Source organism: Anoplophora glabripennis, unplaced genomic scaffold (assembly GCF_000390285.2).
Source record: "Anoplophora glabripennis isolate ALB-LARVAE unplaced genomic scaffold, Agla_2.0 scaffold861, whole genome shotgun sequence".
Taxonomy (NCBI): domain Eukaryota; kingdom Metazoa; phylum Arthropoda; class Insecta; order Coleoptera; family Cerambycidae; genus Anoplophora; species Anoplophora glabripennis.
Window position 1 is genome coordinate 52,719 of NW_019416947.1, and position 72,089 is coordinate 124,807.

The 72,089-nt window shown below is 36.0% G+C and overlaps 1 protein-coding gene across 2 annotated transcripts; it reads left to right on the top strand.

The window, feature by feature from the left end:
- The first annotated feature begins 4,150 nt into the window (after positions 1 to 4,150).
- LOC108913045 (WD repeat-containing protein 18) lies at positions 4,151 to 48,005 on the top strand. 2 transcript variants are annotated; one of them, XM_018718507.1, is made up of 5 exons: positions 4,151 to 4,550; positions 4,878 to 5,212; positions 18,907 to 19,175; positions 47,774 to 47,863; positions 47,923 to 48,005. In XM_018718507.1, the coding sequence occupies exons 1-4, from the start codon at positions 4,324 to 4,326 to the stop codon at positions 47,795 to 47,797; spliced, it is 855 nt and encodes a 284-aa protein (XP_018574023.1). In that variant the 5' UTR covers positions 4,151 to 4,323; the 3' UTR covers positions 47,798 to 47,863; positions 47,923 to 48,005. The 2 variants fall into 2 exon arrangements, with proteins under 2 accessions (XP_018574023.1, XP_018574022.1); XM_018718506.1 differs by lacking the exons at positions 47,774 to 47,863; positions 47,923 to 48,005 and having other exon boundaries at positions 18,907 to 20,203.
- The last annotated feature ends 24,084 nt before the right edge of the window (positions 48,006 to 72,089 follow it).

Below are 72,089 nucleotides of genomic sequence, written 5' to 3' on the forward strand. Positions count from 1 at the left end.
GTTAGCCGGTTGTTATCCGGTTGTTATCCGATTGGTAGCCGGTTGTTAGCCGTTGGTAGCCAGTTGATAGCCGGTTGTTAGCCGGTTGTTAGCTGTTTGTTTTATGTCAGGTTCAACTGAATATATATAGCATACCTTATAGGTATAGCTCATTTGATGTTTAGCATCCGACATGTTTAAATGTAAAATCTGTAGTGCTGCGTTTACCTGTCGCAGCAGCTTAAGTCGTCATACGAATAGACATAGATAAAAAATTTGAGTGTAATTTATGCAACGACCGTTTTACAAGGAAAGATAGCTTGAACACTCACATAACGACCGTTCATAAAGATAAACACTTGACATCATCATATGGAGAAAGCAGCGAAACAATTGCGAAAGATGAGAACAATACCTGCAATAGAAAATATATATACAGACCTCTCGACTGCAATGACGAGATAAACTGAGGTCGATGACCTTGACATTACCTTGTCCCCAGATGGCCAGAGGTCATGACTTTGACACGACATTGGCGTGACCTTGACTCCAGACGACTAACGGTCGATGACCTTGACGTGACCTTGTCCCCAGACGACCAGCGGTCATGACCTTGACATAACCCTGGCGTGGCCTTGACCCCAGACGACCAGAGATCGATGACCTTGACGTGACCTTGTCCCCAGACGGCCAGAGGTCATGACCTTGGCCCCAGACGACAAGAGGTAGATGACCTTGACGTGACCTTGTCCCCAGACGACCAGAGGTCATGACCTTGACATTACCTTGGAGCGACCCTTGCCCCGGACGACCAGAGGTCGATGACCTTGACCCCAGAGGACCAGTTGTCGATGACCTTGACTTGGCCTTGTCCCCAGACGACCAGAGGTCATGACCTTGCATGACCTTGGAGTGACCTTGGCCCCAGACGACCAGAGGCCGATGACCTTGACATGACCTTGACGTGGCCTTGTCCCCAGGCGACCAGAGGTCATGACCATGACTTGACCCCAAACGATCAGAGGTCGATGACCTTGACGTGATCTTGGTCTAGAATGATACAATACCTGATAAGAATGATGCAATGCTGTTTAGAGGTCATTGCCCTCGAATGATGCAATACCAGTTAAGAATGATGCAATGCTGTTAAAGGAAATAATATGTCAAGTTAAAGTTTATGCTAGCGTGGCAGTATTAAAGGAAATAATATATCAGGTTACAGTTTATGCTAAAAAAAACAGGTATGAACTTGTAGAAACTTGACCTCGAATGCTGCAATACCAGATAAGAATGACGCAATGCTGTTTGGAGGTCATTGACCTGCCCTTATTGTGATTGAATTTGAAATTTACCACCAACTGGCCATCTGACGTCACTTCCATGCCGCCATGATACTTCTTGTATGATGATACTTCCATGCCGCCATGATACTTTTTGTATGACGTCACTTCCATGCCGCCATGACACTTCTTGCATGCCAACACCCACGCATCTCTTGCACAACGACAATGCCTACAAGAAGCCGCTGAAGGAGCGATGGACACTGACCATGTGACTTTGACCCCATGTGACCTTGACCCCAGGTGACCTTGACCTAGGCGACCTTGACATCAGGTGACCCTGACCCTAGACGACCTTGACCTCAGGTGACCTTGACCTCCAGGCGACCTTGACATGACCTTGGGGTGACCTTGACCCCAGGTGACCTTGCCGCGTCACTTCCTGGTCCAGAACCGGCCTATTATATCTACTATCAGAGAAATCCATGCGATCCAAAGTCTTCCAATAAAGTATTTTTTGTGTTTAATTTTGGAGAAAATCATAAAGAACTAGACTTACAAACTAGACTTGTATCAAGGTTTGCTGCCAATTGATGGTAAAAAATTAAGCGGTGTTTTGGGTCTGTGTAAGGCTAATTTGATACCACCGATGTATCATGGATTTTACAACTTCCTTCGGCCTGCTAGTAAGACTGACCACCAGGAAGAAAGTAATATTGACCAAGATGACTCTGACTCTGAATCGTAATAAATTTTCCTTTTATGTCAATATTGATTATTAACAATTATTTTTTTATCTAAAAATAGAAATTCTTTAATTTTTCTGCACCTAATTAGTGTAGCAAGTTGTTTCTCAATAACAATTTTGTCGACGAAAACTGTAGTAACTCATTCAAAATCCATTTTTCTCTTACCCTAAACTATTTTATTTAGATCATCAATAATTAATTAAGACCTAAATAATAATTACTTTATTAAAGAAGAACGATTTAGCTCTTGTAATAAAAAAATAACGAACATTATTATTTTCTCAACTATTCAAATGCAATTATCTCAGTATAACCAAATTTGAGATACGACAGTTTTCCTTGGGAGAGTCGATATGATAACAGACAAAACCAAATAGGCCCCGATTTCGATTTTTCCCGACGGCCCCTGAAAGAGCCAGACCGGGCCTGACACTACCCGCCGATCGTCTTATTACCCATTTGCACACTGTTCTCACTTCAGCTGCCTATCTTCGACCAACTAGGCTTCCTTCCAGAATTCCGTACCTAGGCGTTTGTTTTTTGTGCTTCCTTCTACCAACCGTTAATATTACTTTTTCATTATTTTACAACACCCATGTAACAGGTGACGTCGAAGTTGATAAGATAAGTACGGTTTTGCACAAGTTGACACATATAAAGGTTCTAGTGCACATGTTTTTCTTGGTATACAAATACTTACCAAGTGCAGCAACTAATTTTTGAATGCCGATTTCTCTGTTAACGATAATTTCTGCAAGCAAGTTTGTTTTGTAATATGAAATCTTGTTCAAAAATTAAACTTGTCTATAGTATACAAATGGTCAGACCGTATGCAACGTAATCTAGGAAACCCATAACCTACAATTTCTGAAATATGTAGGTCATCGTCAAATATTTATTCGAATATCAATTTTTTATATTTTACTTTGAAATTAATAGTACAAGTCATAAGCACAGTAAGACTAGATCTACATGCATGCGTGATCACGGATTCATTGTAACCACGTGACCATCAACATCCAATTGTGCAACAGTAAAAGCGGTTTGACACTCCGTCCTGATCAAAACGGATTAGATGCTGATGGACACGTGGTTACAAAGGATCCGTAATCACACATGTGTGTGGATCCAGGCTAACACACACATATCTACTCCGTAGTTCTTAAATTAAAAAACATCTTATGTAACTGTTAAACGGAAGCTTAACTTTAAGTATCTGTTTTCATACCTTAGCGAACGGTGCAGCTAATCTTTGTTAAAGTAATGCAACTTTAGTACATACAAACATTAATGTTTATTGTTTAATAATCGATTTATAAATGCAAAATGTATACAATATAATTTGTAAGAAACCACAATAAAACTCGCTTATTTTCTTCTATTATTATCCTGCAGACTCAAACAAGAGTGAACAATTATAATGGGAATTGATAAGCCATGGAAAATATGTATGTAAGTAAGTATATGTAAAAAAATCGTTACCGCACTCAAAATGCAATTGCTGCATATGTTGATAAATTGTTTGTCATATTTATGTTTTGTTTTGGTTCGTCCTTTAACGAATTCTATAACAATCTACTCATGCGAGTTTTTAAATATCGCTCTGTTTGTTTCAGAACCAGTTCTTAATAAGATACATGTTTTTGTTTTATTCATAATCAATTTGTAGTGTGCAACAGTTTTTGAACTGTTCAAACGGTTCTTGCATAACAGCAGGTGCTAGTTAGTTCTGAGTTCGAAATTCTCAAATTTGCACATACACTTTTATGGTATATCCTAACAAAGGGAGCAGTTTTAAAATTATAGAATTATAATTTCATAATAATATCAATATATAAAAAATCAAAAAATTAATATATAATTTTACATATGCTCTAGGAAATATTATAAGAATTTAGGAACCTATGTCAAGCAGTATACTAGACGATGAAGAAGTCCTTACAATTCATTTTAACATTAGAAATATTACTGCATCATCATAAAAATGAAATACAGATACCTGTACCTGTCAATTCAGTGACTCACACATCCTGAATTTTACGGTGCCATCTAGTGGTCATAAATTTCACCAATTCTATTCTACCTATTCATTACGGTCGGTCGCCCAAAAATGTTTTGTTTTGTTGTTCTGTGGTCCTCATGTTCAAGCGCGGTTTTTATATGTGTTTTGTAGGTTAATAATTGCTTTTTTGGATTTAATTTAAAGATTGTTAATTTGTGATATGGTAAATAGTCTGAATACCAAGGTTATTTAATGTTTTACTTGAAAATAGTGTGGGGATGATGTATTATCTTTTATCAAATGGACAGACGACATGGATATAAATGAGCTGCTAATAACATCTTCGGTTTCATCCGAATCATCTGCTTGTTTATGGGATTACAATACATTGAATGTGCGTAAATTGTTCAAAAATGGGGGTGTGTTAACTTCAAAAGGTTTAGAAGTTGTTGGACAAGACTACATACTTGGTTCGGAGTTAGGAAAACCAATCTTACATGTTTGGCCATTGAACAGTCAAGAATGCTCCAAAAATACAAGGTATGAAATCTTGTATTTTACTATAACTAATATCTATATTTGGTAAACGTTTAGCATCTAAAGTAATGGAAATATTAACATTTTTGTGAAATAATTTATAAATATCTCGATTAACCAAATAATTTTAAAAAATTTGGTTCAAACAGTTATTGTCAGAACATATGTAGCTGCCAATGTAATAACTTTTTTATTTTTTTTTAATTTCTTGCTACCTACTGCATCAGATTTTTTTATTTTTAATAACCTATTGTAAATTGTTATTAAACATTTATCAACACTGTGTCATAGAAACCAAACAGTTTATATACAAAATATGTTATTTTTTAGGCTAATTTTGCCTGAAGTGGCCACATGCCTAGCTCTTTGTCCGAGAAATATATACTTCGCAGCAGGTATTAATTGCAAGGTATACGTTTGGCAGTTAACATCTGGAAAACTACTATCCGTTCATCAAAAAAACTACCAACCAGTAACCATCATAAAATTTTCGAGTGATGGTGATTACTTGCTAATAGCTGGCCAAGATGGAATGCTCGTAGTCTATAACTTTGCCGAATTGGTTAATTTATCAAATAGTTTTTTAACACAAACTGATATTGGACAAGTTGAACCAATTTACATAAAAAATGATCACTCAATGCCGATAACAGATCTTCATGTAGGTAAGTGCTAAAACAATATTTGCAATATTTTTAACAAATTTTTGTATTAAAATATCTTGGCATTATCTAGATAAAAATTAAATTTTCTGCTGAGTCCGAAAGTGATAAACGGAAAAGTTCCTGACCTATAGATTCCAAAAAGAAAAATTCCTGACATATGGATTCGCCCCACACCCCCAATTCCCCCCAAAAATTCAAAAAATCCAAACAGGCCATCCAACCTACTGATACTTAGTAAAATTTTCCGCTGAATCCGAAAATCATTAAAAAAAATTCTGATGTATGGTAGCATACGGAAGGTATTTTCTAAAATGATTTAGTATTTTAATTCCGCAATCAATCGAGATACGAGTTCAAAACCTGGGGCTACGTCAAGACATCTACCAATTCAGGGTAAATTCTAAACCTGGATATAGAAAATACCTACCTAGCTTAAAGTGCTTAAAGTTACTTAAGAACTTAAGACATTCTGGAAAACAGTAAGCTTTCACTGAAAAATTTCAGGATAATAACCATAATTTGTAAATCTATCTTTTTGAATTTTTGGGTGGAATTGAGGGTGTGTGGGGGAGAATCCGTATGTCAGAATTTTTTTTTATCATTTTCCGATTAATTACCTAATCCGTAATAAACACATTTTTATTTTGTGTAAGTATCAAAAGTGTTTCTAACAACACGTAAGTAATTCAAATTGTTTTCACTAGTGTAAATGTTACAGAGTGAAATAGTGACTACTGCTCGCATTTCGTGCATGACCGGCAGCACTAATTATAAGAAGGTGTATTAGGACTAGAAAATTAAAATTAAAACCCAGAATGGCACTCTGAAAAATGTCTGAGACAGCGCGAATATGCGAAGGGTGAGCCCTTGGAACCGGGATGATAGGAAAGTATTTAATCTAGATCTGGATGAGAGTTAATATTAATTAGCATACGGGGCCGCGTGTAATTCGGAAACACAGTCAGCACTCACTGTAAAACTCGAAAATTCGATTTTGACTAAGTGTTATCAGTCGGATGGTGACCCAAACGCCAACGTCATAAATAAGCGACTTGGAATTATTTAGAATCACCGCCGACTAATACATACTAGTAAATATAAAATTAACAAACTATTATTATATATACATTTTTTTTTTATTGCAGTTACATAACACATCAATAGATTATTTATTTTCGTTCGCCATTGTCAATGCGCGTGCGTTTCTGATAGATGTAAAATTTAAAAAAAATCCTGTTTNATATATACAGGGTGCTCCTTAAGTAATTGTACATAGAAGTATGATAGATTTGTGACTTTAAAATATTACGATTTGAGCCAACTTGCCTTAATAGAATATTGATAATAAGAAAGATTTTTGGACATTTATACAAAAAAAAATTATCTGGGGGTTTTTTCGTATGAGAAATCATGATTTGGTATCTAATTTAATGTATCTCTTAGAGGGCGCCACATAAGCCACATGTGTGGCATAAATGTACGCTAAACTTTTTTGCCCATCAAGGTAGCCCTCTTTTGGGAAAAAAATATTAAAGGCACGGCATTGTAAGAACAAAAATGTATACTTGTTAACAACCTTTAAACTTAACGGTTTTCGAGATAATCGAATTTTAAAAATTGGCTGCATAATTCTTTAATTCATTACGAGAAATAGTAACGTAGTAGACGGAAGTCACAAATGATTTTAACAGCTAAACATTTTTGTTTTCATAATCTATGACATTTGAAAAAGTTTTAATTGAATATTTCAGATAATTAGGGAATAGCAGAAAATGCCGAGACAATAATTTTTCTAATACAGAAATTAGATTTGAAAATCTATTTAGGAATTTAGGCGAAAGTTGTTCATTTCGTCCCAAACGTGATAATTTAGGCCGACCGAGAATCATTACGCCTGATCAAGAAGATGAAATTGGTTCATGTTGCAGATGATCTTAAAGTTAGTACAAGAAGGTTATCTTCAGCTTTAGGAACCAGTAAAACTTCAGTTTTAGAAAGACTAAACCTCGATAAATATCACCCCTACCATTTTACGCCTGTGCAAAATTTATTGCCAGCAGATCTACAATTAAGAACCAATTTGCAAGTGATATCCGAAATAGGCAAAATCTTGACCACACCTACCTTTACTAATAGAATATTACTTACGGACGAGGCAACATTTAGCCGCCGTAGTATTTTTAATTTGAGAAATAATCATATCTGGGAAATTGAAAATCCTCATTTTAAAAGAGAAAGACATTTTCAACACGAATTCAAAATAAATGTATGGTGTGGGATCATTGGCGACCATTTTTTAGTGCCATACGATTTCCCGCATACTTTGAATGGTGAGAACTACTTACATTTTTTACAAAATTACTTCATTGATCTTTTGGAAGAATTGCCACTAAATTTCAGGCAAAATATGTGGATTATACAAGATGGTGCACCTCCTCATTATATGAGAGAAGTCAGAACATATTTAAATACCAACTTTCCTGAACGCTGAATTGGTTGTGGTAGTCATTTCCCTTGGCCAGCACGTAGCCCAGACTTTAATCCTCTCGATTTTGGCGTATGGGGCGCAATTAAACAACTTGTTTATAAAAGTTCCATAAATACTCACAACCAACTTTTGGACCAATCATATTATTTAATAGGCCATCTTTTATGGAACGTATGGATAAATGCATCGAAGAGAATGGTGGACATATCGAACACTTACTTTGACATAATTAAACCTGTAATGTTAGTTAGCTTAGTTTTTTATTTTCTTAATATGTGTAAAATTCATTTCTAATTATGATTATTAAACTTATAATTTAACTGCTTTTATTTAATTTCTATTTTTTTTGTAATTTTTGATGTCAACTCCTAGGTTACATCAGTATTCATCCTGTTGATGTAAAAACATGATAAGCGTATACGACTTCTACGTTAATATCTCTCGTAATGAATTAAAGAAGAATTATGCAGCCGATTTTTAAAATTCGATTATCTCGAAAACTGTTAAGTTTAGAGGTTGTTAACAAGTATACATTTTTGTTCTTACAATGCCGTGCCTTTAGTATTTTTTTCCCAAAAGAGCGTTACCTTGATGGTCAAAAAAGTTTAGCATACATTTATTCCACACGTGGCTTATGTGGCGCCCTCTAAAATATACATTAAATTAGATACCAAATTATGATTTCTCATAGCAAAAAACCCCAGCTAAAATTTGTTTTGTATAAATGTCCAAAAACGTTCAAGTTATTGCGAAAAATAAATTTTGAAATTTCACTTTTAACACCCTGTATCTTTCTTATTATCAATATTTTTTTAAGGCAAGTTGGTTCATATCGTAATATTTTAAAGACACAAATCTACCATACTTCTATGTACAATTACTTAAGGACCACCCTGTATATATTTTTTAATCGCAGTTGCATAACCAGTGCCGTATTAACCGTGAGGCGCATGAGGCGCGCGTTTCAGGACCCGGTGGTCTCAAGGTCCCGCTCGCACCCGACCACCGCACCGTTCCGTCAGGAAATTTTATTCTTTTTAAGTAATATTTTAATAAGTTTTTTAGTATCCTATACAAAAAAAGTTGTTTGTACTTTTCATACGACATATGTTATCCCTAGTATTTTTGCATCCTGATGACGAATCCGGTGTCAGAATTGAGCTATCACATCACATGAATTTCCTAATCTCAAAAAACAGGTAAAAATATCAAAAATTCACGAAAAAGTGCTAGGAAAAATACATTTTTTTTTTCTATATTCAAATGTTCATTTATATGGTTAAAACCCCGCCGAACGTGAATCCGCGGTCAAAATTGATGGTTCTTTTTCTAACATCAAAAAAGCAGGTCAATTAAGGTCAGATATCATGAATTTTTAAAAAATAACAGATTCGCGCCAAATTTGGTATACGGGAGCTTTCGGAGTCGCTGATCACGGATCCGAGGTCAGAATTGCGAAATTCATTTTGTAATATTTTTGTTTACTTTATAACCTGAGTACCCAATCATATTTTAACCTTCTTAAAGTAGGTACATAAGTAATTGATTAAATTTTTAAAAACGAATTTTGTAAATCCGATCTCGGATTCGTGATCAGTGACCCCGAAAACCCCTGTATATCAAATTTGGAGCGTATCTGTTATTTTTTGAATATTTGGTCTTCCTTCTTGGCTCTGCCATCTTGAATTTTGCAAAATGACCTCGGATCTATGATCAGCGACCCCGAAAACCCCCCGTATACCAAATTTGGCGCGAATCTGTTATTTTTTGAAAATTTGTGATACCTTTTTCTTTGTGATTTTTTTTAGGTTGGAAAAAGAACCATCAATTCTGACCACGGATTTACGTTCGGCGGGGTCTTAACCATAAGAATGAACATTTGAATATAGAAAAAAATTTTTTTGTATTTTTCCTAGCACCTTTTCGTGAATTTTTGCTAGTTTTGACCTGTTTTTTGAGGTTAGGAAATTCCTGTGATGTGATAGCTCAATTCTGACACCAGATTCGTGATCAGGAGGCAAAAATACTACAGATAACATATGTCGCATGAAAAGTACAGACAACTTTTTTTTTTGTGTGGCGTGTTGTCAGAAGCTGTAAAAATACTTTTAAATCAGTAATTTTCCAAATATTTTCTGGGTGACGAACCCCGCCCTGCACCCCACTCTCGATTTCTATCCTATATAGGGGCCCCGCCAAACCCTTGCGCCTCAGGGCCTAAGACACTGTTAATCCGGCTCTGTGCATAACACTGCATCAATAGGTTATAAATTTTTCAAAAATGCAATTAACTGATTAAATTACGCCACTAAAAAAATAAACACTCGAATTAACAAAAAAAATATTGATTCATTTCTGAATTATTACCAAAAATATTTTTTTAACTTCGTAAGTAATTCAAATTGTTTTCACTAGCGTAAATGTTACAGAGGGAAATAGGCTATAAATTTTTCAAAAATGCATTTGGATGATTAAATTACGTCACTAAAAAAATAAACACTCGAATTAACAAAAAAATATTGATTCGTTTCTGAGTTATTATTAAAAATATTTTTTTTTAACTTCCAACACAACGTAAATTCTAAAGAGTTAATAATTTGTGATAGATTTATAAGTCAAATTTTCAACATTGTTGATGCCCTACCTCCTTTAAATTTAATTCCACTTGCAGGAACTATTTAAGTAATACGAGTTTAAAATTTACCAACATGTATGTAGAGAGAGCTCATACCATTGTACAGGGTGTCTCCCGGGCTGTTACTGGCTAATAAAAAACGTGAATAAAAATTTCGCTTGGAGGTTTCAAATAGGACTACTTAGGCTTGCCTTTGAGCCAAAAATATTATTTTTGGAACTTTTGGAAATACCTGTTATAATGTCATGAAGAATATTTTTCTGAGGCTAACTTGAAACTGAAAGTGTGATTATTAAAAATTGTATTTTTAATTAAAAACGCTTAATTTATTTAATATTTTGTAACTTTCCCGTATCTAAAGGAAAACAGTAATTTTTTTGACAAAATACCACACTGCATAGCTTAATAGGGCGATGCTATACAGGGTGATTCAGAACTTACCCAAAAAAAATTTTGGATGTACAGGGGACCCTTACAAATACAATTTTGTAAAGAAAAAATCAAAAAGGGCAGTTCGAAAATGATTTAAAAATACACTTCTGCACGGCACTGGAAACTGGTCCACTGTAAAACCTGACCTAGCACAATGCGACCGGCATGGTGGTGTGATAAAAACGGACAAAAACTTTCGCAAGGAAAGAAATATATAAATAGAATTTTATCGGACCTATTTTATATCGGCAATTTCAATTGCTTTTGCCTTTATTAATTAATAAAATTAATTTGTGTTTTTAAATAATAAAATCATTTGACATACCCGATGTGTAAACACATTTGGGTCCGTTGTACTCAGTTTCTATGAACTAACACAAATGTTGTCTTGTTTCACCATAACACAAATGCTTCACCATAAATTAAAACGATATCCATCAACTCCGAGTACACGCAAACCATTTTTGACACTAACTACTAAAAACATATTGTAAACACCACAGATAACACGTAAAATCGCAACGACGATTGCAAAATCCGAATTCAGTATTCGGAGTCGCTGAGCCACGTGGCGAATGACGCTAGAGACTACAGTTGTCCAGCTATGTAGTGGTTGAATGTATTATAACTTCTTTTTTTCTCGGAAACTATAAGGATTTTACAAAAAATTTGTTTACGATATTGATTACATTTCTCATGCTGCATCTATTCCCAAATTTTTCTGGATAAGTTGTGAATCACCCTGTATAATAATAAATACTCGATATTTTATAAATTGCCAAAAATATAGATATCATATATAATATACTTTGGAAAAGCTTTTTTGATGATTTTTTCAATGATCTAAAGATGTATAGTCTTTCCGAAGTCAGTTGAACATGTATAAAAACTCATAGCAATAAAATTTAATGAGTTTCATAGGCGACCCTTAAAAAGTTTTCTGCTAAAGATAAAAAATTGTAATAATTTGTATATAATATGTAGAAAATTTATATTATATATTCATTTGGTCAACAACATATTTTAATTATTTATGTCCTCAAACAATTTTATTATATTGATGGTAAATTTTGCTTTGTTCCATTTTAAAAGGTCTCCAAAGTGCCATGTTGTAATATTAGTAAACAAAATATCTCTCCTATTTCTCCCTGTCGCAATTGTAATATGAATGATTGATAGATGGTACCTATAATAAATTAAAATTACCTGAATCACCAAATTCCACATTGCTGCACTGCACTGCTGGGCAATTTGTCAATCACTTGTCAACAACTGAGATTTATTGCGCATTCGACCATTGCGTTTGTAGGCCGTTTGCCCGCGCCTGCATTTTTCAAGTAAGCGTATACATTTCTACCACCTCCACATTTAGTTCGACCAGTATATGGGTACGGCTAAATAAATATGGGAACAAGTTTTTCAAATATTTCAATTTAATTTCTTATAAAGATTTTTATGCAAAAAATCGCATTTTTTTAGTTTTTTGCTTATAAACCCTAAACTACCGATGCAATCTGAATGCTATAAAGAGGTAATTTGTAGAGAATCGAATTACGAATAAAACGAGGTCGATCGATCTGTTCGGATAGTTAGAAACGAAGAAAACCCGGAAAAATCGGAAAATTTAGCGTTTTTTTTTAATTCGTTACTTCCCCATTTTTTAAGTTGTAGAACTGACCCTCTGCACAAAAGTAGTGAATTATATTCACTTTAAGTGTGCACAAAGCAGGCGCTGTCGGACCATTAGTTTTGACAATTGCAATTTGAATTTTTTGGTGCACTATTTTGTAAAATTTCTGGATGCGTTAGAGGTGGTCCGATTTAAATTTTTCAGTCGGATGAATTGATGCGAAGTAGGTGAAAAATTCCGCCAAACAAGCTCAAAAACGTCCGAACGTTCGTACGCGATCGAGTTGTGGGGGAAGATGGGGAGATGAGGGGCAGTGGATATATAGGTATACAATTTTGAATATACGGTATACAAGGACACCTAAATAAACAGGGTGTCCCTGTACTTGATACAAAAATGTCGAGTACAGATAGATAAGGTCAAAATAATATCAGTTCTTCATATAAACTTTTTTCAAACGGGCCTTTGTTAGGGCTCTCAAAGGTGAAAATTAAATATATATTTTTATTTACAATCTCTAGACCAGGGGTCGGCAAGTAATTTTAGGTGGGGTCCGGATACTTTTGAAAATTTTTAAGGAGATCCAGTAAAAAAATTCATATTTCTTACTAATTTTTTATTTTAATTTGGACTCAAATTTAAGCTCTTACTAACCATTAAGAACTCAAATCAGTCACACAATTGTAAAGTATTAGAAAAAAATATTTTTTAAATGATCTATTTGTGTAATTTATACTTGAAAAAAATTTTGGCGGTCCAGTATTTTACCTTCCACGGTCCGGACCTGGACCGCGGTCCGCCAGTTGCCGACCTCTGCTCTAAACTATTGCATGCATGATGCAAATTTGGTGATTTGGTGAAATTTGGCGGATTTGGTGAATTTGGTGATTATGTGGGAATTTGATGAAATTTGGTGATGGTGACATACGTGTACAGCATGTCACCGTTGTAAGTGAAATTTTATTATGCCAGGGTCTGATTATGTTCAATTGTTAACAACCTAGGATTTTTGCATAGATGACGATCGCAATCTGTCTGTATCAAAAATAAGCCCCTTAACCTTCTTGGTTCAACTCGGTAGAATTAACAGTTTAAGAAATGTTTGTGATTTTATGTCACTGCACAACGAGCGGCGCCTCCACCATTTTTTGCATTTATTGACTACATATTTTTAAAATAAGAGCCTAGAAAATCTTAATGTCTGCTAATATAATTTTCACTAACAAAATCTTCCAAATACACTTTACACATAATACAAAATAGAAAAACAAAACAAGAATAAGTTAAAGTTAAAAGAATAACTTAAAAAAAAATAAAACTATGAAAATTCATTCTCAATATTGGCACCTTCCGCCTTCACACACTTCCTAAGACTACGAATGTTATTTGTTTGTACATGAAAGAGCAGTTCCTAACCTGTTAACGAAGGTCCGTATGAAAAAAAATTATATGAAGAACTGATATTATTTTGACCTCATCTATCTGTACTCGACATTTTTGTATCAAGTACTGGGACACCCTATATATTCTTTGGAAGAGAAAAGTACATTTTGTAAGAAAATTTTCAAATTAACGTTTGATGTCGATATTTGGCGTAAATCTCAAAAAAATGCAAGAGCAGAACAAGGAATGTCCACAAGTTTCACAATATTGTGATTCCGTGTATTCTTACCACTCTGTCACTGGGCATGCTTAAGTTCCTTGTAAAAAGTAGATGCTTCTGGTTGTTGACAATATGATAAATTGTATACCTATATATCCACTGCCCTTGTCACGGTCTTCACCTCGACGGCGTATGCGCGCTCGGCCGTTTTTGAGCATGTTTGGCGGAATTTTTCACTTATCATAATTTTATTGGAAAATTAGAATATACATTTTGTAAGTATTATACTCCTACTTTTAAAATCTGGCTGATAAATTAAAATCGGACCACCTACAACATCAGAAATTTTGCAAAATAGTCACCAAAAAATTTTGCCAAAACTAATGGCCCGACAGCGCTGGCTTTGTGCTCACTTAAAGTACATACAATTCACTAGATTTGTGCACATGGTCAACTCCACAACTTCAAAAAGGGCGGAGTAATGAATTAAAAAAAAAAAACGCTACATATTTCGATTTTTCCGGGTTTTCTTCGTTTCTAATTATCATCAGATCGATCGACCTCTAGTTTTATTCGTATTTCGATTCTTTACAAATTGTCTCTTTATAGCATTCAGATTTCTTCGTTAGTTTAGGGTTTATGAGCAAAAAACTAAAAAATACGTTGTTTGCATAAAATTGTTTACACAAAATTAATGTAAATTGGATTAAGAACACATAAGCATATATCTACATACTGTTTTTAATGGCACAGTCCGTTTGCTACTAGTATTTTTGTCACAAACAAAACTTTTATTGATTGGCCTATTTGTTAAACAGGACACTACTATCAAAAAAGGTCTTTCTCGGGTCACTTAGTATTTAAATTATGATATTTTCTTAGCAATGTGTTAACTACAAATAAATCCTGCTCAAGGAACTTTTTAAGAATTTTTATGTTTTAAGATTAAAATGTTTTAATTGTTGTAAACAAATCACAAAACTCAAATTTTACAATGCGATTTTATTTTATAATTAATTGAACACACCGCATATAAAAGGTAACGTTCCTTTACGAGTAAAACTACGAATGTATCATGAAATGAATAGCCTCACATACTGGTGCTCGAATTGAGTCAGTGGATTCCAACTTAACCCAAACAACGATAAACTGCGCCAAAGTTGTTCGCTGCTTAGAGTCGCAGGAATCCATAACTCACAGTTTAGAACATAAATTTTATGCAAAAAGATACAGCTTCATCTACCGACGAGTTTTACCATTTTCTTTCTATAAGAGGACAAAGAGTAATTAGTACATAGCATGTTAACATATTCACACATTAATGAATGTCTCCGAAGTATATTGTCCGCTTCCAAATCATAAATGTTTATATTGAAATAGCGCCTATTCATTGCTTATAACCCAAACAAAGTCGTCTAAGGCTGGTCGGCTGTGTTGAAATTCCAAACGCCAATCTTGTTCCGCTTACAGTCGGCCATCCTGATATTCCTGATTGTCCTCAATCAGGTTAAAACTGGATTCAGAATCCTAATGAACATTAATAAAAATTAGAAAATATGAAAAAGTTTCTGAGCATTTGCAACAGTAAGCATAAAGATACAGGAGTCAAGTACGAGAGTTTAGAAGAATAAAAAACTCAAAGCAATCATAACAAAAAGTGCCACATGTCTAGTAAAATACCCTCTATTCATGCAAAGTATGAACCAACACATGCAAATACGTACTCCCCATAGTGAAACAGGCATGAGACATTATGTGGCAAACATCCACATAGAATCACATCAATCATCTCTTTGGGGCATCTAATAGACGATCATCTATCAGGCATCATGTGTTAAACAATCACATGGAAACATACTAATCATAATCATAATCAAACCTTTATGGGGCATCTCATAGACGAACATCTCTGAAGCATCATGTGGGCAAACATCCACATAGAATCACACCAATCATCCCATAATCAAACCTCGATGGGGCATCTCATAGACGAACATCTATGAAGCATCACGTGGGAAGCACTTACCTGCGCTGCTGTGCTCTTAACAAGTTATCCATGGTTTTAATTTGTCTGTAGCTATAATTGTCGGACTGGTGTTAGCTCTACCACTTATAACCTTAGTAACAGCATGTCTGCATTGGGCAACGCTGCCGTTACCCTGAACGGACCTTTGCACTTTGGAAGTAACTTGCGGGTTTGGCCAGTGCTAGAAGCATCCGTCTTTTGGACCATCACAAGATCCTCAATACTGTACTTATGTACCTTTGTTCGCTTCCTGTCATATCTTTTTTTTAACCGCCTGATCTTGATCTATACGATCTTTAACTTGATTCCGAAAGGAAACTAGATCAGTACGACCCATTTGTTGTTGAATTTCCGACAACAGCATCCTATCAGTGATTCCTCTTGGTTTACTATCGAATAAAACCTCCCCGGGCGTAGTCCTTACGGTCTTGTGAACAATTTTAACTTGAGTGTTCCACATATCATCTGCAACATTTCCAGTAAGGGCTGCTAATGCATCTAACACGGTGCGAACTGTCGGAATTTATGCGACGTAGATGCGGTGCCTCTATCAGTAACTATACAAGTGGGAACACCTAAAACATCAATAATGACTTTCAGACATTTAACCACATGCTTGCTTTTGGTGTTTCGTACAGGCTCAAAAATTGTAAATTTAGTAAACCCGTCGACTATCACTAATAAATATGTATTTCGTTTTTTTTGATTTAATAAAAGACCTAAATGATCGATGTGCACCGTATGGTATGGAACCGTAATTTTTTTTATTGGGTTTAAGAGCCTTTTGCCCGTCTAAGCTTTAATAAAGGCAATTTAAACAAGCATTTACATACTCAGTTACAAACCGATGCAGTTTTTTATATAAAGTTTTTTCTAAACCGAAATGACCTTGGTCGTCATGACATAACCTGCAGATTTGCCATCTGTTTGATCTTGGTACTAACCATTTATTTGTGTTTCCAAGTTTTCGATAAACAACATCACCCTTCAATGTATAATTAGCATGAAAAATTTTATTACTTGGTTGTCGATCTTTAGACCGAAGAATATCTCGAATTCGACATATCTCATTGGCCTGTGATGGAGCCAATCAGTTTCTGTTATATTAATAACAAGGACTTGTTGGGGAATGCGACTTAAACAGTCAATGTGGGCCATTTTGGTCCCAGCTCTATATTCAATTTCAAAATCATAGCCTTAAAGATAAAGCCACTATCTTGCGACTCGAGGAATTATATCCTTTTTAGTAGCAGTACTGTGAATCGCAGTGCAATCAGTTACTAATTTAAACTTAATTCCTACTAAATAAACTCTGAAATGCTTGAAAGATTAGACAACCAGCGTCCAAGGACGTCGTTTGGCGACTAAAATTCGCATTATCATCACTTTGTAACAAGATTCCTGCAATTCCATCCTTGCAGGCATCTTTGTGCACTTCGGTACTCAATGATGGATCGAAAATTTTCAAAATTGTCCGAGTAGTCAAATATGTTTAATAGTTTGGATTGCATGTTCTTGTTCCTGAATCCATTCCTAATTTATATACTTTTTAAGTAACCTGGTAAGGGATTTCACCGTAATAGCAAAGCCCTGAATATATTTTCGGAATAAATTTGCAAGACCTAAAAATTAGCGAATTGCAAATTGCGGTTATTTTCTCTTCGTGAAATAATTGATCAAAATTTAACTTTCCGGCAAACGAAGTTTTTAATAAATGTTCCCACTGAACCCATGAATACTACGAACACATTCATTTACTTTATTTAACCAGTCAGTAACATTTTGGTTATCATCGCTTGGGTCAAAATCAGATAATAATCTGTCATCTTTATAAAGTGTCCAATTTGGTCTTTGTACGATTTTATCTGCAAAAATGAGCCTGCACTTACCCTCTCACGCAAATGGTCTATCTATTTTTGCATGTTTTCCACTGTCAATGTGGTGTGTGGGACCTTTGTAACAGCTCTACATCAGAGCTATGCACCATGGCTCTGAAGGTACTGGGTGTTGGGGTTGATAATGCTTCACCGTGTCCGTTCATGATTCACAACAAAACTAAGTCAGTGATATTCTCACTTATTTATTTGATATTTTTTATTTAATTTTTTGTATTTGTTCTTTATCCCACATCCGAGATGTAAGAAAATTAAATACTAACAATGAAACTAAAAAAACTGGTAATATATTAGACGAAGAGTAATTAGTACATAGCGTGTTAACATATTCATTATACAGGGTGTCCCGAAATTAATGGGACACAGAGCAAGAGTAGATTCCTTACATCAAAATAATGCGATTAAGCCAAACTTACCTTGGTCCATTTGTGACTAATAAAAAAGTTACAGGGCGTTAAAGTTGAAATTTTGAATTCGAAATTCTTAAAATTCTTAGAAAGTTTTCAAAGGATTCTTTTGAAATTTTGGATTAGGGGGTTTTCTGGGACGAGAAAAACGAATCCGTACTTAATTTTGCTGTAGACGCTAGAGGGCGCTACGAAATGTACTCTTGGTTGATAAAAACTGGTTATAAATTTTTTATTCGTGTGTGTACGAAAGTTTTAATAGAAAAATATTGTTCTCCTATCTATTTTTCACAAATAAGGGATACTTGTTTTATGTCGATCAATTTAACCTGTATATTAATGAATGTCTCCGGAGTATATCCGCTTCCAAATCACTAATGTTTATATTGAAATAGCACCTATTCATTGCTTATAACCCAAAGTCGCCTAAGGCTGGCCGGCTTGTTGAAATTCTAAAGGCCAATCTTGTACTTCTTACATTTCTATCTAAGCTTCGTTGTTTTGTTTTCTTATATTCAAATATTGAAGGCAAAGTAGCAGTTTTGCTTTGCGACTATTAACAAATAACATTGTTTTAGGCTCTTTTGGAAGAAAGTCCCAGTTTGCGACCGTATCCAGTGATCAGACATGTAGAATTTATAATTTAGCCGACGGTGAGGCACTTCTAACATTAATATTCAATGAAGTGTTGACTGCCACTGTTTTTGATGCACCTTGTTGGCAGTTATTTGTGGGTAATAATAATGGATCCATCCATCAGTTCAGTTTAAAAAATCCTCCAAGGAAACTTTACCATCACATTGAAGGAAAGAGCAGCTTAGTTTTTGGAGGCCCCAAAGGAAAAGTTGTATGTTTGGCAATAAATATTACCAATACTGTTTTAGCTTCCGGCAGTAACAATAATTTAGTGTGTATATGGGAGATAAAAAGTCGACAGATAATGAAACGAATTGAACACAAAGGTTCTATAACTAACATTAAGTTCGTATTAGGCTATCATAACTTTTTTTCAGAGAAATTGAAGCCTTGTGCGATTTTAAAGAGTTTAGAAAGGAGTATTAATTTGTCTGATACTAAGTTTACATTATCACAAATGCAAGTATGTGATTTAAATTTCGATGATGATGAAAAATCATTGGAAAGGGAACATTCTTATAAGAATTTATCAAAAGAGAATATGAAGTTGCGTTGTATAAATAGGCAGTTGTACAATGCAGCTTTAGAAATAAGCAAAAAATATAACTCGGTTTGAATAATTTTTAGGGTGAAATTTGTAAAATGGCTTATTTGTAATTATTTCTTAATTATCTTTGAAATTTGTTAAAGTTCAAAAAATACTTCCTTTAAAAACAGTTTTGTAAATATCTGTGGCATATGTAGTATGTAGTACAGTATTTTCCTAAGTTCTAGGTTTTCCTTTTTTTATGTAAAGATATTTTGTAAGTTTTGCATAAAATTTTTAAAATAATGAGTTTTATATCCAGAAGCAATTATCTTTAGTAGTAAAATGAAGTAAATGTTCAAAATCATTTTGTGGTAATGCATGTTTAAGATAAATTTCGTCTTATTTATGTAACAATATGAATACTTCTAATTGCAAGGATTACCTTGATTAGATTGGCCAATTGCCCCAATGAATGATGCCAACCTTCCTTCCGCTTTTTGATTTCTGCATCGATATTGTCCAGTTCAACGGATGTTGTGTTTTGCTTTGTTTAGAATTTAAACGACTGACTTTTTATAAGCTTTTATTGTTCGATGATTGCCTGGTGAAAAGCGAAGTACACTACGCTGTCTGCTTATATACTGACTCGACTGTCGCCGATCTAACGCTTGCCTTTTCCTCTCCTCTCTCCGGACAACCTTCGACTTCCTTAAATGCATATTTAACACAGTATGATAATATACGATATAAGTTTAGTGTACAATCAAATACAAGAAATAAATACAAAATACATTTTAATGAACAAAGTTAAAATAATTCTCTTCTTAACATGCCCCTCACCTTGGAAAATCTTAAGGGGCTTTAAAAAAACTTATGTCGTTCATCACAAGGACATTCGATGGTTCATCAATTGAAAGTGGGCATATTCGTGCAAAAGACCTCTTCACTTCGCCGTCTTGTGTTTGTAGTGTGGCAACTCGACTGATTCCATCGCGACCAGAATGTAGCTCTATGACTTTACCTAATTTACATTTTAAAGATGGACTTCCATCTTCTTTCATAACACACAGTATATCTTCTTTTAGTGTTGTCTGATTTTTTTCTCCACTTGTCTCGCTGTTGGAGCTCGGAAATGTATTCCTTCTGCCATCTGCTCCAGAAATGCTGCATACGTTGTTGGATCAGCTGCCATCTCGTTAGTCTGTTTACGGGAATTTTTTGGTAGTCGTGGTCAGGCAGACTGGTAATAGGTCGTTCAATTAAGAAGTGTCCCGGGGTCAAAGGCATTAAATCGGATGGTTCTGATGATAGAAGAAAAAGTGGACGGGAATTCAATTTCCCTTCGATTTGCACGAGCAGCGTATTGAATTCCTCGAAAGTGAGGTGGGCGTTCTCGAATACTCTTTTTAAATGCCTCTTACGGGACTTTACTCCGGCTTCCCACAAACCTCCGAAATGTGAGGAGTAGGGTGAAATAAATTTCTATTCAATATTATCTTTATCTAGTTCGGATTTTATTTTATTTTCACTTTTTACTAGACATTCACTTAACATTTTCATTTCTGACCAGCCCGATTTAAAATTACTCACTCCCGTTGTCGGACATTATTACAGCTGGGCGGCTGAGTCGCGATGGTAGTCTTCTCAGTGCCATTAAAAAACAGTATTTACTCAGGTATTAGCTCTAAATGGCAAGCCTTTGTCACCAAACATACAAAAAGTCCAATATAACATTTATATAGTTTGCCGCCTCGTCTGTTTTTATGTTTAATTAGAAAAGGCTGCTCTGGCTGGAGACGCAATGAAGGTAATTGACCCTACATTGGTTGAATAGTCGTCGGGTTTTGCCGAAAACATGGAATACATCGATGTACGATTTTCTTTGCAAGATTCCGTCCTAACACTGGCCAAAAGTTTTCGCATATTGATGCCAGCAATTGCTGCGGACCTGCGTGCAGTAATCTTTTATGTTCATTTTCGAATATAAGTTTGGTAAGATGATGCTTGGCGCATAGAATTATTGTTTTTCATCTATTGGAAACTTTGAGTTTTCCAATTGTCCTCCAACTCTTAAGATGTTGTCAGAATCCAAGTAAGGATTAAGATTTAGAATTCTGCTTTAACTATCTAACTCATTGTTTTTCGTTAGTTGGTGAATTTCTTGCGAAAATGATTCGTTTTGTGCGACTTTTATAAGAGCCTTGAATGCACATTTGACTTCTGATAGTGATAAAAAATCGAAATTACGATCGGAACTTGACTTAAGGCAATTACTTCGAAATCTGAAGATCCAAGCAACTACTCGTTTGATTTTATTTAATTGGGAACATTTTAGAAATGGAAAAGTAGTTTTGTTGCTTAAAAGAAATGTATTAACATGTAATTTAATATCTGCAATATTACACTGGTTGGGCGCCATTTCCTTGCTACTAAGTAATGTATCTGGCCATTGTGTTTCATCTGGTGCCAGAAATCTAGGTCCATGCCACCAGATATCTAGATTGTGTATTTGACTTGGTTTAACGCCACGTGATAAATAATCTGCAGGATTTTCTGCAGCGGGAATATGACGCCATTCATCAGATGCCGTTAATTGCTGAATTTCGCTAACTCGATTACTTACGTAAGTTTTTAGTTTATTCGGAGGAAGTTTTAACTAACTCATAACTATAATTGAATCCGACCAGAATGTGCGTTTATCTTTTTTAAATCGCAGAGCCTTTGACACCTTGTCAGTTAATCGTGATAAAATTAACGCCCCCGCAAGCTCCAACCTTGGTAAAGATACCGTCTTTAATGGCGTGACTTTTGTTTTGGACGTTATTAAGTGTACTGAGATTAACCCGTTTTGATTTTCATATCTTAAATATAAACATCCTCCATATGCCTTTTCTGACGCGTCAGCTAAACGGCGGAGTTCTATACGTTTTGGATTTACGATAAGAATATGTCGACTTATTTTAATTGAATTTAGAAGGGGGAGCTCAGAACGAAAGGTGGACCAACGAGTATGGATGTATTGTGGAAGAGTTTCATCCCAATTAACCTTTTTTAGCCACAGTTGTTGTAACAACATTTTTGCACTGATAATACACGGGCTTAACAGACCTAACGGGTCGAATATTTGTGCAGTGGTTGAAAGAATAGTGCGTTTCGTAATCTTTCCGTCGGTTATTGATGGATTTACATTGTACATTAAAACATCTTTAGATGGGGACCACGTTAAACCAAGCGTTTTCGCATTTTCAGTTATTCCAAATTCAATAATTTTGTTTGGTACACCATCCTCAGTTACGTATCTCAGTACTTCAGGGTCATTTGCCTTAATATATCTGTGACACGTCGAACGATCTGAGCGGCTTTTATTCAGCCAGTTCCATAAGACTGCAAGAAAGGGTGCCGATGTTGTTCCGTAAGTGACTGTATTGAGTTCATAGACTTCAATTTCATCTTCGGGATTTTCCCTCCAAAGAATCCTCTGTAAACACAAACATTTTAGAAATGTCTGCAGAAACAACGTATTGATGCTGTCTGAAACGTAGGAGTATTGCCACTAGTTCATTTTGTACAGTCGGACCTGTCATCTGCAGATCATTGAACGAATATCCACTGCTAGAAGGAGCTGATGCATCAAAAACGACACGTACGGGCGTTGTTAAACTATCTTCACGTATTACGCAATTATGAGGCATGGAGTAAGTTATTTGATCCTCCTCATCTTGGCCTTGAACCATTGTCATGTGTCCCAGCAGTTTGTATTCGTTTATAAAATCTACATACTGGCCTTTTATTAGATCCGGCTTTGACTTTAGTCTTCGCTCCAATGTTAAAAACCTTTTTGTATGCTCATAAAAATCGCCTAGTTGTTTTATAGTCTTTTATCGTGACAATAAATCTGCCATCCTCTGAGCGTTTAATATTTTCTTTGAAGTGGGTTTCACATTCTATTTCTTGTTTAGTAAACAACCTTGTACCCTTGCATTCTTCGTCTTTACCTGGCTGGAAGAATGATGGATCCGTCAATTTTATATTTTTTGGTATATTTACCTAATTTAGAAGTATTGATTGTCATATTCGGCAAATTGCCTGTAATTTGTGGCAATATAAAGCAAGGGAAACTGACCGAGTAATAATTACTCTCTTCATACCAATTTTTGGTATGAAGAGATTGAATAGTGACTTCACATTTGGCTTCAATTCTCGATAATGCCTTGTTTAGTCCAAGTACCGCCATATTTGCCTTTACACTTGGTAAATTCAACGTTCGTACAAATCCTGAGTTGTGTAACTGGATTGTGACCCTGCGTCCAAAATTACCCGCACAGTATGTGACTTTTATAAGAATCTAATATATTAACGTAACCTGTTGATAACAACATATACGGTTCTTGAATACTCGTACAGGCAGAAAGTGCAACATTATCCTGCGTATTTTTAACTTCGTCTGGGTTTGTTTTTCCATTTGAGTCATCTTTGTGCAATAATGTATGGTGCTTTTGTTGGCACTTTCTGCACGTACCTCGCCGACAAACCTTAATGTCAGGTCCTGGTCTTAGGCAGTTAGTACAGAGTTTTAAATTGCTTGCTTTATCACATTTTTCTTTGTTTGTAAGTGTTAAAAATTCGGAGCAATTTTGAATGTAATGTTCCTTTGAACAAACATGACATTTTGGCTTGAACTGACTTTGCTGTGTAGCTAATAATTCCCTTATACTGCTGGCTTTCATTTTGACTTAATTGTAATGTTTCCAAGAGATCGGCCCTAGATTTTATAAATGATTTTAGGCCCTCAAGCGATGGGACGTCTTTGCCTGCTTTGTAATTTTCCCATTCCCTTGATGTGACCGGGTCTAACTTTGAAACGACCATGAAAACAATTAAGGTGTCCCAGTTGTCTGTGGGTTGTTCCAGTGCTCGTAGATGTTTTAGCACAATATCTATGACTTTTCGTAACACACCAACGGACTCTTTTAGACACATGTTCAATAGAGAATAATGGATTTACATGGTTATGAACTAATAACCTATTATTATCGTACCTGTCCAGTAAAGAACTCCACGCTATTTCATAATTTGTTGCCGTAAATTCTAAAGATTTGATTACTTGTCCCGCTCCGCCTTCCAATGACGCACGTAAATAATGGAATTTTTGTATGTGGTTAATAGTTTCATTTTTGTGTATTAGACTTATAAGTATCTCGAAACTCCAACCAGCCAGAATACTGTCCGTCAAATTTAGGTAATTGAATCGCAAGTAATTTTGTATTACATGGAGAAGCGTGAATTGACCCTCCATTTACACTTTGCGCGTCATGCAATGAACTAACCGAGCCTTGATCAGAACCTACTTTTTTATTACATTTTTTTTAAATTTTCTTTGCTAATGAAATTTGTTGATAAAAATGCCTTTCAAATTTATCCCTTTTTCCGAGTTCTTTTTCTATGTCTTCCTCTTCTACAGCACTTTCTATTCTAGTGTGAATTAACATTTCAATTTTGTTTAGACGTTCACTTAATTGTATAATTTCTAAATCCGTTATGTCCAGGGCCGGATTGGCAGGTCGGGCGATCGGGCGATCGGGCGATCGCCCGAGGCGCCGCCTGTTCAACAATCCGGCGCGCCGCAATAAACTATCAGTACAGACTACAGTACAAATGAATCGCCGGCGTCGCCCGAATATAACATGCAGTCACGTATGTAGTATGCGAACGTAATTTCTGCGGTTACTGCGGTTGTGCGATTTGCGTCACACTGACTGCGATCTGGGACGTTTTTTTAATCTACAGTCTCCTCCCTCCACCGTTATTGTTAGAGAGAATAGACAAAGTTTTAAAGACTTGCTGTTACCATAAATATTTATTTGTTTGTTCTGCAAACTTTGTTAATTTTATAAAAATATTTTTTTTCAGTTATTTAGTTAATAAAGATTACTTGACAAAAATGTTTTTACTGTTTACATTTTTCTGCCAAGAAAAAGATGGCGCCGGTTATAACAAACGCCCGCGCCGATCTGTAGACCCAGTCCGGCCCTGGTTATGTCCGTCTTTCCCTGAATTTGTGTAACAAATTTAGAAAATAATGTTAGTTTTGACTTAAGAGTAGCTCTCTTTCTTTTCAATTCATCCATTTTTTTCATTCTTACTTTTCAGTATTTAATTGTAAATAACCTAACCTAACTCTTGGAATTTTAGAAATATTTTGGCGGAATAGTAATACAAGAGCCAAACAAATATGTATTTGATGTTAAATTTTTCTTTGAACGCCCAAATCCGCTAGCTCATACAATCAAACCGATATTGAAGAAAGGATAAATATTAATGGACACTTACAATTAATTAGTCTATGCTCGCCGGCACGTACGTCTTTCCCGGTACGACAGACAAAGTTCTTCCCAGCTGCTAGTTGTTGCTATCTCGCTCGCTGTCTAACTGCCGGTAGGTTTTTTTAGTCTTAACCACGCTCTGCTACCGCGCCATTATTCCATGGCTAGAAATTGGCCTCAATGATTTGGGATCGAGGGGGATTATCTCTCTTTATCCTGCCTCATCTCGTGTAGGCCTGGACAGCCTTCGTAGGTGGGCCCCATCCGTCGTCTACCCCGACCGCAAATGCGGCCGGTGTAGGCGCTTTGTGGGACCTCCTTTTGTCCTGGCTGGGCCCCGCCGGCTAGGGCCCTTTCTTCTGGCGCTCTTCTTGCTTCGCCGGCTCGTCTGTGTAAACCCCGGGGGTTGTGTCATATTTATGTGTGGTATGATTGGGTAGGGCAGTGCGGCTATGCAGCCTGGGATGCGCTTTGCTAAGGTGGCCCTTAGGCTAGCGCGGGAGGGGAGGGGTAAGGAGGGTATGGGGGGTGTGTATGTGTGTGTGTGTGTCGTTGTCTTCGTTTCTTGATCCTGGCTGTCTCTGAAACAGAAAAGGTTAGCGGGCAGGGGGGGGGGGGGTCGTTGGGGGGTCACCCAGGGTCAAAAAGTTGGTGTCTAGGTCTTTTGTCTAGATCTTTTGTGTTTGTCGGTCACGTCGGGTACGTAGTCAACGGCTTGCCTGAGGAGGGGATTGTCATGTCTAGCGGCTACGTCAAACCGTTTCTCCGCGTTTTGTCTTATTGTCTGTGTAGCGTTTGTGTATTGTAAGTCTCGTAATATGTCAGTGTTTCTTACGTACCAGGGCGCGTCGGTGGCCGTGCGGAGGGCTATGTTTTCCACAGCCTGTAATGACGGCTCTGCTACCATTTCATGTTGTGTTTTGCTTTGTTCAGAATTTAAATGACTGACTTTTTATAAGCTTTTATTGTTTGATGATTGCCTGGTGAAAAGCGAGGTACATTCTACGCTGTCTGCTTATATACTGACTCAACCACAGAACATCCCTAACTAAGAACGAAATCCTTACTCTTGTTCAAAAGGGGTCAGGCTCTGTGGCGTCATCTCTTGTTTCGGCCTATGTACTAAGTGGATCCCGCGAAATTTGAACTTTACTTTATTGAAATTTATTATTGTAGTTAACATACTAAATGTTAATTTAACATGCTAATTACTGGCATATTAAATTAGCATTACTATTTAATATGCGAGCAATTATCATGTTGAATTAGCATTTAATATGTTAAATTCTACTGAAGTCTAGTTATTTGTAACGAGGACATCGAATCAAATTAGAAAAAGTAGGTTACATGAAAAAAGGCCATAAAATAAAAAGCACATCATAATAAGTAAGTATTAGTTTATTTCAAAAGGTTAATATAAATCAAATGGTTGGTTTATAAAAAAGTATTAGTCCTAACTTAGCCTTAAGTTAACCTTAATCTTAGTCCTAAAAATTTAAATGTACAAAATGTAATGTATAGAACTAGGGCAAGGTTAAGATTTTTATAAACCGATACATTACATTCTGTATATTTAACTTTTTAGGATTAAGATTAAGGTTAAGTTACGGTTAAGTTAGGACTAATACTTTTTTATAAATCAACCAAAAAGTGTGAGACATATATATATACATATATATATATATGTACATAAGAAATATACAAAAACAAATAATAAACCTGGAAATAATTTTTACGAAACTACGCTTCGAAAATACAATTGTTTGTTAAGGGCCCCATATTCTTTAAATAGTGTTTTCCGCAAAGACAAATAATTTCAAACATTTAATAACTGAATAATCTAAAGCTTATCAAATAATAGGAATGTTATGTCATGAAACCTGAGTATTTTCAAAGACGCCGCAGTAAAACGATAAACAGGTGCAAAAAACGATCAAACCATCAAGGTTTTAGGTACTGAAATCTACGAAAATACTAACTTTTTTATATATAATTCCACATGTAAATATTCTTATAAAATTTACTTGTTTAGTCCTACATATAAAATTGTTTACTTTTATTTATAAGTACGTGAAAATAATTCTTAAAATGTGGGGTTAGAATAACAGCAAACGCATGTTTTACAAACGCATTTTTTTAGTTATTATTTTATTTGAGTAAATTTAAATGGTGACAATGAATAAACAAAACATCAAGGATTTTATTTTTGTGCTTACTTTTGTTCTACACGTTTTACTTTTAAAGATTTCAGTACCTAAAAACGCCAGAAATGTCACTATTTCTCAGCCAGGAATATGGCCACCTTAACATACTTACTACATACACTATTTGCTGGTGTGCACCCTGACGTCTCGGGCTGTGAAGTTCTACGTGTTCCGGCAATAACGCAGGAGGTTTTTAGGCCCTGGGGGCCAATTTTTGGGAATGTACGCTTATTTGCGTATGCTTAAGATGCGCATGATATGAAACGTACACTTTTCTTTGTACCAATTTTTGGATAATATGCGCAAGTCAAAAGACGTCTAAGTTAAGCATTCGCAACATTACGTATGGTTGATCAGGCAACACTGCAAATTGAGAGACTTTTGAACTATTCAGGGAAAAAATATAAATACATGAGTAGATATAACCCTAGTTTACAAATGTGGTTGTGTAAACTGTCGGCTTTTAACAGTTACAAATTTATTATTTTGACAATTAGTGAAGCGTGAGTAGGGGTTGTCTATGAGCGTGAGAAATGTCGGAAAACAATAAGAAACGAGGTGCAAATGCATCAGATAAGCAGAAAAANAACAGTTACAAATTTATTATTTTGACAATTAGTGAAGCGTGAGTAGGGGTTGTCTATGAGCGTGAGAAATGTCGGAAAACAATAAGAAACGAGGTGCAAATGCATCAGATAAGCAGAAAAAATTGCTCGTGGAGTATGTAAAAAAAGCCGCAATTAATTAGCGGCAAACAAACGCAAAGCTATACAATGAAAGACGCCACGAATGATTGGGAAAATATTGCCAATATTTTAAACAGCATTCCGGGGGCTAATAAAGCCTGGAAGGGATGGCGTAAAGTAAGTATATTTTACAGTTAAAAATTAAAGGAGCTGCGGAAAGTGTCCCCCTCCTTGTTATAACAATAAATTAAAGCAGCTGCTGAAAGTAAGAGTACCATTAAAAAAATAGGTCCATAAATCCTCCTTCGATTGAGAGCACACCAAACTCCAATTTTTTGAGCGTGTAGAGGGCCCTCGACAAAAAAGTTATCTGGTTTTTCAGAAGACCACATTCTCATATTCTGTGAGTTTACATAACCACTTAAATGAACCCAGGCTTCATCAGAAAAAAAGGTGATATTATGAAGTTCACCGTAGTTGTTTAAAAACCATTCACAAAATACAGCCCGTCGCGGAAAATCAACTACATGAAGTTCTTGCTGATAAGTTAAACGATAGGAGAACAAACGCAAATCTTTTTTTAACACCGTGTGGCAGGTACCGACTGATACTCCCACCATTTGTGATAAAACACGTACAGAAGTTCTTGGCATTTTCCATTATTTGTTGGACATTTTCTTTTAATTCTTCAGTCCGCTTTTTAGGTCGGCCGCTTCCTTCTTTTCTTGTTACACTGCCCGTTTCACGAAAAACATTAACACAACGCTGAACTGCATTTTGAAAAATTTTGTACTCAACAACGCCGGGAAATTGATTTTGAAATTCTATGAAACATTCCTCAATAGATACTTCCATATTCCATCAATCTTGCGTCCATTTCTAAAGTAGGACTCTATGATAAACACTTTTTGTTCTTGAGAAAACACCATTTTAAACGCTTTTTAAAACGAAAATATTCAAATTGATAGCGGCGATATAGCGCTTTGACAGATGACGTTTAAGTTCATTTGCTATACGCTACGCCCTACGTCCAAATTTTCAGAACCAACTTGACCACGTTTTTATTTGAACGCTCGTTATTAACATATATTTGTTCAGGAAATTCAGGGTAATCTCTTTTTGGGGCCACATTTGCAACATGGGTGCAGTCTATGCATCCTATAACACCAGGAATGCCGTGCTGATCATAGAATCTGCTATAATAATAATAATAATATCAATGTAGATCGAAACATAGGTACTCATATATTAGAATCTTGCCGTTGCTTAATTCTATTCAATTCTTGAAAATTACGGGGAAATTTCACCCATTCGTTGAGGAATTCCGGTTGTAATAACGCATCTGTAACTTCTTTTATACATTTGGAAACTGTTGATTGGCACACATCAAGATATTTATTGCCACCAACATCAGGTTGGTAGCTACCGCTGGCAAAAAATTTTAAAGCTACTAAAACCTACAACATTGTAGAAAGCTATTAATTTCAAGACTGAAGAGGCAATCATGTAGGTATGTACCTTCGTGGTGATGTCTAAATATGTTATCCGCAGCGCAGAACGGATATAAGTTTCCAAACATTTGATCAAATATAAAACAAGATCTTTTGTTAATCGAAACGTTTTAATAAATTGTAGGTACATGGTTTAGTTCTATGAATGGATCTCGAGGGTTATGCTGGTTGTTTGGTCGATTTTGTTGCTCTGCCATTTCCAAATTACGTATTGCAAGCACATTCATTATTTCTTCCATTTTTAATGATTTATAAGTATCACAAGAAACCACAAAGTTCACACACAAACACTGAACAATTAAGACACATGAAAGAAAATAATAACAGTCGATATAATCTCAAATGTAGACATCCCAGCGCATACGCAACTTGACAGGCGACTATCTTACCGCTCGCAGTGAAACGTATAAAAATGTGAGCATACGCAAAGACGCGAAGACTCAAAAATAGGATTTCTCGTACTCTTCGCATATTTACGGAGATTTTTTATAGTTACGAACGGTCAAAAATTGACCCCCTGGACTCGACTGTCGCCGATCGAACGCTTGCCTTTTCCTCTACCTTCTACGGGCAACCTTCGACTTCCTTAAATGTATATTTAACACAGTATGATAATATACGATATAAGTTTAGTGTACAATCAAATACAAGAAATAAATACAAAATACATTTTAACGAACAAAGTTAAAATAATTCTCTTCTTAACAACGGACTCAAATAATCAATATTAATGACCATTTTGTACACGACAACGTGATTTATGATATTCAAGGAATCGCGGATACTTGGCAGAATTTGGCATCAATATAAAATACCCATTAATAAATTAATTCTGAACTCTATGTTAAATAGACCGGACGATCTGGAAACCCAAGGAGAACTGCCTGTATCGGGAATTTCACCGGATTCCTACACTTTTACTTAGATTTCGCCCATTTTGGGTTCGGAAGTTTTGTTTTCATCTTATTTGCCAATTCAGACCTTTAAGGGCGAAGAGAGTGTCTCCTTAGGGCCTTAAGTATTTGTCTGTTCGACATCCCCTCCCCTTTCTGAATCTTGGGAACGCTCTAGGAATGATATTACTATTTCACATTGATAATTACGTAACAGAAGTGAATTTATAGGAGTGCACTCAGGTTATAAAGTACCTTCTAAAGAGAAAAAATGTGTACTTTATAACCAGAGGTATGCTAAAAAAACATAAAAATATGTATTTTTTACAACAACTAAACTAAGGACAAATCCTATGTAATATAAAAAATTGCATATGCAATACATTAACTGAAATAAGACCCAAAAAAGTACTTAAATACGTATGTATGTAAAACATTTATTATTTTTCGGTAAAATAACTTGTTATTTTATTTTGTTGACGTTTTTTTACATAATTTTATATTCCCGATGTACTTCCCAATTTTTAAGGATGCTTGCAGAATTGTGTTATCAGACTCATAATCAGTAAACTAAAAAAATCGTAACAGTTTTAATTGCACTAAGTACCTGGGAATAACTTGACATTGAGTGTTTCTTCCCTTGATCGCAGCTTTCGTTATTAGAACTTTTATAATTTAACGTCTCATTTGACTGTAAAACTTCAGCAATGATATCGCCATCTGTTAAGGACTCCGTTGTTACCAAATTATCATCGATTGTCGGGAGATTATTCAGCTCAGGAAGACACGTTTCTATTTTGTTAGATTTTGGCAGTGATTGCGCAACCAATCACTAAGGGGGACCTCCCAATCACTGTTAACGATATTTTTGTATTTTTCGTACCACTGAACCAGAGGCAAACTCATCAATTGATTTTATTAAATCTGCATGTCGAAAGCACACTACACCACATAAATAAGGGCTCCTCCTGTGTGTCGTCACGGAGACTTGATTATGGATTCCTTCAACTTCTAGGGAGCCCTTTTTTCTCTTGTGGTTTCCTTGTCGTCTGCTTGACTTCTGGGTGCTTAGTCGCTAGGGTTGTCGAGACAGCATTTTTTTGTTACTTGCCCGTCATGGTGTTGTCAGCCAGCCGAAGGTCTCTCGTCGTACTCGAGATCTGCTCATTGCTGCAAATGTTAGCGTTTGTGTTTATATCGGTGATATTTTCACCCTTGTTAATTTTGTTACTTCCGCTGTTTCGTCGCAAAGCGCTCTGTCTGCATTTTATTTACCGAATAGCCTATATTTACAAAACTGTCTATATTTACCGAGTTACTTACGGTGGGGGTTCATACGCTACTTTGCTTTTAACTGAAAAGTCTTGCCTGGTATTTCCATCCTGCGCCTCGCTTGCCCCCTTATGATCTAATACATGCCTTTTCCATGTCTGACCTGTTAAGGTAATTCACATAAATAGATTTACCTATTTTCTTTGAAACCTTGGCTGCTGCCCAACGAATCTTATTTGCGATTCTGAAATTTAGACCCCTGATGGATTTATGGTGATTCTTTAGAATATCTAGCCGAGTTCTTATGTGACGTCCATATAATAGCGTTGTGGGAGTTTTGTCATCTCATCGGTGATCTATAGTGCAGTAAAAACATAGACACAAATGTCAATAATCTTTTGCCTTTATTCTTAAAATCATATAGTGCGGTCTTCAGCTTATGTTTGAAAGTCTTCAATTCACAAAATTCTCCGCTTGCCCCTTGCTCTGTGGATATGGCCCACCGGGGTGGTTATTGTTTTATGCCGTTACGAATGAAGAAACTTTTAAGCTGTCTAGACACCAGTTGTCTTCCATTATCGGTAAAATTTCTCCTTTTCCGCCGCCATAGATGATACCTGGTGAACCTCTGGGTACTTGCTGAAAGCATCTATAATTATCAAGAAGTTCTTACCTCCTACGTGTCCAAGGAAGTCTACTATGCCAAGGTTCCATTTCCGGAGCCCAAGGGATAAATGCCGACTTGGGAGGGTTCATTCTGTGGTGGAGACAAGGAAGGCATGACTTAATGAGTGCATCGATGTCGTCTATATTCGGTCACCATACATAGCTTCTGGCTAAAGATTTCGTTTTACTAATTCCTAAATGTGTGGAATTAAGTTCCTCTAAGATGGCGTTTCTTAGTTTGTTGGGTATAACTGGGGAACGTTCCCTTGTTTCGTTCTACTACTGTTCTATCAGAAAATTCATACTGTATTCTCGACACAAAGGGATCGAGCCATGAATGTGAAGAACGAGGAACAATGTCAAATTTACCGACCAATCAGAAAGCAGCAAATAGGCGGTAGAATGAAAACTAGTGATGAGCTAGTCATGAAATAAGTATTACTTTATTTAGAGTTATTGTTATTTGTCTGTCAGTGTCAGGTGCAATATAAAAAGGAAAGAAAAAGGGAATTAATAAAAAACCGAAGCTGAATCCAGTAAGTTCTACACAAAAAGAACTAATAGAATATATTGAGGGTAAAAAAAAGTATACGAAAGCTAACACCCAGCTACACTAGAGAGAAAATGAGGGCTAACTGGGAAGAACTTACAAATAATTTAATACTATATTAGGCAGATCCATTTTATTCTATTATTATTTTATTCGTGTATTGTACAATCCTTCAAGTAAACACAAATTATACGAACGTTTCCTCAAATTTCTCGAAAGATATCACCACAAAACAGTAACTAGAGATATTACAGATAGATTCGTAATTTGTGAAACATGTCAAAAAATATAGGGTTATTGATCTCTGCCTGTTCCCCCGAAAATATTAGTAGAAGAAATAGGAATCAATTCTTCTATCACTACTCAATAGAACACCATTCAAGAATACCGATTAATGAGTCTTAGTAGAGACACGCCCCCTTTCTCTCGTTCCTTCTACTCCCTAATTCAAGAATGAAGTCCCAGGTGTATCATTTGGCCAGGTGTTTTTTTCGACACACCCTATTATCCGTTTTAATAGTTTGTCTTTATTAGTCTCAAATTTAACCTTATGACAATCAATTGTCCATCCTTTTATGTTCTTGACGTAGTTCAGATACTCGTCTTCATACTACCTATCTGCTACTGTTAGGGGAGGGCCTCGAAAGATAGTCTGCCATGGCATTCTTCGAGCCTTTCATATATTTGATGTCCCAGTAAAAACCGGCCAGTTACGTAGCCCAACGTTGCAACCTATTGGCGTATATTTGCGGTATTTGTTTATGTTAATAATAATAATAATAATAATAATAATAATTTTATTAATCCATATAAAGGATATAAATTACATATTATAAACAGTAGTTAGTAAAAACTGTAAGAGAATAACACAAAATATAAAAATAACAATTTAGAGTAGAATAAAAAAGACACATAAATAATAAAAAACATTCAGAATGAAAAAATACTGACATAAAAAAATAAGAAAAATATCATATATATACATTAAAATCACAATACTATTTTTAAGGTTTTTCTGAGCAGGCTTTCTGTACAATTGAAAATATCAACACAGTACTGTATATGATTATAACACCTACACATCGAAATAAGAGGCGAGGATAAATGTTGATTTGTACTAGAAGTGTTATATTCAAATGTGACATTATTTCTGACTGAATACCGAGGTATATGAAATGAAACCATTGACAGAAACCTTATATCATCTATAACATTGTTAATCATTTTATACAGATGGATTATCTGATGTATCATCCAACGTTTCTGGAGACTGTCAATATTTGTGATACTTAACAATTCAGAGTAAGATATATCTCTATTAGGGTAGTATCCAAACTGCTTGAAAAGCAGAAATCTGCAAAACTTGCGCTGTATCGATTCAAAAGCCTCCACATGTATATTATAATAAGGTACCCACACCATGCAGGCGTACTCCATCTTACTACGAACATAAGCATAGTATAAAGTTTTTATCGTTGCAATATCATGGAAGTCTCTGGAATTTCTTATTACAAACCCTAACATTTTCAAAGCATTTTTGCATACTACCTCAAAATGTTGTCTAAACGATAATTTTGGGTCAAACGTCACTCCAAGGTCTTTAACAATATTAACTTTTGGAATCTTAATATTGTTGATACTATAATCAAAAGATAGTGATGTTAGCTTTCTGGTATATGTCATAAGTTTACATTTACTAACGTTTATATTTAATTTATTATAGATACACCATTCTTGAATAATGTCAAGATCATTCTGAAGCGATATGCAGTCAGCTTCATTTTCTATGATATTAAAGATCTTTAAGTCGTCTGCATACAGCAATTTAGAAAACTTAAGACTTTCGACAATATCATTAAAAAATAACAAGAACAACAATGGTCCCAAGTTACTACCCTGCGCAACACCACTTTTAACTGTATACAATTCTGATATATGTCTCATAATCTCAACATACTGAAACCTGTTCGATTTAAATAAATTAATTAGATGTACCGCTAGCCCGTAAGATTCGTTTGCGAATTAAAATATTGTGATTAATTTGATCGAACGCCTTAGAAATATCAATATATATTACATCAACCTGTTGCCTTTCATTCAAGGCATCCGATACAAATTGTGTAAAGTTACAAAGATTGGTGCTTATAGACCTACCTTTCATAAATCCATGCTGCTCCGGTGCAATGCAGCGACTGACATGATGACTTAAATGGTGACATAAAACCGATTCAAATAACTTAGCAAAATTACATATGATTGCAATGGGCCGATAATTTACAATTTGATTCTTACTGTCGGCTTTATGCACCGGGACAACTTTGGATACCTTCCACTTATCAGGAAAATCACTATTCTTAAGACTAAGGTTAAAAATATGACATAATGGCTTTACGAAACTGGAGATGCAATCCTTTACAACAAAGACAGGCACTGAATCAGGTCCAACAGTGAACTTAGGTTTCATAGCCTTCACAGCACGCAATATATCACTTTCGTCCACTTCAGAAATTGAAAACAGATTATGATTGAACAATGAAAAGTCCTGGTAGTTATCACCACTTTGAATATTTACAAAAACGGAACTAAAATGTTTTGCAAAATCTTTTGGAGAACTGTATTCTGTGTTATTGTAAACCATACGCCCAGGTATACGTGTTGTCATTTTCTTTGTGTTAATATAATTCCATAGTTGGCTTGGATCACTACGAATATTAACTTCTACAGTATTAACATAATTATTATAAGCACTATTAATACTTCTCTTAACTGCACTCCGTAAGGTTGAAAAACGTTGTTTATGACATTCCAGATTTGTCTTCTTATATAATCCATGATAATGAGACTTAAGTTTGATATTAAAAATTATGTCTTTATTAAACCAGGCTGGATAATGCCGTTTGCCAGAAGATATTCTTTTTGTGGGAACATGAACATCAAACAACCTGTATATAGTATTGTAAAAATAATCACATGCACCATTTACATTCTGTAGAGTAAGTAGATTATCCCAGTTTATTTCAGATAAAGAAGCATACAACATGGGAAAATTTGCTTTCCTAAAATTATAGCCTACGAGACTGTTTACGTTCAAAGCAGTAGCAGATGCTACGACTTTAAAATCACATACTAGAGCTGGATGATGCATGTCTTCGTAAACAAGAGGCTCGTCGCATCTTTTCAGAGAACAGTGAACATTTGAAGACGACATAACTAAATCAAGTATTCGAGAATTCATGTTCAAAATATCATTGTGCTGAATGCAAACAGTGAAATCCAAAAAGTTCAACAACTGCTTTACCTTCCTAGTAGCTACATTGGTTATATAAAAAGACTGAAGCTCAGGGATATTAAAATCACCACTAATAACTACATATTCTGTATCAAGTATAGCTTATTCCAAATAATCAAATAGTCGTATAAACTCTGAGTCTGGGAGAGAGGGGGGAATATACAAATTAAGAAAAACTAGTGTACTGCCACAATAACTGACCTTAACAGCAATCATATCAACAGATGGAATTGGCGATGTGAGCGGTAGTTGCTCGGAATTAATATCTTCTCTGACTGCAATTAGGACACCTCCCCCTCTAGAGTATGTTCTATCCTTTCTATATACACAGTAGTCGCTACCAAACAATTCAGATGAATATACTCCATCACACAGCCAAGTTTCAGTTAATGAGACAATATCATATTGAGATACCAGAATGTTACAATAAAAAAGCTTAGTCTTACTACATAAACCTCTAGTGTTTTGATAATAAAATGAGATTTCTTTATGCAACGCACAGTTATCCACCTGTTGGATATTTCTTAGTTTTTTTCATGATTAACAACAATTTTCGGAACACCATTATAATATTTCAGCCTCAGATTACCTCCATCAGCAATCCTGTTTCTGAATTCCTGACGTATTTTGTTAGAATAGCTGAGCTAACGCACAGTCAAATCGTTGGACAACCGAACTGTCTTGAAATCATTAGAATGGCGTAAACGTTTGGCATTTCTTAATACATTAGTAACTTCTCTTCTGCTTTGAAAGGTTATTTTAACGGGTCGCATTCTATCACTTTTTCTTCCAAGTCTAGCAAGTTTTATGTCATCAAGCATTATATCAGGGCAGACATATTTTAAGACATTGCCGATTAACAATTTATCTTCTTCAGGAGAAGATGATTCTGTAATATTAAATGCAATTATATTATTTTCTCTAGTACGTATATCATTAATCTCATTAATTACTGAATCCATATCATCATAGTTAAAGATTTTACTTTCTGAATTCCCCAAACAATGTGAGTAGTGGGTGGTGGTCCGTCTTTAGCGTAAATTTGATCATGGAGATACTGTTCAAATTTCCTAACACCATAATAAATCGCATTCTGGATAATTGAGTAGTTGCGTTTCACTGGTATGAGCATCCTGGAAGCACAGGCGATGGGTTTTTCAATTCCATGTTCCATAATGTGGTCCAATGTCGATCCGATTCCGTACTCTGATGCCACTTCGTTCTAATGTCTCTAACTCCTAGTAGTTTCCTGAAGGCAAAAGGCACGTTCCTGGGCTAGTAGAAAAAAGGTGTGGCATTCGGCTTCAGCTGTAAAGAGACTATTTTTGGCTTCTTGGTTTGCTGGTCGATCCCTAGACCATGGAAACGGATAAAAACTATTTTGCCTTCCTTTGGTGAAATTTTTTTATTTTTTTTTGATCATTGCAAATCCTGTTTTAGGTATTTGACGATTTGCTTTTAGAAAATATGGAGGTATATCTGATTTGTTTTTTCTTAGTGTACCTACCAATGTTATATTCTTTTCTACAAGCTTTTCAGCTGTGAAGAACAAAACCAAATTTGTCCATTTTTCTTTCAGGTCCAAATTTCAAAAGTATTGAGATTGTTCAGACTTAGAACTCCACTAACAGCCCCCGGATCTACGATGTTTCCGAACCGGGCCAGAAACTTGATAGTGACGCCCCCTCTCCAGCGTTTGAGATAAATTATTTCAAAAAAGACAAAAATATACTGGGTGGGATTTTTTGTGACCAAGAGAATAAGAACCCTTTAATAAATTGCACTCTTTATTACGTATTAGGTAATAACTTAAATATAGGAAACATACAACCAGTAAAGACAACAGACAAGCAAGACAGACACATCTTCAATCTTTAGGTCCCAGCATTTTTTCCTCTTTAATCTTACTACAGCTTTACACGGCGTGCGAAAGAATTTATAAGCTCATAAGCAGTTTTATTTTCAATGGCTAGGATCGCGAGGTCAGATAGACTCATTGTTGAACGCATCTGCGTTCAACAATCCTATTTAGGTTTTAATTATTTTCAGTTTGCTGAAACTTGGCTCACAGCTTGCAGTTGTCGTTGGCAATGTGCAGTATATCCTTAAAGCTATACTAACATTAGGAAACGCTTCTTGCAAGTCATGCTTGCACAGATATTGTAAAAGGTCGAATGCACTTGATTTTTCATTAATTTCGGTTACTAGCTTTTTGAATACGGCGAGTTCCTGGCAATATTTTCATGCTAGATCGGTTACATTTTCTGCAGATCCTCAGTGGACATATTTAAAAACGCGAGGCCACTGAGGAAGGCGAGATTTTCATGTAGATTTTCTTATTTCAATTTCTGTTAATATTTTGTCAAATACTACTTTTCTTTGGAAAATATCTGAGTCAAGTCTAATGTTCTTGATTCCTCGCAGAGTTCATCATGTTGCTTTTTCTTTCTGGGGATTCATTTACTTTTGAGGACTGCCTCTATTTCCAACTTCTGATACAGGTGTAGTTTCTTTGATTCATTGTTCTATTGGTTTTTCTTTAATTTCTTTCAAGATCTTAACAAGACCTTGCACTAGCGCCACAGAAAACGAAAATGATAATGTCGTTTTTCTGTATTTCGACGTTAACTCTATTCATCTCGAAGAATATTAACCCAAATTGTTGAGGATAAATTTAAAATCCATCACTGCATATATTCAGATAGCACAGTTAAGATGTTCTCCAAATGTCTCTTTTAGACATTCGTCACATCTTAAAGACATCCATTTACTCCTTACAGACGTCCAAAAGACGTCTTTTTTAGCCTTATGTTACAAATGACGATGTCTTTAAGACATTCTAATAATAGTCATAATTGGCCTAAAAGAAACCTGAAAAATATGTCTTTTGAACATCTTTATAACGTCTGTTATTGGTGTAAAACAGGCCTAAGGAAGACAGTAATCAGTGGTGACTGGTGCTCTGACGCCAGATACGGTCAAACGTATGATTCCACCTTCTGGGACAATTCTTGAGCGATTCCAGATTCAAGTGGAGATCTGCAATCGGTCAAGAATCGGCCTTAAAGATTGAATAATACATTTGGCCATACCTGACACCAGAGCACTGCCAAAAAGCCAATTACCGGCTGGTTGCGGATATATTTTTTCATTTCTTTGTTCACTACAAATGAAAACAGCTGAAACCAATGAGAGTACTTATATGCAGACGATTTTCCATCCTTATTTACTACATTTAGTAAGAGGATATAAAACATTGGACAACACTTTTAAAATAAGAAATCACCAGATTATATCCATATTTGAAAACAAAAAATTGCCTCTATAGTAGTAAAAATTGTCTTTATTGGGATAAAAATTGAAAAGTGGGATATACAGTGACAGTCCGACGACTCCATATAAAATATTTTGAACAGCAGAAATAAGAAAAACTTGATATGAAGGCCATCGACATTGTGAAATTTCTATGCCACCTACTACCATGGCCGTAATTTCGAATCGGTGCCATGAACTCATTGGTTATATCAAATACTGTTTTCATTTTTATAATTGGACAAGATTCTGAGGAAGCGATGACCTCAGTGTTGAATAAAACAATACGGTCTAATCACATAGAAATTGGTGGATTTATTCACAATTCCCATCGAAACAAGCAAAACTAAATGAGCTACTCTGCTGCATATTTTTATTTGTACACCAACCGTTAAATTGAGTAATCAATTATCATCATCATTAATCACTCATTCCTCTATTTGTTTTGCTTTCATAAGTTATTACATTAAATATTATCCAAAATATGGTTTAATTACGTCTAATTAACAGCGAAGAGTTGTCAACAAATAAAACATTTAACTAGCGGAACAAATTTTTGATATTCCTTGAATTAGCTAAATTCGTTAAAAATTATCCTACCATAAAACAAATTTGCATATACACACTTAAAAACTAATTCTTGGAGGTAATTGTTGTGTAAACAAAGGGATTAAGGGAAATAAAAACTGTTATCAATGTGACTCTAATTTGTTTATTCTTAATTATTTTTATTGATTCAACTTGTTGCAAATTTCATATCATTTAGCGCTACGCGCTGGTTCAATGTCAGAAAAAAAAATAAATTAAATGAACTGTATGAGATAAGGAAATTGAGTTGAATCGGCACTTACCCTTGGTCGTAGTTTTCTTTGATGACTTTTGAATTTTATCCGGCACTGGGTCTTTATGCTTTTTTCGAAAAATTTTGGTTAGCGAGCACTGCTTTTACCTAGGATACGCGTATTTGCTTTCTGCCACATGTCGTTTTTTCTTTTCTTCTCCTCGCTCGCGCAGGCGGAATCGTGACGATTCAAGACATGGTATTTTATGAATAAATTAAGTAACAAAAATAAGCTTGATGTTAATAAAGAAATATAAATTAAATTTATAAACACAACTATTGTTTCGATCACTTGCTCTTCTGAGCCATGTTTGGATAAATGTTTCAGTATCCGATCTAATTTGCGTTACACCAGCCTTTTCCGCTGCATCTATAACATGTTATAACAACAAGTCACAAAAGTATCCATGTGAATGACATACATATAATGATTTTCGCCATGTTTAACTATACTTCAACGCCATGTCATTGGTCAAACAGCTAGAAAGAACTCTCTTGACAAAGTTATAGCAGTTGGTTCCCTCAATTTTTACAAAATTAATCGTGGTCCTCAGGAATGTGACTCTTCCTAATGTCTTTTTTAAGTGACGTTACCTTTGATAAAATGTCAGTTCCCATTCCGCGAATAATATGTATTTGTTCAACAAGAATTTTGAATTGTTTCTCTACAAAAATTAGAGGTTTATAAATAAGATATAACAAACTGAAATCAGTACCTTTCTCTGCACAGAAGTTGTTATTCGGTTGTGTGAACGACTCTTTAAAAATATTTGAATCATATGATTGTGTGGTATCTATTTCTATGGGTTTATGGTGTGGTTCAATATTCCTATCGTCACTTCCTTTGGTCTAAAAATTAAGATGTTTCAAATTCAAATATTTATGGATGATATGCAATTTGCATTATCAAATGTTAAAAGGCATGTTAAAAAGTTTAATATGGGTATTTAGTATTCCATTAAGACTTAAATACGTCTACAAGTCATAAATTGAAAATTATGAATACAAAACAAATAAATAAGAAAGCAAAACGAATGATATTAACAGAACTTTTCTGCATAGAAATCTATCAGTGTTATTCTACCAACCTGTTGTTTATATTTCTTGATTTTTGGAGGACTTGACAACTGGCTTTCATTTAGTGATGAATCATTACTACTTGACAGTTTCTTCTGAATACGTTTTCTTTTGTAACCATTATTTTCACATGTGAGCTAAGGTCACTGGTGTCCTCTGCAACTTTGGCCTTGCTTCGAGCTACTATGTAATAATCTGAAAAATATAGAATATAACTGCTATAGGGCCAAACATAGACTTTTGAGTTTAACACTGACAACCCCATTATTTAAATAATGGTACATAATGATTCACAGTCTTACAAAAATTAATGATACGAGATGCTTACCAAAAGTGCCATTTCTGAAAATGTTCACCTTGTGCGATGGACAACTAACAGGTGTTAAGGGTCTCACATTTTCTTATTGCAGAGAGTAGCTTTGATTTTGCAAAAGATGGCCAATGACAAAAATCCCCTTGAATCCAAGTGGAAGGGACAGCTTCCACAGTTGCATCGTCTATAAACTGAATCACAGTCCATGTCAACACTTGATCTATCCCTTGGTCCATCCTGTTCAGTAATATCTTTTCTCATGTACTGCTACTATTTTTTAAGTAATAGTATGTGATAAATTATATTTAATTTATATATCGGTATCGACATCGTAATTAGTACCCTGTAACCAATTAGTTTGAACAATTAAGTTTTTACCTTGAAAATAATCTGCGCATATTTGATTATAACGAATGTCTAGCTTTTCATAACAAAGAACATATACTTAATGCCTTTGTCATAGCAGTAGGGCTAACTTCAAGGCAATTTGCATGTTCATATTTTATATTTTACAGATTATTGTTATTAGTAGTAACCGTATTACTGACAGTGCAATAATGGGAATACTACACAAACTACCTCAAAATTTAAATTAATACGTTTATCATCAATATAAAATAACTCGATGTCATTATTTAAATTATCTACCTTAAAAATACCCAGTACGGATTATTGACATGGAATATATAAGAAACTTGTTCAGACACTCCAAAATTTACAATTTCTATATCATTATTTTTTAAGCAACAGGTATTGTTGGGAGGTTGAATTTTTAATAAAAATGTAGAAAAAAAAGATAGTTTCATATTGTTCGGTGAAGTTGACTTCATGGAGTAATGGGCCATTAGTATGATAAAAACTGGATAACTTTGGGAAACCTTACTTTCTTGTTCCAATAACAGTTTTTCACTGTATCGCTTAAGAATTTGTCGTAAAGACTCTTCACTTTTACGAATTAACTCTGTAAAAAGTTCTAAATGAAAAGGCACTAAACTCATCAACAGGTTTATGATTTTTTACATTTTCTGTTGAGTGGAACAGATTATGAATATTATGAGACATATTTGCCTCACCATATAAAATTTTAAAACTTGACAAAGTGTTTTAAAAGTTCAGAGGCATAATCCAAGAGATTAATTTATTTTACACATGAAAGTATAGTTAAAGCAGTATGAAGTGATAAGAAATTCTTATATCTGTCAGGACTTACATTTCTTTTCAACACTAAAACACCTGTTTAAAATAAAAATTGCCGATACTCTATTGCCTTCCACCGTTTTAGATCTTTTAAACTGCGAGGTTTCCTGTTAAACTCTGAACGCATTTTGATTGAAATATTAATTAAAAAATTGGAAATATTGGATATTTTTTATTTTGTTGAGGGTTTGCCATAACACCACTGTTCGGACAACTTTTTGGTAACACCCCAACAAATCAAGTACATATAGTCTAAGGGAAAACTTTTAATCTTATCAATTTTGGGAATTTCTTCTAAGATCGACTCGCCAGTATGATGATCTTCGTCGTCTTTTTCTCCGAATTCATGGTATATTCTGACATGCAGATTATTAGTATCAGGAAAATAAACTCGATCTGAATATTCTCCTTCGATATGACATTTGTTACAAGAAGAATAACCACTTTGACCTTTTATATATTTATGTACGATTCTGTAGGGGCATCACAAATAATTGCTTTGATATGTACTGCAAATTGTTGATTTTTATAATTGTGATGGTGGGCCGGGAGCGCAATAAAAATCAATTGTTAAACCACACACTACCTACTTTATTACCGTTAACAACTTTGCCTGAAGTCGGGAACATCCCACGTGTCATATCGCTCGACCCCGAGCCATAGCGACCAGTCCTTCGGTTACTGCCGGATAAGAGCCACGCATGACATCTCCATTAAATATATTACATAATATAATCCCTAAATTTATTTGGGGGGGGGGGGGTCTGCTTCCTTGACGCCCGCTTGGGGTACGCATTTCACTGACGTCGGTACTTCTACTGTTGTCTTCCGTCTTCTAGGCTTTGAAGTGTGACCCTCTCCGATGTCTGCTGAAATGATTCTGGATCTGTAGGACTTGGCAACTTCGTCTGATACCGATATGCTGATATAGCTGTAACATTTAAATGAAATGGGCTTACAAGGGATCTGTTTGGGAACGACCGGGGGTAGTTTAACAAGGAATTTTCGATTTCTTATGCATCTCCTATTAGTTTTTACCATGTAAGAACGGGGATGTTCGGTAGTTTCTTGTACAATACCCTCTTGCTTTTCGTTCTTAATCCACACTCTGTCTCCTTGTTTTAATGGTTCCATTTTTTTTACAGTATTGTATGCCGTTTCTTGCCTTTCCTTTTCTCTTCTCATGACCTAATATATTTTATTGTGGTTTGGTGGTTTGGTTTTAATTTCTCCTCCCATTCGGGCAAAATATCTCGTAAATTCCTTCTCATCAGTAACTGCGCTGGTTTAGCTTCGTATATTGTGGGGGTATTTCTATAAGCCAATAATCCCAGATGCACGTCTTGCTCTTTCTTATTATATTCTTTACAATTTTTACAGCAGATTCTGCCATTCCATTGCTCGCTGCATGATTTGGGCTGCTGGTTTGATGCCTAATTTACCATTATTTTAGATGGTTTATGAATCCGTATGATGTAAACTGGCATTATCTGTTCTTAAAACTTTTGGAATTCGGAAACGCGCAAATATCTCGTTAAATTTATGTATTCTTTCACTAGTCGTTGATGTTTTCAGTTCGACTACTTCTATAAACTTACTATGGTAGTCTTGTACTGCCAAGTATTGACAATTTTTATATTCGCACAAATCTGCTGCTACCATCTACCACGGGAGATGAGGGATATCAATATTAAGAAAAGGCTCGTAATGTTCTTTTTGATGTTTTAGGCATTGTTCGCAATTCTGTACCAAGTCCACTATATCTGAATTAACTGTTGGCCACCATACCGACAGTTTCGCTCGGCGTTTACATTTTGCGATTCTTTGGTGTCCTACATGTATTTTTCTCAGGCAGTTTCTTCTCTCGTTGGGTGGTATCACTAGTCTATCTTTATATAAGTTTACTTCTTTATGTATGGATACGTCGGGTCTGTACTTGAAATACGGTCTAATATTTCCTTCAATTTGTTTACAACCTTTCGGGCAGCCATCTAAAATATATTTTCTTAGCAATACCATTGTGTTGCATTTCTCCTGAGTTCTCTTTGGATCGGTGCTTTCCCTCGTCAAAATTGTAAATATTTGAATTTCCTGATGTAGTACATCTTCGTCATCGTCTTTGCAAGGCAAGGGTGCGCTGGAAAGTGAGTCAGCCATTATGAGGTCTTTGCCGGGCAAGGCGCATGCGTATTCGTTGCAGTCTAGGTACACTTCGTTAATTGGTTTAGTTTTTAGTAATGGGACCAATGGTTTGTGGTCTGTAAAAATTTGAAAGTGTAACTCTACCAGATACTGTTGTAATCGCTCGACTGTTTTCAAAATTGCTACAGCTTCTTTTTCGATCTGGGCATATCTTCTTTCCATCTCTGTTAGAGATGCTGAAGTGTATATATTTACTTTTCATGTCCGATCGGGCTGTATTTGCTCCATAACTCCTCCGATACCGTATGATGAGGCGCGAACTGATTCTGGTTGGATACTGGGGGTTATACAAGGCTAAAACAGGAGTCTTAGTTTTTAATTTTACTAAAACAATTATTGTGTTCTACAGACCACAAAAACGTTGCGTTTTTATTAAACAAATCTCTAAGTATTTTAGTTTTTTCTGACATTCCGGGGATGAATTTTGTTAGGTAATTTACCATTCCTAAGAATCTTCGAATGTCCTGAACTGATTTTGGGATTAGACACTCTACTATAGCTTTAATATTTGCTGGATCGGCTTTGATGCCGTCTTTGCCTATGATATTTTACTACATATTTTACTTCTAAGTTAAACATGCATTTATCAACTTGGCCATTGTCCTTGGCCATTTGTCGTGGACCCATTCTACATTTATTACAACAATAATTTCTTATATAATATGTTGTACAGTTAATAAGTGATAGATTTGTTAATCGACGCTTACCTAGGTACCTTGGTTTTCGCTTACAGAATGAGAAATTTACTTAAAGTAAGGAGAATATTTACAATAATTAAAGTACTAAAGTAACCAGTTTTCACTTATTAATCTCCTACTACTTATTTTTCTTCCCTTTTTTTCCCTTTTAGGTCTAAGCACGACAGCAGGGTAGCTGGGTAAATTATCTTACTTATCCTGGAAACTAATCGCAAGCATAGGGTAGTGCCTCAGAGCGATCATGCGTTAATGCTATTAGATAAACTAAAACATTGGTAGTAAGCCATGCAGTGAAACTAGCTATGAAGGCAGTGCACGGCAACAAGACTATAGCAAAGCAATGGGGAATAATAATACTATATATAAATTGCCTGTATAGTTACTCGGACAAGTAACTATGTGTGATGTGTCCACCATGTAGCACCCGAACTGCCTGTTGGATGTCTGGACCTGTTTGGTAGGTACGACTGCCGGGGTACTGGATAGCTAGGACTTGAAGGGTATTTCGTAACCATATACTAATGTAAGGGTTTCGGAAGTTTGATAACGGTGTATTTGTTGGCCTAAAAGGAATTTATCTATAAATTATTACACCATAGATGAGTGTATAAGTTTGACTAAATGAAATTAAGGCTGGACTGGCTTACCGTCAAGATGTTGTGTGGCCAAGAAGTGTGGTCTCCTGATGAGGGCACACGGTGACAAAGTTTTAATGCGCAGAACCTCTCGATATCCAGCATATGCTGTTAAGTGCAGAAATGCTATCTGCCACTAAATGTGGTGCTAAATGCAATTTTTGTCGGGATTAGATCAGCCAAAGCTTGCTAAAGAACTCGGGTCTTTCTAATTCAAAATGGTGCTCTCACCCAAAAAATAAAGAGTATAAAAAAACCCAGTCACAAAAACCCTTAAAAATCATAGAATTGGAAATACCAAATTTTAAACCACATAAAATTGTATTATTTCAAACTCAAACCTCTATCTCTTTCTAACTTATTTATCTTAGGAGAGAAACATGGTGCTACATTATTACCAATAGTTTCTGTGGATCTGTGACAGATAATAACCATAGATTAACACAGTTTTGACAGTGGGGCCAAAGAAAAGGTTATATTTACATATTTCTGACAATATGGGCTGTTATTTATTCATATTTAGTATATGGAATTTTTTCCTAAACAAAGGGATTTGCCTATTTCCACCACGATTGTACTGGTACAGTACCTCTAACTTTTACTTGTTTTAGGGTGCTCCAGAGATTAAAATGTAACTCTTATGGCGACATGGAAGGAAACTTTATTAGTCAGTGTTATCCAACGGATGGCCTAATTGGTTGGTAAGTAGGACATTATTTAACCCTTAATATCCTTGTCAATAAATCTTTGTTTGTTTTAGGTACCATTTGTGGGGAGGCTATTGGTTGGCCAGTAATAAGGAAAATTATAGTAATATATTCTATATAGTAATAAGGAAAACTTATGTGAATAAAATTAATAAAACTACCCTAATCCAATCCTTTGCACCTCATAATTTATTCTCTCTTGTTGGGAATGACCTTAAAGATGATAAGTTAGGCAAAATAAAATAAACCTGTAACAATATTTATAGGTTCGGTCGGATCGTCACGCCAAAGAACACGCTGTAACGCTCTGCGATGGATCTATCTCTGCCATACGATACATTTTCTCTACGTCACATGCTATTACAAAATTATGTTTTTGGAATCGTATTAGCAGTGCCAATAAATCCTGCTGTATCGAGAGTCCGACCATTTGAATGTTATTGAAAGAAATGCCTGTACTCGTTGGCGCAGTCGCGTCAAAGTCCCTGAGTTTAGTTGTGGCGCTAGTTTCTTTGATAACTTCATGATGAGGCATATAGTACGACGACGACGTCTTGGAATCGTTACCAGCTACCTTCACCATGTGACCCAAAGTTATGTACTCCGATATACATAAATTTGCTGTATTGTTGCTTAAAATTGGGGTTTTTGTCAAATTTTCTCTCTAGCGATAATAAACGATTTTTGCAACGGAATACAAGTCACCGAGTTTATTCGGGCTGCCTTTCAACGGTATGGTAACTGTAAATCTACCGTCAGTCTTTCTGGTTGTATTTTGTAAAAAGGAAATTCACAGTTCTCTTCTTGCCATAGGGCTCGTTTTTGCGAGATTTCTTCGATGGTCTAGAATTGCTCGAGTTGTTTGCTTATTTGAAGCTCGCTTGTAAAATGACATTCTACTGTTTGAATAGGTGAATTTGGTACATGACCCGAAACTATCCATCTGAAACGAGTTTTTTTGTAAGATTGGCCATTTGAACCTACTTTAATTTGCCCTACGCAGATGAGTTGCTAAAAACAATCTGCGCCAAGTAATCGATTTTGTTTGGAATGAATCGGCCATTTTAATATGTTGCGGTATATTCAGGCCCTTTGAATTAACTCTGAAATTTGGCAAATCATTTGTAAATCGAGGAACGACGAGACACGACAATAATTAAGTATGGAAATTATTAATTCGCGATTTTATGTCAACTATAGCTTTGTGCTTTACGTCAATATTCGATGCCAGCAGGCCTAATGGTTTGCATAGCTCCTATGAAGCTAGATTGAGACCCTGCGTCTAAAAGCACCCTAGCTTTGTGCAACTTATTTCTTTTGTCGAAAATTTGTATCTGCGCGGTGGATAGTATAACTTGAGAATCGTGTACATTTTGTGAAGATAGCGATACCGCCTTTTGTTGTGCTTCGACATCTGAATTGGTTTGTGTTGCATTTTAGATTGCTTGATCTTGACCGATGTGCAGCAAGGTGTTGTGTCGTCGCTTGCAAATTTTGCAACTACCAAATTGATATTCATTTAACATATGACCTAATGTTAGATAATTTATGCAAGTTTTAACTCGTTATACCTGCTCTAATCGTTCTTGGGGGTTTAGCTTTGTGAAATCGGGACAATATTGAATGTAATTTTCTTTTTTGCTAACTAAACAATACGGTTTTGAGTTGACGAACGATTTTGTTTTGCCTTTTGTAATACCTTTCAAAGACTTCGTTTGTTCTAAAGATTCTAGAAGATCTGAGCGGTTCTTAAGAAATTGTTTTAAATCCTGTAATGTGGGTTGTTTTAAAGTAGATTTTGTTTCCTCCCACTCTCGTACCGTGGTGGGATCTAATTTAGTTGTAACTAAGTAAATGATCAAGGTATCCCAATGTTGGGTTGGTTCATTTAAAATTTGCAATGTTCTTAAATGTTTTGTGATATTGTCTGTCATTTTGCGTAAAAAACTTGGAGATTCTTCGCGAATGCATTCTAAATTAAATAGAGCCTTTACATGATTGTTTACTAAAATTCTGGAATTGTTGAGAGATTCCAAAGATTAAATTATTTTTAATATACTACCCTCCAGAGAGGCACGCAAATAATGGTATTTTTGTATGTTGTCAGTTTCTTGATTTTGATATATAAGCGAATCGAAAGTGTCCCTATATTCGAGCCACTCGTAATTCCCTTAGAATTTTTTCAATTGAATGGCACAGACGCGGGTACGGACGTGGCTGCCGCCGCTTTGTCTAAGCTTTCACTGCTGGACACCTGCAAGATGTTTTTGGCTAATAAAGATTTGGCTTTGCTAATAATCGCGTAGAAAGTAGACTCAAATGTTTCTCGTTCGTTATATTGTTACTCGAAATTATCGGACAACGCATCAATATCACCCTGTATATCATCAAATTTGGGTGTGTAGTCTTGAACGCTCTAATTTTGTGCTCTGAAATAACGTGCTCTTCCCTAATGATACCATCGGGATAGCTAACCTCGACATTTGTAACAAACCTGGTAAATATCATGAGTTTGACTTTAATAGAAGCCCTTTGTTTGATTTGGCTAGATTTTGTAACGAAATGGTTTGACTTCAATACTAGTTTGAACCAAATATTTTTCAAATTGAATAAGTATAAATTGTAAATCTCACACAGTTAAAGCAATGCATTGGTAAGAGATGGAAATAGTAAAGGAGGAAACTTTGTGTTGAACTTGGGCGGACACCTCCTTCTATCGTAAACTGCGGCCGGCTTTGGCGGCTTGCTTCAGCACTTCCTTCGCGCTACCAGTCTCAGTCTGCCAGCCACCTGCATTGCCATTGCACTGGACGCGGACGGCGAGGCTGTGAGTGGAGCGAGAGTGACTAGTGTTTTACTTTAACGCATAGTGTGGACAAATAACAGCGACATTAGACATTAGATTATTTCATAATGGATAAAACGCATTACAAATACTGTGTTGTGCCTAAATGTCAAAGTACAACAAAGACTACTCCTAATAGTTTTTATTTGTTTACCAGCTGATTTGAAACTTCGCAGACAATGGCAAACAGCTATTATTATTTATTATTTAATAAAAGATGTCATATAAGTTAACTATATAAAAAGTGTATATTTACAGATATATGTATAAAATCGAATAAAAAATAACTTATTAGTTAATTTAACGGCTATAATTTATTAAATATAAAGTTACACCAAAATGATTGTATTTCGTCTAATAGTTGATTTACCAGGTCATCATTATAATGAATATTTTTTATAACAATCTCCTTAGTCTCCTCAAAATCAGGAGACGCTACAGCAAAGGGCATCTTTTATTTTTGTCAAATGCATCTGTAACTGTACGTGATACATAAACTTTAATTTTACGTCTCCATCTTTATCAATATAATTTTCACGGTCTTTTCGCTTCTAGGACAATTTATTTCCACTATAACATTATTATTTATAGCGTCAAGACTGGCTCTTACAATAGGGCATTCTTTACATAAAAATATACCAGCCTTCTTGTATTTTTGTTTAGTGTTTTCTGGTAAGACTTTTAGTACCTCTCTTTCTAATCGCAAACCCCGTTCCATATCCGAAGTTTGCAATACTTTCGCACCAAATATTTTTTCTATTAAAGTCCCGTCCATAGTTTTGCATTTAATGGCATCGTACACTCTAGAAGCGGTAACTCGCCCATATCTCATTTCGTGCCATAAACTATTTGCTTTGCCCTCTTGTGTATTTTTCTATCTTTCTAGCTAATTTTTCATCAAACAGGCACTTTGCAAATTCTAAAAGTTTGTGAGCATTATTACTATCAAGCGCCTCCTCTTTAAACTTTAAGACTAAGTTGTGAAGTGATAAACTTTGATACGAGGGAGGTTGCTCATATCTCAATAAAATGTTGCATAATTTTCGATTCTTGGCCTTTTGCAAATATTCCTCAAATACTCGAGTAGATTCAGGAACAGAAGGTCTGGTACCAAAATCGCTTACAGTGATAACTTTTTTGTAGTAATACAAAAGCTAAAGCGGATTTTTTCCAGTAACATATTTTTTCTGTTGGAGAGAGTTCTTCGCTACGGCGGTGTAGCCACATTAAAAATGCCACTGCGTGTTTGCAACCACCTTGAGAAGACGCACAATCAGAGCACTGGATTTTCACAACAGTACTATTTTTCTCATCAATAATGCCCTCTACATTATAACTTTTGGATTTTACTTTATGTTCTGGGGTTACTTTGCATTTTAAATAACAGGTGTTATTTGTCCTTTTTACTTGGACGTAACCCACGGCATTGTCTCCGTATTCCTTTCGCCCAGATCTTAAAAATAAATAAAAATCAATCTATACTTATCTGATTACAAATTTTATGACACTTGTATATTACAGAGTAAGTGTAGTACTAAGTCGTACTTACCTCTGCAGCTTAATTCTTCTCATTTCTGCACTATAAAGTCTTTGTTACAGTTCGGCCGGCAAATTGGTCGAATCGGCTATTGTAAAGTCTTTTTCAAGTGAAAACATTGTTTAAATTAACTAACGCACATACACGTCCACACCCGAGATCAGTAGCCGTACTAAGCGACAAGCGTGGTCTCTTGGAAAACAAAATCGGTGCTGTGTTGGTTGTTGGTTCCTTTTTTGTAAGGAATGAAATAATGATGCACACGTACTTAACTAGTAGGTATATTGAAAACAGTACATCGACTGTCCTACTTAACGAATCAAGCAGTACTACCGATTTCGGTTAGTAAACCAATGCAAGCGGGGAGGGATGCCACCGGCGCTTGCGCAATAGTACTTACAATATATACAATATACAATGTTAAGAACATGACTTACAAGATGAAACATTGTTGGTGTATCCATCCATGACAACTGTCACATTGTACCCAAGTTGCCGTAATATCTAACAAGCCATCTTTCCAGTACAGGCAGTTATCGATATCAATATTTTTATCATCTTGTGGTCTATATTCCTTTAGAGTATTTGCTTTAAAATGGCTGGGTTTCCACTGTTTAGTTTTCATCAGAGAGTAGAGTTTACTCTTCCAGCGACTGATATTTTTAACAAATGGAATAGCCTACCAGTATTGTCAGTAGTAATAGAAGGCACCGGAAGATTATCCGAAACGAAGTGTTCAATCAGTTCATCCATGTATTGTTTCAAATAATCTGAACCAAAACATTTCTTAACTATCTCTCTTGTTGCTACAGTAAAATCTGAAATACTTCGAGCTTCGAGGAACATCTTCAGTCTTCAGTCTAAACATCATTAGTATCATCTGAGAGTCTTTGGGATATGAGTTTCTTCGCTCTTAAAGTAATTTCACTTCGAACACTGTCCCTACACCTTTTTGTTGTTACCAGCGAGTTATGAATATTTCTTTTGTTCGTACTACCCTCATTGTACACAGTGCTCTCACTCTCGCTAACAGCTGCAGGAGACTCAACTTTTTCTTGGTCCCCGGGGACGGGGCACATTCCATTATATTGAGCGAGACAAGAACTTTTGTTTTAGATATTTCTATGTCACATATGTCTGTGAATTACTGTCTACTACTTTCTTCCTATATTCTTAGGAATCCTCTTCTATGGCTTTTTCGTTTCGGTTACTATGATCCGATTGAATTATGGATTTCTAGTGTTTTCTAATCGACGGTAAATTTTTTAAGGCTGCTTCACAAATATTGTTTGTTAAATTGATGTATACTGATTGTGATCGATGTTGCTTGCTGTAGGAGAATAATAATAATATACGACTGAGGTTTGCAGCTATATTACTATGCTTAAACTACAAAAAACTACATTACTATTACTTTCGTAAGTTCATTACATGAGTGGACTGTACTATTTGCTTGTATGTGATGCACTCACTGTCACCCCGCTTTGCCCCCACGCGTAGTTACCCCCCCCCCCTCTCGCACACACACGTTTTCTGACATGCCTGAAGTTTCAAAATTAGTTCTCCATGGGGAGTGGACACAATTTGGAGATGCCAGTGGTGATTAGGACTTTTGCCACTCGAACGCGTCCGACCTTTACGGGATGTACTTCTTGGACTCGCCCAGTTTTCCAATGTAGCGGAGAGATGTCTTTGACAGAGACCTTATCCCCGACCTGGAGGTCATACGAGTCATCTTTCCACTTGGCTTGTTGTTGCAAATTGTGTAAAAAAAATTGTAAAATGTTGCAATATTTGTTGGACAAGTTGCCAATTTTTGGAGCGATTAATAACCATTTCAGTTAAGGTTTCATCTGGTATTTGAGTTAGTGGAGTTCCAACAAGGAAATGACCAGGAGTGAGAGGTTCTAGGTCGGATGGGTCGTCATGAATTGGGGTCAAAGGTCTGGAGTTGATGCAAGCTTCTATTTGGGTGAGTAACGTGTACATTTCTTCGTAATTTAGTTTTGATTCCCCGATGATTCTCTCGATGTGAAATTTTACTCTTTTGATGCCTGCCTCCCACAGGCCTCCAAAGTTGGGAGAGTTAGGAGGAATGAAATGCCACTATATTATCAGACACACTTACAGTAATAATGCGGCTCTTGATTTCGTCATTTTGAAGAAATTTCTGCAGTTCTTGCAGCTCATTGTTGGGCACTTTGAAAGTTGGTACCATTGTCGCTGTATATGTTCCGACATTTGCCTTCGAGTAAGGGGTAATCGTTGTAAGGCACTGATGAATGCTTCGGTTGTCAAATTAGATACAAGTTCCAAGTCGATAGCTTTGGTAGCCATGCAAATGAATAAGGCTATGTGAGCCTTTATTGTCAAAAGTTTTCTCGGATTTCCTGAGACCAAAAGAATAGGACCCCCGTAGTTAATTTCTACATTCAAAAATAGTCGGCTAAGTTGGCCTCGGTGCTGTGGTAAATTCCCCATTAATTGATCTCTACCTTTCTGAGTTGTTTGGAGCCTAAAACATTTGTGACAGTTGTGAATAATTCTTTGAATTTGATTTTTACCATTGATTGGCCAGTACAATAGTCTGAGGAACTCAATACTGCTTGAGTTCCAGCGTATAAAAGTTTCTCGTGTTCATGTTTCAGAAGTAAAATTGTCAACTGATGTTTGAGTGGTAAAATAATTTGATGTTTAGCTTCATACGTTAAAGCTGAGTTTTGTAATCTTCCACCACACGAAGTGTACCTTCTTCATCTACAAAAGGGTTTAGTGACTTTAAAGTGCTATTCGACCCTTGTTTTTCTGTAATTTTTGTATGTCTGAGAAAAATTTCTCATGCTGTGCTCTTTGGATTAACTTAAGAACAGCTGGTTGTGTGTCTTAGTGTAAGAGGCCCATTCACTTTTTGATCCTTAATTAGCCTGAGGTTGTATATAAATCTTAAACAGTAAGCAGTAACTTTCTTAAGTTTGACTAGTGACGAATAATTTTTAAAAAGAGAAAAAGGTATGATCGCCGTATGACAGGACTGGTTTGGTTTGCGTTCTAGAACTTCTTCTGGAACTAAAGTTTCTTTATGAAGGACCTGGACTCATCTGATCAATCCAATCCAATCTGGCCCGAACCACCAGCTCCTTTAGTTAATCATGTTGTTTAAAAGGTTTAGCTCTTCATTGAAAGTCTTCCATTCCATTCTTCGCAGATACCCTTTGGAACTGGATCATCCCAATTGATCCTGGTTTGCCATAAATCTTGCATAATAATTTTGGCGGTTACCACCATTGGGGCTAGTAATCCTAATGGATCGAACAGTCTAGCTATACATGACAGCAACCTTCGTTTTGTTAGGATGGTGCCCTGACAGTTAGGAGTTATGTGATACATAATCTAATCATGTTGAGCGTTCCATTGCAATCCTTATGTTTTGATAGTTTGACAAATGTCTAAACTTAAATGTGGATCATCTGACTTCTCAGGTAATTATGCTAATAGGTCCGGCTCCTTTGACAACCATTTTCGCAGTTTAACCTCCCTTGTGTAACAATTTAATCAGTTGGTTTCTCAATTGCAACGCCTCTTTGTATTACTGCCTGTTAGTGTCTCAACATCTCTTTTTATTATTTGACTGGCCATTGGGAACAATTCATACTCATCTTCTGCTAGTTTGTGAAGATCTGATTGCCAGATTTGTAGCACAAATTGTGCCATAGGTGACTGTACTTAGTTCGAAAGTTTTCGTGTTTTCGTCCGGTGAATTCATCCATAATATTCTTTGGTACTTGATACCCTCATGCATTAATATCTGTCTGTAAATTTTTGCAATGTTTTCTGTTAAGACGTACTGATGTGTTCTAAAGCGTAAAATGATTGAAAATAAATCTTGAATTGTAATATATTGTTAAGATAAATTCCTCTAGTAATGGATGCTGAGGCATCGAAAATCACTCGAATCTTTGTTGTGCGACTGGTTTTTTTATGATGATTAGGTAAGTAATGTTGTTCTAAATTCAGTAATATTTTGTTGGCTATGGACTTTGACTCGCTTAATACTTCTGCACTTCCTTTGAACGGCAACTTCACAATGAATCGTCCTGTTTTGTCTCTAGTTGTATTGCTCAGAAAATGTTCTTCACATTCTCCTCTTGCGACAATATCCTTTGAGTAGGCACTTCCTCAACTTCCCAAAATTGGAACATCTGGTGCTCCAACTCTGTTGTTGCTACAAAACATGAAACTGAATTTTCTATGTTGTCACTTGATACCTTTCCAAATATGATCCACAGAAATGCCACTGATTCTTTGCATTTCGCACCTTTATAGTAGCTGTTGCTGATAATATTTCTCGTGACTGGATTAAGCTGTGTAGATTGATTTGAATTTCAATTTCTCCTTGATGTTTTTCTGCCTTCTGTTTACCCCTTGTCAATTGTCTCCCCCTTAGCAACTGTAGAATGGCTTCCCTGCTATTATCATAATGTATCAATGTGTGATGCCTTTTCTAGTTACTTGCCTTACAGTCGCCCACTGAATGACTTTTTCTCATACAATTGAAGCAAACTCGAACTTGTTTTACTGTATTCACTATCTCTTATTGACTATGCTCCAAGAATTTGCTAAAGGCCCATAAACCATGTTTCGATTTGCATAAACCACAACTGAGATATGATTGTTGCTGTTGCTCTATATTCTAAAAATTTCAAAAATTCATCTGCCTTTTGTTCTTTCATTGATGCTGCCCTTCGCCGATTTAATTCCCACTCGCGTTTTGAAATTTTATGTAATTTAGTTTTTATTAGATACACAATAAAGTAATCCCATGAATCAAAAGGTAAACCTAAATTTCTCAAACAACTTAAGCGTTGTTTTACCTCTGTTATTAAAATGGCTACAACAATGGATACAGGAGGTAATTCAAATACCGCTTCGAGACGGGAATTGATAATAGATTCCTTATTGCTATATCGCTCAACGAGTAAATTCCAAGCAACCTTGTAATTATCATGCGTAACTCTAATAGCTTCTATTATTTTTAACGCCTCACCTGATAAATTTGTTTTTAAATATACAAGTTTCTCTATTGGTGCTAGTCATTGTTATGTATAACAGATATAAAAATGTCATGAAATCTGCAATGTTGATAATTGCCCGAAAATTTAGGAATAGTGACTTGTGGTAACTTTACATTTGATTTTTGGTGACCATTATTCGTCACAGTTAGAGTTACCACCTTTCCCGGAATTCCGGGAGTCTCCCAGGATTGAGTCCTGAATATTAAAATCTCCCGGCTCCCGGAAGGAATTTAAAATAAAAATAATGTTGCTCGAAAATACCGATGCTCGCGGGCAAATGGTTGAGAGCAGCGTAAATCATACGACCACGCGGCCTATTGTCCAGTGGGCAAGTTTCTACGAGAAGAAGAATGTAGTACAATTATTATTTGGCTAGCATTTAAAGACGAAAAATCTCTGCCTTTGTGCTACTGTTACTTTATACACAATGTTTTGCAAATTTTCAATAATGACATTAAAATCCTCGAAAGCGATTTTGTTACTTGCACAGAATCGCACGATGTTATGCTTGAAATCCGCCGAAAAATAACAAATAGAAGAAAGGACAATTTTTTTGGTAGTTCAGTCAAAGATCTTTTAAACAAATTAGGTGAGACGGACAAGGCTACGTTTTATAAAGAGGCAGACATTTTCTTTGAGGATGTTTAGATTACCTGAATAAATGGTATGATTTCGAAAATGCAGAGTACAGTAAATTGAGCATACTTTCAATGAAAAAAAAAAAAATGATTACGTGGGATGGTTTGAGAGATTTGGCCATTGATTTAAAGATCACTAGATGAAAATAAACTTTATGAAGATTTCTGCATTTTGAGGGAGCTTCAAGACAGCATGAGGTGGTAAAATTTTTCTCAACAGTAGAAAATGGAGTTGTGTTGAAGAAAATAGTTTAATTCAGTTTCACCTACTACAGTAATTTGCGTCTGAACAATAACACCTTCAATTTGAATAATTTCTAAGCAGTATTGCTTAACCACTACTTGAGAGCCGTTGAAATCTTGTAATTTTATTACTTTATCTACCTATATTATTAATTTTTAAATTTAATATATTTTATTAGAGTCAATTCAATTCCCATGTCAATAATACAATTGATGACTTGATTTTTTTATTTTCGCCTTTTTTATATATTTAGTTTGTGACTTTTCGCCGACTTACATTACATCGTTCTTTTTATTGTCTCGTTGTTTCAATTTTGTTCGACAATTATCAATTGTATGTCCAAACCTAAGACAAAATGAACACTTTTTACTCTTTAAATGTGGACATTGTGCACGCTTATGACCTATTTCATTACAACCAAAACATTTTAATTCGTATTTTTTTTTCTTTTTCTAAGCTAACTTTAACTTGTTCTTTCTTTGAATCATCGCGTTTATTAATCGGACTACTTGTACAGGAAAAACTCATGACATACTCAGCTAATTCCGTGAAAGTAGAACAACGTGCTGCCCGTATATTTGCTTTTATTTGAAAATTATTTATCCCTTCTATCACACAATCAACAATTTGTTCTTGCGTCAAATTTAAATTCAATTTATTAAGCAGACAACTTCCGGAAACAATAATCATTCAAATTTTGACCTGCTGCTACACGTAGCGGCTACATAAAACAATTTACGAAATAAGTTTCTATTTGGAAACATACTACACAACATTTCTTCCCATTGCGACTACGTAAATTGCATCGTTTTTAATCCTTGATACCATAAACGAGCCGTTCCTCTTAATTTACCCGAAGCAATATAAATTTTGGTGAGATCATCCCAACGATAAATAACCGCACATTCATTCACTCTACTTAGCCAATCTTCAATATTTTGTGTTAAATTAGAGGGATCAAATTCAGGTATCAATCGGTCATCTTTGAAAACAGTCCAGTTCAAATATTTGCTCACTCTCTAAAGTGCGCACCACTCGGACTGGGAGCTCCTTGCTGCAATCTCCAGTATCAACGTTTTCATCCGTAAGCTTGCCATGTCTCCGCAACTGCCTCTTCATTTTTGGTTGCCACCGACACCACACACAGTCAAAAAATTAAAAGGAAACACTTATTTTGCTGGTATCCCACCGCTGCTTTGTAGTAGTTATAGTATTAAAAAAACTACTAATAAATAAAACACCGTTTCCTCACTTAATTACATACGTATATTCAACAACTAATTACTTTTACGACATAAAATGGTCAGAAAAACAACTACTTCCTTGCAAAGCTCGAATAATAATAATTGGTTCTCCGTACATTCGTATGTGCCTCCCTCAGCATTCTTAATTTATCCAATTTATCCGAAATCATATTGCTGACTCCAATACCGTCGCGGTGTCGCTTACACTCGGTATTATCCAAAACTCTATTTCAGTTTGTATATCAGAAAAACTTTGCCAATAAGAATCTATCTTGTTAAGACGCAGTTGTAACTGTAATAAATCAGGTTCTTTATCTAGATTATCAACAAAATGTTTGAATCTAGTTAAATTGCCTTTAATAACGGCACATTTACGAATTAATTTATCAATTTCTGTATTTGCCACTTTGTATCACCTTTATAATTTATAATTGAGGAATGAATAGAGAAAAACGGACTAGGATAAACAGACGTTATCAAAACCTAAAATACGCTGACTGCCGTGTTGACTGGCTGTTGATGAATCGAGAACCGGGCTTGTCCACGTGCTGTTACCGGCGTTTAGCCTTTGATGTTGCAGGTGTCGGCCTTGTTTGGGCTGCTCCTAATTTTTCACCTCCTAATGACTTCACTGTACCACAGTACTTTACGGTATTTTTGTAAATCCAGAGGAACTAGATAATTTTGCTCAAAGGACCATTCGTTCAGGCGTGACTTCTACAAATATAAAATTTGATAGAATATATCACAACTCTTCTAACTAATTTTTAAACTTTATTTTACATGCACAATGCATAAATAACTACAATAACTGAACTTTACAAATTTATGATTACACGAGAGCACATTACATACTACTGCTGCAGCGCGTACCGACTTTGCCCTTGAACGGACTCAAGCAATAAGTGTGTTTTGTTTCTGACAGAGAACAATTCTAGGACGGTTCAAATTAGTTGACCATTCCATTCATAACAACGTCTAATAAGCCAAGACATACTAACAATACAGTTTGGTAACTATTCAGAACTGTCCTAAGAGTGTCCGCTGACAGAACCAGAACAAGCCTAAAAAAGTGTGATTTCTTCCTAGCGCTATTGTCAGTTGTATATTAATTTTCTGATTCTACAGATTTTACAACATGAACATAACACGTGAGGTGGACCTCCACAGGATTTGATTGAAATAGGACTCGTTAACTCTAATATAATGGAATAGACTGACCTCGTGATGCCTCAAATAGTCTGTGCAGCTGATGCGATTATCCGCTGGCTGCAGACCTCTTGTTTGTGTTTTTCAAACCGCCTAGTGTTGTAACGGATTGCCTCGTATGTTTTTTGCTGCTTCGTCGTGCGATACAAAGGACGCCGCCTGGACACCTGTTTGCGATTTGTGATATCCCGCGTTACGTGTTGCTTCGCACTTCGCACTCCGCTGTTGGTTGCTTTGCAATGTCTCAATTTCTAAGTCACTCCGTTCTCTGATGTAACACTGAAGGTCTTTGTTCTAAATGCTAAATGACTTAATTCTTCACAAGTTCATAAATTCTGCTCGAATAACCAAATATGTTTGTTAAATTAATGTATACCGATCGTGATTGATGTTGCTTGCTGTAGGAGAATCATAACGTACGACTGAGGTTTGCAACGATATCACTACTATCACTACACTTGAATACTATGCTTAAACTACAAAAAACTACATGACTATTACGTAAGTGCGTCACATGAGTGCATTGTATTTGCTTGTCTGCTTGTCATTGACTGTCTCCCCACTTTGCACTCACCTCCACGCGTGGTTGCCCCCACTCTCTCACACACACGTGTTCTGATACGCAACAAATATTTATAGGATGTTCAACAAAACGGACTTCTAAATGTTCTGGAAATCGATAGAATTTCATGTTAAATTCAGTCGCAATTTTTTTAAGTTCCTCTGTTCGAACTGCTGAACTCCCATAAAATGAAGCAACGGATTTTAGGTTTGTCCTCCAATGTTTAACTTCTGCAACCCCTGCTTCTACATCAGAATATGCTAGATCAGATCTATGTGCTAAGCACCATGTGCAAAGCACATCTCTCCCTAATATTCTTTCAATTTTGCCCAGATTCCTACTTTTCTTCCCGTGTTAGCACTTTCACCATCGGTTGACTCACAGTCAACTTTTCTTTGGCACTTTCTTATACCTAGTTTTCGAAAAATAAGAACATAATCTAATAATCCCTCGGCACCACGCTTATCGGAATGACTCTCATCCAGACAAACGTTAACTATAACTCTTTCGTTATTTATATAACGAGCGGTAATAAATTTATTGTCAATTGAATATTTGTCAGCCATTTCATCAACTTGAATTGAGAAACAATCTGCATTCTGTAGATTGAACAACTCTCCATAACTACTTCTGAAACTATATCTAATATATTTCTATAGATATTGGGATCTCTATAGTGCAACGCTGATTCAAATACTGCGAAAGTTGAATCTAGTCCCTGTTCGCGATAAGTAGGAATTTGGTGATCGAGAGGGCGAAGAGTGTGAACACAGTTGTTACCGTTTTCAAAAATATTAATATATAAACATTTACAAATATGTAATTAAATTATGTCTTTACAGTTACTTATTAATTATTTTATCAATTGCAATATACCCAATTCTTTTCAAAATTAATTATCAATTACTATTATTAATGTATGGGACATTCCACGCCAACTCAGCAGTCGATCCCAGGTCACCCTCTCAGTTTCGCTTAAAATTGGTACATCGATTACTACTATAAAAAGAAGGAAATTCCCACATTTTCAGCCCAAATGGACTCACCCTGTGCCCAGGGGCTCATTTTGAAGTTTTTGGCGATTTTTTCACGGCCAGTATCCAGAATCGGTTTTTAGTGTACTGATAATGGATTTTGGCCTAAAAATAAAATATTCAAAAATATGTAGGAGATGCCAAATTTCCCGTAGAACATGATCCCGTAATTACTTTGACGATATCTGCCGCCCCAAGCTCAGAAAATGCAAAAAAACATTTTTTCTTCAAATTTTAAAAATCTCAAAATCCGTCGCTTCAAATATAAAAAAAAAGTTACATGCACATTACGGATTTTATAGGATTTTTATTTAAATTTTTGACTACCGCCCGTATATAGATCATACCCAATGGGACGTGACCTTCGGATTCGGTTTTCCAAAGTCGTTTTTTTTACTCTTTGTACTTTTGAATACACATTTTCTCTTCCGGTTGGTATCAGATGGGTAATGACGTCTTGAGGATTTTTCTATAAATTTTTCAATTTTTATTTAACACGAAGAGTTGAAACAAGTACACATATGACATAATATATAATAATAATGATATTTATTATTAAAAATATTAATAAAATAAGAGTTAAAATTCCATTAAAAAAGTGACGAGACTCATCTCAAACTTCGACTTCAAGAACACAACACTGTTACAATTCCACAATATCTTTTAATTACATGTAATGATATTATACATATGAAAAACATTTTACTTAATTTTCCGAAGCACCTTGACACTTATATTTGTTGAATTTACTGATTGTGTGGCCTGGCTTTATCGTGAACTCGCCTGTTTTTTCGGTGACAGCAATCTGACATAATATGTCAGGGAATCGATAATCGAGTATCTGTCTCCGGCCATCTGTATGTGTTTCTCTTTACCATTTGTATCAATGAGACTTCGGCGGTGAGCTCCTTCTCCGATATTTCAAGTATGTAACCAACTGACCAGTTGTTCTGGATAACAAAAGTTACAAACATATTCTCTGTCCAATCAAACACATTTTTGTTCAGAAGATCAAATCTGATTGAGTCTTGTTGGTGAAAACTGGTAATTTTGCAACCAACAATACGCTGTGTAATGGAAATAAAATGATGATATCCCCTAGTACCAGGAACTGTCTGGGCATTGATGCGAGTTCTAGCCCGCTCTTCAGCCAATTCTCCCTTAGAGACTAAGATGGATCTGATGTTCGGCAAACTACTCTTACAAAAGTCGTGAAGGTCATTCACTGTCAAAATTTGGTTCTCAAGAGGGCGCCGCAGACTTTCTTTCGCAGCTTCTCTATTTACTAGCCCTCCAATACCAGCACATGGTGATTTACCATGGGAAGTTGCAAAAAAAAACCACTTAGCATCGAGCCCATACGTTTCTTTATGTTCACAAAGAAGAAGAAAATTTGCACAATTTTTGTATTGACCAGGACACCCGTCACTGAAATATTGTACCAGGTTGATATGGGGTAGCTTTTCCTTTTTATAGTGGATGATATATTTTTGGAATATTTTAACTGCCAAAACGTCATGCTTCAAATCATTCGATAAAATGCAAAGACTCGAGTGTTCAAGGACATCACCATTTTTGAAATATATAACGACCGGATGGACGGTGCAGGAATTTTTTGTCCAATAACTAGCTTGGATTTCATTTTGAATTACGAAGTGATAGTTCTCACTGAAGTCGAATAGTACAATAGCCGTATTCCTGGGGAGATTTGATTTCCTAGTTCCTAAATATTCTGCTTGCTTAAATGCGAAATATTGATGGGGGATAAGAGTCTCAAATTTCCGGACGAGTAAATCTAAATACTGATTGTGACTCAATGCCATTACATCCAAAGCAAGATCTAATCATACAAGGTAGACTTTCTGGGTCACAGACAATTTTGGATATTATCTGTTAGTAATCTAAACCAGGATTAACCGCATACAAGAGGAGCTTCACATTCTGGTGGATTGTGCAGACACATACGGTATGGGTTCCTGGCGAGCCAGCAAGAACCGAATATTTCGGCCGGAGAGAGCAAAATATTGAAAAACCAATCTTCTCATTCGGGTATTGGGTCTTAAATTTGCTGTACAGCTCCCGAAAATTGCACAAGATTAGCCTCTTCTGAACATGCTCTCCTTTGTTCACACTCACATAATCTTTTTCCCTGGCAGCATCCTTATGTGGTCAAGAGTACTGTCAGAGTAAAAATCAATAACTAATTACTTCACAGTCTTTGGCAATTGGCGACCAGTTTTTTGGTCTGGTAGAGACAGAATGCCACGATTCGCTTTTAATTCTACAGCTTGATCAATCATATGTCTAGATGTTTCAAAATAACGTATAATCTCTGCTGATTTCAAATGGCCAACCACTATGGTCAATATCTGCAACTTTTTATCACGGCCAGATTCCTTAAATTTCTCTTTCAATTCCTCTAAAATGTTTCCAAAATTTTGTAGGTTCATCTGTAAATCAGAGCTCACGGGAATTTCAAGGTTATCATCCAGTCTCAGCGTTTTCTTCAATCGTAACTCCGCAGAATCGCAAACTTCTGATAATTTCCTCTTAGCATATGCGCATTTCGCGTACTCATGATGATCTTCAACTTTTAATGGTGATATTTGTAACGAGTCAAAAACTGTTTCTACTGCACTTCTAGCTGTTTGGGTACACAAAAAATCTTCAGAACATGCTTGAGAGCTACCTTCGGTCGGTGGTGTTTCGTGCGAAGCTTCAGAATGAACTTCGTTTATTGGCATAGCTTCCAAAGCTTGGCGAACCTTCCGATTACAGTGGAAACATATTTTGTGTCCAGGAACCAATCGAACATGGTGTAATCTGTTCACACCCCGAGCGAGTGTGAGATCAATCACATTTAAGCGATAACTATTACGAACTGTATGGGTCTGGAAAGGGATTACAGCACCATTTGTGGCCGAATTCAAATTTGAGTAAAACTCTGTTGTGAGTTTGGCAAATTGTCATATTACTAGTGCAATCCGTTGGGTAGAGATTCTCCTGGTTATTAGCTCATATTCCTCCTCAGTATAATCTGCGAGTGCCTTGACTGTGCCTGAACAGGTCAATTGAGAGCCATGACTATTGCCTATATCACAGGATGTCACCTGGATCGCCACGATGTGCCCTGTTGATACAGAACCCGATTATTGAATCTGACTACGGAATTAATTTTTTATGGCTTGGATGGCTCTTGACCCATAAATGGCCAAAATCGGGTTTCTCGGACACTTTCTGTGAGAGGTTATGGTTTATACTGTACATGTTCAGAATAGCACTGAAATCCACATCTGCATATTTCCGAGAATGGTCTTTCCATCTTCACAAATGCGTATTTGCGTAATTTTTGTGTTTCCGGTATTGAATCGCTCGAAAACCATAGTAATCAGGGCTGAAAGAAGTGTCTCCAAGAACCATGTATCCAGGAAGTTTTTTGGACTTTTGAGATGGAGATGGCACTTTTTCGACTGATGTAACTGGGAATTCCCTGAGGGCTGGTTGCGAGGTTCAAGTCAGTTTGTCGAGAATAATGTGTTCTAAGGGTTTATGATCCCGTCCCGTCGGAAACTTCCCAGTGAAAAACTTCAAGCTGAAAACTCTGAAATCTCTGAAAAAACTCCCCTTTACCCCTATTTTTAATCCTTGGAAAGGATTCAATTTTAACCCTTTAACGCCCACGCGACCATTGACGGACACTCGAGAAAAAAAGTGACCTATTCGAGGATTCGGAGGCCCAAAATGGGTTTGCTAGGGTAAAATTGTCCCGTCTTTCCAAATTTTACATCAGTTTTGAACTTCAACCCCTCCTAAGGGGTGAAAGATTTTTGGGACAAGGTTTTTCGTTTTTAAAAAAATGGCCAAATCCAAAATTGTGTCCAAAAAATCTGAAAAAATTCACATTGATCCCTCGTACTTTTCTAAGCACTTTTTGTTCTATACAATTTTTCCAAAAAACCCATCACTTTTGAGTTACGAAGGTTTCTCTGCCCCCAATGCGCCCATTTCCCCCCTCATTTACACCCCTGGGGCGTTGCGCACCCCACTCAGTAGTTTCTCATAGTTATCTCTGGTATTGAGTGACTTTTTAGGTGATGTGCCTTCTTTATTTTCGCATTTTTTTGCACTTTGCACCCTTTTTTCACCCCTGAGTAGGGGTTGAAATTCAAAACTGATGTGAAATTTGGAAAGAGGAGACAATGTTACCCCAGAAAACCCATTTTCGGCCTCCGAATCCTCTAATAGGTCACTTTTATTCTCGAGTGTCCGTCAATGGTCGCGCGGGTGTTAAAGGGTTAAAACTGAACTCAACAATGGAACGCCCTTGCGAACCCCTGATTAATAATGTCCAAGCTATAGAAGTGAATTTCGAAAAATCTCACACCGTCCCCTCTTTAAAACTGTGCCAGTAATCGATTTTAAAAGAATCGCACCACTAACCCGAGTTCACACCTCAGGAAAGGGTTTGATGTTCGAGATCCTCCTTGGGATTCCTGACGCAATATTCATCTTTGACAATTCTACACCCCATCTTTTTCTGCCGCTCCCCTCCCTCATAACCATTTTGCTCAAACACTGACTTCGCCATCAGCAGCACTCACGAAATCTTCCGAATAAGAAACTCTCAGGCCGAAAAATGTCATTTTTTGGCCTAAAGCTCAAAAATATCCACGTGGCCGGTAATAGAAGAAATGTCCCGGCAATTTCCTTGAGCCAAAATCGTTCGAATGAAGTTCGAAACATACCATTTGTTCTCTGGATATTGTGGTTTCAGAGCGATCCAATATCAAAAATAGGCCGAAAACAGCACATTCTAGATAAAAAAGCACCCTCGAAATTAGTCGGGAAGGGTTTTTTCATTTTTTAGGTTTCCTATTTCGTTCACCTTTTTTTGTCAAAAATTAAAACGGCACAGTCTTTCGGCACAGTAGGTCAAAAAAGATATGTAAACAAGGAATGAAATATATTTTGGCGCTATAATCAACACAGGAAACTATATTACTGACCAGTTTGTGCGCCTTCGCCTACTAGTATTCTACACTATGAACTCCAAGGGCTCTGAAAAAGTCCGGGGAAAGCGAATTTTTGTACGTTAAGCCTTTCCGACATACATTATTCTTAAAAGAATGAAAATTTCTTCACTTTGTTGACCCATTTTTCAAAATTGGCCAACGAGAATGTCTTATGGCACACGCCACTATATGTCGGAAAGGATTAATGCGTTAATGCCGAAGTATTTGCAGAATAGATCAGAATGATACAATAGACAATTTCAAGTGAAAAATATTTGTGATTTTTGATTTACTATGAAAAATGACATCGATTTAGGAGACAACTAAAAATACATTCCAGGATTTTTCGGAACAAGTCCGAAGAAACGCACCGGTTTTTTCGACATCCCAACGGAAAATTTTTGCTGCCTCGGAGCAAAACACCATAACCAGAAGGGTTTATTGTTATTTGAGTTTTATTTTTGGCTTACCTTCAGCATCCTCGTTCATTTTGAAAACGTGTGTATGGCTTGGCGTTTGAAAATGATTCAGAAGTTTTTTGTCACAAATATCCACGGCACAGCAGGTCGATGAAGAAAGGTATGTAAACAAGGTATGAAAGATGTTTTGGTGTTAGTATCAACGCATAGGAACCTGTATTACCGATAAGTTCGTGGGCCTTTTTGCAATCTTCGCGTGGTAATGTTTTGAAACGCGGGGAAATCAGAGCAGCGTGTTTCCACTCACGAACGTTAGTTTCTGCGTGTGTTCGTGTGTCACATGTTTATTGTTAATATAAACTGAATCTTGATTCCATAGGCAATGGCGGGCACTTCTCCAGAAGGTGCATTTGGCGGATTTAGTTCGGAAGTATTTCTCCCGAATGAGGTGCGGCACTGTTGACATAGAATGACTTAATTTTTCGATAATCTGACCGCTGGCCGAGAATAGTTGGGTTAAACGGATAAAACAAAAGCAATTTCGCTATTTACTGAGACTTAGGACCTTGAAGATTAGCAAAAAAAGTCTTTGAACATAGCTGGTTAGCCTCTAAATACAGGTGGTGGTCAAAAATTAAAAAAAATCCTATAAAATCCGCATGTAACTTTTTTTTTATATAATTATCGAATATTTAAATTTTCGCATTTTTTAAAGTTATTAGTAAATGTTACCGAAAGAAACGCGTTATAGAAGAAATAATAGTTTATTTTACACATTTTAAGTAGAGAATATTAAGTCTTTATCAATAGAAAGTAGTAAAAAAAATTATGCTAAGTAATATGAAAATTAAGGATAATTATTTTTAACTTAAATGTTACTTAAATAAGCAAATACTCTCTTTTGATTTGAATAATAGAGCATAGTTAATAACGAGTATTCCCACCTCGAGCTCTAATTACTGCTTGCATCCTTCTCAACATGCTACTAATTAGAGTTTGAACAAAATCCTGAGGAATTGCGTTCCATTCATATTGTGCTGCAAGTCGAAGTTCTTCTAGAGTATTTGGAACAGGATTTCTTTGTCGTATGCGGCGTTTTAGTTGATCCCACAAGTGTTCAATAGGATTTAAGTCTGGGCTATACGGCGGCCAATCTAATTTTTGAATCTGCACTGTATCAAGGTAATTAGTCACTATGCCAGCTGCGTGTGGTCGAGCGTTATCGTGCATAAATACGAACCTCTCGTATCCAATGTGACCCATATGGGTCAAAACTAACAGTCTGTATGAGATTGCAGCTGTTATATCGTTCTCCAAGCCTTCTATAGACGTGATTTTGTCCATCTGGCTTCCATAATTGTATTCTAGTCTCATCAGTGAAGAGAACATTTTTCCAATTCTCGATATCCCACTGAATATGCGTTCTGGCAAATTCTAATCGCTGAGTTTTGAGATTTTGGAGAAGTCGTGGAACTTTGGCAGGCCGTCTTGGCTTTAAACCTACTTGTTTCAATATTCGTCTAACAGTTTTCGAACTAACATTAACTTGTCTAACATTTAATAACTCATTTTGAGGTGTGTGGATGTCAATGTGCGATTTCGGGCAGAAGTAAGGATCAAAAACCGGTCATCATTTGCTGTTGTACACCTTTTGCGCCCTTGACCAGGCCTTCGCACAAAATCTCCAGTCTCTTGATACCTTTTTATAATATTCGATACTGTAGATTGACCTCTCCTGAGACGTCGTGCAATATCTTTTTGGCTATACCCTTCTTCATGTAGAGTTACAATTTGCGCCGCCTTAGCTTCACTGCAGTGTCTAACTGGTGGCATATTTTATTTTTAAATAGAGGAAACAACAAATTAAAATCAGTAACACTTACTAATTGTAAGCTTCACTACAAATAACTTAATTCACTATGTTTCTTGAATTATGTGAGGAATTTGTAAGTGACAATAGGCGTGATAGAAAATAACTCCATTAAAATGAATTAAATGTCAAAACATTTTAAAACAATTGAATGTATTCACCTACTAGATGAAGAATATCAACACATATACCGGGTCTTCCAACAGGGACTTCCGAAATTTGACAGTTGATAACGGCCATCTTATTGCAGCTATATCAAATTAGTTGTCATTTATTCAGTCTGTTTTGCCAAATCACCATGGACGGATATAGTATTCAACAACACGTGCAAATAATAAAATTGCTTTATCAAAACGGGTGTTCTGTTCGGGCAACGTACCGCGCGCTTCGCCCATTTTACGGTCGCCATAATCGTCCTATCGAGAGGACTATTCACAATGTGGTGGATAAATTTGAGTCCACTGGTTCAGTAAACGATCGACCAACACCCGTACGTCGACGAAACGCAAGATCTGCCGAAAACATCGCCGCTGTCCGTGAGAGTGTGCAGGAGAATCCGAGGCAGTCAATTTCGCGTCGTTCACAAGAACTCGGCCTTTCGCAAACCACAATTTGGCGAATTTTGCGTCGTGACTTGGGCCTGCACCCGTACAAAATTCAACTGACCCAGGAACTGAAGGTAAACGACCATAGACAACGACGTGTGTTCGCTGAATGGGCTCTGGCTCTGGAGCAGTTGGCAACTGACCCTAATTTTCATCGAAAAATCATCTTCAGCGATGAAGCCCATTTCTGGATGAATGGGTACGTGAACAAACAAAATTGTCGAATTTGGGACGATATCAATCCACATGAGATCCAAGAGCGTCCAATGCATCCCGAAAAAGTCACTGTTTGGTGTGGATTTTGGGCTGACAGCGTCATCGGTCTATATTTCTTTGAGAACAACGTTGGCCAGGCCATCACTGTCAACGGCGAGCGCTATAGGTCGATGATTACCAACTTCTTTTGACCTGAATTGGATGATCTGGACACCAATGGCATGTGGTTTCAACAGGACAGCTTACATTTGAACGATGTTATATTCCACACATAATGGCATCAATAGGTCTTTCAAACGAATAAAAAATTTCGATGATATCTCACACACACTTTGTTTTATTTAAATTTAAAGATAGGAAGCGCTTAATGAAAGGCCCTTTATAATTTTACACCGTTAATTTAAAATCGTATTCGAGTAATAGTGATAACAAAAAATGTTCGATAATTTTGTCCATGAGTGTATATAATGATCACTTCGCGGGTGTATCGAAAGAGTATCAATCAAAGCGTCTTTGGGTAAGTTTTGAAGCAATTTGAAGCGACAGATTTTGAGATTTTTCAAATTTGAAGAAAAAATGTTTTTTTGCGTTTTCTGAGCTTGGGGTCGCAGATATCGTCAAAGTAATTACGAGATCGTGTTCTACGGGAAATTTGGCATCCCATATGTATTTTTGATTATTTTTTTAGCCCAAAATCCGTTATCAGTACACCAAAAACCGATTCTGGTCACTGGCCGTGAAAAATTCTCCAAAAACTTCAAAATGAGCCCCTGGGCACAGGGTAAGCCCTTTTGGGCTGAAAATGTGGGAATTTCCTTATTTTTATAGTAGTAATCGATGTACCAATTTTGAGCGTAATCTGAGAGGGTGACCTGGGATAGACTGCTGAGTTGGCGTGGAATGCCCTGTATATATTTATAACTTTTTATATTACTTTGTATTATATAGTGAAACTGTTCAATTTACTCTATATCAAAACAAATAAATGTAAATCACGTGACCATTGTCTTAAAATTCCATATCCCATACTTCAGTTCTTTCTTTAAATCTCAACCGTTGAAGGGATCGCTTCGTAGCTTCATTAGCTCGTTGAAAGTATTGTTAACAATTGTATAACTTTTGGAAAGTTAATCAACGTGATAAGTTGGATTTCGTTAATAATATTTATATAGGGTTTATTCCGTAAACAGCTGTGCTGGATTTTATTTCACGAGAAGCTCACTTAGTTGGGTAAGAATTGTTCTTTGTATAATTTTCTGTAATGGTTTGGAAATTCAAAAATATTACATCGTAATATTAATCTACTTTTTTGGCTTCTTTGAGCTGGTCCCTCATCGTTTTATTGTTACGGTTATTTGGAAAATATAAGATTTTGGAAGTACGACAGACGAGCATGATCATAGGTTATAACCATATATATATACAGGGTGTCTCATAATTAGCTTCCAACCCTGAACAGGCCGATTCTATGATCAAAACTAAGTAAAAAAGTTCATATGAACATGGGTCCGGAAATGGTTCCTAAGGGCACAGGGACCCATTGAAGAGGGAGGAAGGGAAATCATTTTTTTGCAATATCTCTCAATCGCGTTGTGATAAATGAATGAAATTTGGTATACACAGCTAAATTTTGATGAGCAATTTGATGGACTAATCCATTTATTTCCACAAGGTCCATTGGGGTGGGTACGGGGGGGCCCTTGGTACTTTGCG

Coding starts and splice junctions, on each gene's coding strand:
- LOC108913045 (XM_018718506.1), top strand. CDS start 4,324: ATGGATATAAATGAGCTGCTAATAACATCTTCGGTTTCATCCGAATCA. Junction 4,551..4,877: donor GAATGCTCCAAAAATACAAG/GTATGAAATCTT, acceptor GTTATTTTTTAG/GCTAATTTTGCCTGAAGTGG. Junction 5,213..18,906: donor GATAACAGATCTTCATGTAG/GTAAGTGCTAAA, acceptor ACATTGTTTTAG/GCTCTTTTGGAAGAAAGTCC.